This window comes from Haliotis cracherodii, unplaced genomic scaffold (genome assembly GCF_022045235.1).
Source record: "Haliotis cracherodii isolate W230 unplaced genomic scaffold, xgHalCrac1.p SCAF_18, whole genome shotgun sequence".
Taxonomy (NCBI): Eukaryota; Metazoa; Mollusca; class Gastropoda; order Lepetellida; family Haliotidae; genus Haliotis; species Haliotis cracherodii.
Genome location: NW_027266273.1, coordinates 28,579,768 through 28,651,856, shown reverse-complemented (window position 1 = coordinate 28,651,856; position 72,089 = coordinate 28,579,768).

Below are 72,089 nucleotides of genomic sequence, written 5' to 3'. Positions count from 1 at the left end.
CTTTTTTGTCCTGTCACACCGGTGTACATGATGAAACATCTGGCAATATTAGATTCCCTACATGTCCTCTCACATCTGTGTACATGATGACACATCTGGCAATATTAGATTCCCTACATGTCCTCTCACATCTGTGTACATGATGACACATCTGGCAATATTAGATTCCCTACATGTCCTCTCACATCTGTGTACATGATGACACATCTGGCAATATTAGATTCCCTACATGTCCTCTCACATCTGTGTACATGATGAACCGGATGTTAGACCTCCAACGAAACCACCTCCGTGGTCCAGTGGCTAGAGAGCGTCTGCCCGGTGAGCGGAAGCTTGGTGGTTCGATCCCCGACAGTGACATACCAAAAGATGTTAAGTCCCTTTACATCTCAACTTACTATATCAACAAGTTTATTCCTTTCGCGTCTCACGAACTTAGGACCTCAGTTAACAGGTTACAAGGGGACAAGGATGACTCCGTCACTGGATACGCCGTTTAGAGTTATGTCCCTTATACATGCCTGTATAGTCGAATCTACGTTTCACCGTCATTATTGCCCTTGGTCTTGTGTAGCCATGCTCTTTGATTTCACAAAAGTATATGGATTCATTAGATGAAACACATTTCTAGTGACATTGCTATGATATATCTAAAAGTGGCTTAAAACCATACTCACTCACTCACAAAAGTATAAATAAAAGCGACAAAAGCCCTTCCATAGCAACATGAAATATCTACTAAAGGCAGAGTATCATGTATTAATGAATCTATCACTATCAAATTCACTGACTCACTCACTCACTGGTATATGTACCGCATGGACGCCCAGATGTCATCAATGACGTCATAGTAAAATATGTGGTTGTTTTGTGGGGCTCATCTCTCCAAGTATGATGATTTATATTTAATCTTGTACCCTCTGAGGTATGTACGTTTGTTGTATATATTTACAAGTTGACTTAGGTTATTATGACCATAATATGTGTTGTTTGTATCTGTGTCAGTGAATAAAGTAGCGGGGGAATAAGCAGCTCTAATCTCACTGTCAAATCAATAAAAACAATTTTAGTGGCAAGATAGAGTCAGAATGTCTGATAATTGTTATCATTGATACCTTTCACAATTTTATGAACTTTTCATAAATACATTAAATGCTTCCCTGGCTGTCAAGTCAACTATAGCCTATCAGTGAGAATAGGATCGCATGTTGTGATTATCAGTTAGCAACTGCAGCTTTAGTGATCTCGCCCTGCTGACGCCAACAATAATCTTTTATATAACAAATCATGTCCCGTATGGTTCGATCCCATTTCAAGGCCTCAGCACGTCGTGCCAAGAGGTGTTATCTAACGTGAAGATGTTATTGCCTTTTGACTCAAACCCTGATATCAAACAGGGCTGTGAAATGATCGCTAATCGCTTTGCTGGTGAATGTTGCCTGTCTCTGGTACTTCGAAGACGTCTGCTGACAATCGGGTTTCATAGACGCTGACTTGACGATTGTGGGCGTTTATATTTAGGGGGTTTAAGGTACGGCTTCTGTTCCATCTAGGCCTTGCCATAAGTTAGTACAGTTGGCCCTGGGATACAGTTTCACGATGACATAAACGAATCAAAATACTACGACTGAAACTACGGCAAAGCAGGGTTGTATTAATGCCGTGTCGGCTTACGGGGTATTTAGCTGTGATATAATCACGACTGGGGTCACACATGTGGAATCAAACTCACATCTTCACGTTAATGAGTGAGCAGTTTAAACTTTCAGCTGTAGTCACCGTCATCAAACCTGTAATCTTTCTTGAAACAGTTGTCGAATTTAGCTCTTTGATTACATCAGCGAGCACAGATATGATACTGACAGCCTAAGAATCACACACTAAGGTAAGGTTTTAAAAGATCCACCATGAACCTGCGATTTTGAAATTCTATTGCTATAGAATACTAACCATGTAACGACACCCGGGGAGATTTATATTGTATACTCTTACAAACATAGAGGATTATGAATTGTAAATGTCAATACCAAGTATTAAAAGAACGATAACTGTTTACGAGAAACATTAGCGTCACTCACGTGAGTTGAGGGTCATTCCTGATTTTGACACTTTCAAGAAAAGTCAATTTATTCTTGAAGGCCATTATATTTATCAATGTTATTGATTCTGCTTATCATACAGTTGTGATTTCTTGATTTTATTTATTGTTGGTGTGTGAACTTGCGATGCGGCATCAGCAACTCGTGGAGGGTCTTCGGGCTATTGGCATGCCGCAAACTGACAGACGTTAGCGTGCAGTGGCCAATACGTTCAATGTTTCACAGTAAGTGATTAGCAGACTATGGCACGGAAGACAACAAACCCCAAAATGTTGACGATTGACCCCGTTCAGGACGTCACGTTACGGGTCAGACGATTAGGAATTGTCTACATGCTCGACGGCACGTGCTGTGATGCCCCTTTACAAATCGTCATATTGCCAACATACGCTGAAACGCAACGTCGAAACTGGGGTAATCTTCGCTGGTCACGTGTCATGTTTTCATATAGGTCTTCCGAATCGTCACTGTTTCCCGCCAGCAGCACACCATCCGTAGAATGCGATGGCTAGCAATGATCCCAGACATTGCCCCCATTGAACAGGTCTGGGACACGATAGGGAGCCGTGTGCGTCAGAGCCATAGGCCACAGACAACGTTGGCTAAAAGTGTGACAAACTCTCTCAAATCGTCATTCGGAGACTCGAATGTCGGGTGAATGAATTTTTGACGAAAAGAAGCAGCTTTGAAATTTCACATCTTAGCCCCGTCGTCCTTCAAGATCGTTTGCAGTCATAACATCTTCTGTCATACTTCACAACCGGTTGTAATGTGTTCCCCAGTCGTTCCTTATTGTCAAACAACTACAACTAGAAACTAATATCTGGTTTATTGCATATTCAGATATTTAAAAATCCCCTCAACAAAACATCAGGTCTTCGCCAAAATAAAACTCTGAGAAGCTATAGAAATCCGCCGTCTCAAACCTTTGATCATCAGAGATCAAGGGTATTATATCCAATCAGCTTGTCATAACTGTATAATCCCTTTAATCCTTATCCTCACTGTATATCTGCCTTTACTACCCGTGTGCTCTATTACCTGTGTGCTCTATTACCCGTGTGCTCTATTACCCGTGTGCTCTATTACCCGTGTGCTCTATTACCTGTGTGCTCTATTACCCGTGTGCTCTATTACCCGTGTGCTCTATTACCTGTGTGCTCTATTACCCGTGTGCTCTATTACCCATGTGCTCTATTACCCCTGTACCCGTGTGCTCTATCACCCGTGTGCTCTATTACCTGTGTGCTCTATCACCCGTGTGCTCTATTACCTGTGTGCTCTATTACCCGTGTGCTCTATTACCCTTGTGCTCTATTACCCGTGTGCTCTATTACCTGTGTGCTCTATTACCCGTGTGCTCTATTACCTGTGTGCTCTATTACCTGTGTTCTCTATCACCTGTGTCCTCTATTACCTGTGTGCTCTATTACCTGTGTGCTCTATTACCTGTGTCCTCTATTACCTGTGTGCTCTATTACCTGTGTGCTCTATTACCTGTGTGCTCTATTACCTGTGTGCTCTATTACCTGTGTGCTCTATTACCTGTGTCCTCTATTACCTGTGTGCTCTATTACCTGTGTGCTCTATTACCTGTGTGCTCTATTACCCGTGTGCTCTATTACCTGTGTGCTCTATTACCTGTGTGCTCTATTACCCGTGTGCTCTATTACCTGTGTCCTCTATTACCTGTGTCCTCTATTACCTGTGTGCTCTATTACCTGTGTGCTCTATTACCTGTGTGCCCTATTACCTGTGTCCTCTATTACCCATGTGCTCTATTACCCATGTGCTATATCACCCGTGTGCCCTATTACCTGTGTGCTCTATTACCTGTGTGCTCTATTACCTGTGTCCTCTATTACCTGTGTGCTCTATTACCTGTGTGCTCTATTACCCATGTGCTCTATTACCCGTGTGCTCTATTACCTGTGTGCTCTATTACATGTGTGCTCTATTACCTGTGTCCTCTATTACCTGTGTGCTCTATTACCTGTGTGCTCTATTACCCATGTGCAAAATCACCTGTGTGCCCTATTACCCGTGTGCTCTATTACCTGTGTGCTCTATTACCTGTTTGCCCTATTACCCGTGTGCTCTATTACCCATCCGCTATATCACCTGTGTGCCCTATTACCTGTGTGCTCTATTACCTGTGTGCTCTATTACCAGTGTCCTCTATTACCTGTGTGCTCTATTACCCATGTGCAAAATCACCTGTTTGCCCTATTACCCGTGTGCTCTATTACCCATCCGCTATATCACCTGTGTGCCCTATTACCTGTGTGCTTTATTACCTGTGTGCTCTATTACCAGTGTCCTCTATTACCTGTGTGCTCTATTACCTGTGTGCTCTATTACCTGTGTGCTCTATTACCTGTGTGCTCTATTACCTGTGTGCTCTATAACCTGTGTCCTCTATTACCCATGTGCTCTATTACCTGTGTAATATTTGTTATTTGTATATTCAGTTATCTGCTTGATATCTAAAACCGCTGTTGTCTATCTTAATCTGCTGCTTATCACAACATATATACATATATACCTCTCATCATTTGGTTGTTGTCACCCACCTAAAAATATATTTCTGGGCCTCAACCCAACATAACACCCAAATCCAACAAATGCCCCAAAACAATATAAGCCTAAAACACCAAACACTCATCATTATTAACACAAATCTCTCAAAGCACACTCAACAACTTAAACATACACAACCTAAAGGATTTAAGACTAAACACAAAACCAAACGTCATATTCTCACCAAAACTACACATCTCATAGACACAACCAAACTAAATAGAGAAACCGACCCCAATACAGCTAAAGCCATCACACTATCATACATACACGAAATATGGCCAAATTGGTGTCACATCCATATAGACGGGTTCTCTGACCCCGGGCTCGAAACACACATGATTCGGCATACGTGTATATCAACTCACAAAGAAACCAAATGCTAAAGGCTCCCAAATAATCAATCAATTTTCACGGCCGACTTAATGGTGATGGCCACTGCTCTACATAACCCCAAATTTTAAAAAACCCACAAAAACACCGTCATCCTTACTGACTGTATTACAGTCGACTCAAAGCTATTGAAAACAAAAACTCGACCTGAATTGATTCAAAATATACTCAAAAGCTCTAACAAACTCTGCAATCTAGGTAAAGAAATAGAATTCGCATGGATCCCTACCCATGTCGGAGTGTTCACTTAAAAAACGTAAATCCCCGGGACTGGATAAAATTCTTGCTGAAATGCTGCAATCATCAAGGGAGATAATTTTGCCCTATCTTACAGAATTGTTTAATATGATTTTTCGTTCAGGCGTATTTCCAAGTTCGTGGTCGAAGGGCATTGTTATACCTATTCATAAGAAAGGAGATGTTAGCAATGCAGATTATTATAGAGGTATAACATTAAACAGTATTTTGGGGAAAGTATTTTCGAGTATATTAAACAACAGACTAACGTTATGGGCCAATATGAGGGATAGAATTCCTGAATATCAGGCCGGGTTTAGAAAACACTATTCGACTACAGATAATATTTTTACATTAAATGCAATAATAGAAAAATATTTGATGAAACGGGGGAGAAAACTGTATGTAGCTTTTGTTGATTTCCGGAAGGCTTTTGATTCTGTGAATCGTCATAAACTGTGGGTGTGCCTTAGGAGAGCTGGATTACGGGGCAAAATGTACCTGATTCTTAAAAGTATGTACTCTAATGTCAGGGCGTGTGTGCGTTGTAAAGGTGATTTCACTGACTTTTTTTATTGTCCGCTTGGCTTGAAACAAGGATGCGTATTAAGTCCCATTCTATTTTCATTCTTTATTAACGAATTGTGTATAGAAATATTGAATAGTGGCAAACACGGGGTCCAATTATGTCCGGATATTTTAGAATTGTTCTTATTATTGTTTGCTGATGATCTTATTCTTATATCACACTCAGTCTCGGGTCTTCAGAACCAATTAAACATTTTAACTGATTACACTGATGATTGGAAGTTAAATGTAAACTTAGAAAAGACAAACATAGTCGTTTTTAGAAGAGGTGGCCCATTAGCTTCAGTCGAAAAATGGTTATATAAGGGTTCGAGAGTTAAAGTTGTTAGCAAGTATAAATACCTAGGTGTTCTGTTTACCAACACTTTAAGTATGGGTAATCTTGTTAAGGATTTATCTGTAAGGGGTAAAAAAGCCATGGTCATGTTATTGTCAACTTTATCTAAACTCCAGCCTTTATCCCCAAGTATATTCTTTAAATTGTTTGACACACAGATACAACCAATACTTTTGTATGGCTCTGAATTATGGGGTTTTAAACATTTTAATACAATCGAAAAAGTACATCTTCTTGCTTGTAAAATTTGTTTAATGACTGGAGTCAACTCCCCTAATAATATTGTTTACGGAGAGTGCGGTAGATATCCTCTGTACGTTAATTCATATATTCGTTGTATCAGATACTGGCTAAAAATACTTACTATGCACAAACAGCGACTGCCAAGGAAAGCTTACAATATGTTATACAACTATGATAATCTGAGTTACACAACTTGGGCATCAAATATTCGAGTACTTTTGTTCTCAAATGGCTTTGGCTATGCTTGGATTTATCAAGGAGTTGGTAACACCTGTATGTTTGTAAATATGTTCAAAGAAAGAATTGTAAATACCTTTTATCAAACATGGATGTCTAACTTAAATGCAAGTAGCAGATATGATGTGTATAGATCAGTCAAATCCTTACTGGAGCCTGAAAAATATTTAAGTGTTCTTTGTAATTTAAATCTTCGTTCAACATTCACACGTTTTCGTATGGGACTGAGTGATATTAGAGTAAATACCGGAAGAAGACAAAATACGTTAAAATCTATGCGTTTGTGTCCATTATGTGATATGGGTGTTGAGGACGAATTTCATGTAGTTTTTATCTGTGAGTTTTACCAAGATGTCCGAAAACGTTTTGTACCCGCTAAATACCTTAAACAGCAATGTACCACATCCCTTATATCACTTATGTCTAATCAATCTTCTGGTGTAATCTACAGTTTAGCTCAATTTCTCCATCAAGCACTCAATATTCGGCAAGAACTTGTAAATACAAATGTATCCTAGAACGCACATATATGTTGAAAGTATGTATACATTGTGTGTATTTGTATATAGGCCGGAGGCCTTTCATACAATAAACTTCTTGTCTGTCTGTCTGTCAACAAACCAGCCAAAGCATCACTAAAATTAGAAGAAATAAGCATCAACCTCCAATATCTAAAAGGTATCTTCCAAAAGTGGCAAAACCAATTATATCAGATATCAAACTGTAAACTAAAACAAAAAGACACTAATAAAATCCTTCATAAATACAAAAACATCGACAGGGCAATTATCAAATTACAGACAGGACACACTAAACTATACTCTCACCTTCACAAAATCAGAAAACAGGTAAATGCCCTTACTGTAACCTAACAGAAACACCTGAACACGTACTTATACACACAGCAACAACAACACAGAACAACTATGACAACCAAATGTCTCTGGCAACACTTCTAAACCCACTAAACGACCTACAAAACGTCAAGGCATTAGACGTTTTCCTTATTAAAAAGGCCTACTAGGTCGCATCTAATAAACTACAAAATCATGCTGGCGGGACAGCACGTAAAAAGAAAACACCTACTCTTTCTCCAGAGGGCCCATCATCAAAGAAAAGGGATAAATGCTTGCTGTTTATGATGAGGCTGTCCCATCCTATGACACAATAAAACTTTGGGTGAACGGCTTTCGGCGAGGGAGAGAGAGTTTGGAAGATGAACCCTGATCTGGTCGACCCACCACCCGCCCCACACAAGAACACACTGAAGCCATCCACAGCCTGGTCCTGAACACGAGCCGCATTATTCTCAACGCGTTAGAGGAGACCACAGGCTTATCGCATGGTTCAATAGATAGAACCCTAGATATGTCAAAGGTTTGCGCCCCTGGGTTCCAAGAATCAGATAGAATGAAGAATACGCGGGCCACCACTATCATGCCCTGTCAGTCAGATAATCACAACCCAGAAGATTTTTATTTGAGGCGAGTGGCAGTTGACGAGACCTGGACCCATCACAATGAACCCGAGAGCAAACAGGAATCTGTGGAGTAGAAATACGTCGGGTCTCCCTAACCAAGACGTGTAAAGCATACAGATCCTCGAAGACAGTTATGGCCTCCTCAGTCTGGGACAGCAATGGCCATATACTTGATTATTTACAACGGGGAACAACTTTGAATGGTGAATAGTGCGCCAAATTATTGAAAAGATTGCACGAATCTGTCAAGGAGAAGCGAAGCGGAAAACGACGTGATGTTCTCTTTTAGGTGACGTCGTGCTCTCAGATGACGTGATGTTCTCTGTCAGGTGACGCAGTGTTTTCTGATAGGTGACGTGATGTTCTCTGTCAGGTGACGTGGTGTTCTCAGCCAGGTGACGTGATGTTCTGAGTCAAGTGACGTGGCGTCCGGAGAAAGCTTGCAGTTTACACCTGCCATGTATGTTGCCATGTTGCAATGGCTGCTGTACTGGGCAGTGGATACAAGCTTCTTTCCCTTTCACCAGGTATGGCTCCCAGTGTCTCCCAACTTTTCTCAAATGTGAAAAGATCACCTGCAGAGTCAGAGACAATGATGATAAAGTATCGGTTGTTGCTGTAGAGGGCTGGTTCACAGACCTTCAATAAAACATAGGAACAACCATGTTGATCTGCTAAGGGACTAAATTGAAAAATAATCAAATCTCATTACTTACGACGATATTTCAGTCTTGTCTATGATAGGCTTCAAACTCTTTGATACATACTCGCGTGCGTGAATTCATGATTTTATAACTCTTACCTTCATTCTGAATGTTAGTATAAAACCGTTTTTGGGTGTATATAAACAGTATTCATGTGTGTGTTATATTTTCTCCACATTGATTTTGTTTCTTAACAGCCATATGACACACTCAAAAAAATAGTATTCTGACTTTACCTCAGTGTGTTGAAAGGATTTTTGATGTGTCCAATCATCATCACGAGTGGGGCGAGTACTGGTGCAAATCTTGGGTAGTCAACTATTTCAGCAGACAGGAGCACAGGCGGAATATCACTACGCAGGGATAAAAGCCTGGTGAGTATTTCTTTCAGTCAACATTGCAACAAACATGCCTTCTTGTATAAGTAGATAAGTACTCTACTGTTATTTAATGTGGTATTTTACAGCAGCGGTGCACAATTCATAAAGAAACACAAATAGCCATATAGATTTATGATTACAAAATCATCACAAATCGTTATTGTAGACAGATATAAACTCATGATCCTATGTTCCTTTCAAGTCGCTTGTGAAAAGGACACGCAAACATTTTGCCATGACCACCCTTCATGTATCGATTTGCAGAAATATTGCGAACACCTTGGTTCAATAGAAGCGCCAAAATTGAACAGCAAATTTCCGACTGGCAATTTGTTTATTTGATCTAAAATCAAAACACACAAAACCAACATTCACGAAACCGAAATCCAAGCTCTGTCTGTGCACTCATCTCAAACCCTAACTTCACACGCATCACCCTTCGAATCTTATAGCTACAAGCCACACCTATATATGGACAGCAATCTCCCAAAATACCTCTTTATGTACATCAACCCTCATTATTATATGCACACCGAACCCTATCTCGACACACACACTCAACCCATCACTGCACACACATTCACCCCTACCTCTACACACCCACCCCTATCTCTACACACCCACCCCTATCTCTACACACCCACCCCTATCTCTACACACCCACCCCTATCTCTACACACCCACCCCTATCTACACACCCACCCCTATCTCTACACACCCACCCCTATCTACACACCCACCCCTATCTCTACACACCCACCCCTATCTCTACACACCCACCCCTATCTCTACACACCCACCCCTATCTCTACACACCCACTCCTATCTCTACACACCCACTCCTATCTCTACACACCCACCCCTATCTCTACACACCCATCCCTATCTCTACATACACATACACCAAAATCTCTAAATACACATCCACCCCTATCTCTACATACACTTCCACCACAATCTCTACATACTCATCCACTCTATCACTCTACACATCCACCTCTATCTCAGCCGTATCTCTAAATACACATCCACCCCATCTCTACATACACATCAATCCTATTCCCACACATCCACCTCTATCAATCAATCAATCTTTATTGTATGAAAGGCCATTGGCCCATATACACATACAGATAAACAATATTATTTACAGCTGTACAGTGCATTTTATAATTATTTGATAACTAATATGATACTTGACATATAATAAAGGTATTGTAATAACATTGGTAATAACCACAGTGGCAGCAGTAGTAGAAGAAATACAAAAGGAATACCAAAGGAATGGAATGGAAATATGACGTTTTACGTCGCAAAGGCTTTCAGCCATAGCGCGACATTCAATACAGAAGGATCTATCAGAAATATACTCATCATGTCAGGACAATTAGACAATTAAAATGTATATGCATTTCTAGTAGAAACAAACAGACAAAAATGAAATGTACATACTCCTGATCTAGATGCGAAAGTTTCAAAACAACTTATTATTTCTGGACATATCAGATTTACGAAGTAGTTTACTACGCACTCGTAGACTTTGATAGATGTATTGTAATATCTTAGTTAATTTTTTACTAGAGATACCATTAAAAGATAATATTTTGTTCATGGAATAGTGGTTCTTAGTTATATCAGGCATATATTTCAATCTTAGGTTGTCGTAAATTGGGCATATAAACAAAAAGTGTAATTCGTTTTCAATATGGTTTTCGCAGAATGGACAGAAACGCATATCCTTAGGAATAGAGGAGAAGCGACCCCTGTTGCACATCAAATCATTTAACCCTAGCCTAAGTTTAATAAATGTGTCTCTAATTTTTCTCTCTGTTATAGTATGCAGGTAAACCTCTGGTGTTAGACAATATTTAAAGGTTTTATAAACGTCGTAGCGTGTACTGTTATCTAGTGACGACCTCCAATTTTGAGTAAACATATCAATTGCTACCTGCTTAAAAGAGCTAAGAAAATACATTTTGTCTCCAACGCTTTGATTAAGCCAAACATATCCAAATCCGTGAGAGAAGAGTAAATGCTTAATGTTTGATGCCCAGGTTACGTAACCAACACTATCTCTACATACACATCCACCCCTGTGTTTACATGCACATCCAATCCTATTCCCACACATCCACCCCTATCTCTACATACACATTCACCCCTGTGTCTACATGCACATCCAATCCTATTCCCACACATCCACCCCTATCTCTACACATACATTCACCCCTGTGTCTACATGCACATCCAATCCTATTCCCACACATCCACCCCTATCTCTACATACACATCTACCCCTATCCCCACACATCCACCCCTATCTCTACATACACATCCAACTCTATCCCTATACATCCACCCCTATCTCTACATACACATCCACCCCTATCCCTACACATCCGACCCTATCTCTACATACACATCTACCCCTATCCCTACACTTCCACCCCTATCTCTATATACACATGCACCCCTATCCCTACACATCCACCCCTATCTCTATATACACATGCACCCCTATCCCTACACATCCACCCCTATCTCTACATACACATCCAATTCTATCCCTATACATCCACCCCTATCTCCACATACACATCCACCCCTTCCCCTCCACGTCCACCTCTATCTCTACATACACATCTACCCCTATCCCTACACATCCACCCCTATCTCTATATACACATGCACCCCTATCCCTACACATCCACCCCTATCTCTATATACACATGCACCCCTATCCCTACACATCCACCCCTATCTCTACATACACATCCAATCCTATCCCTATACATCCACACCTATCTCTACATACACATACATCCCTATCTTTATATACACGTACTGCCAAATGCCCAGCAGTGGTTGCAGATCGCCACAACCGGTACTTCTCCTTTGAAAGCGTTTTGTCCTAATGAACTGTTTGCCTCGCTCTCCTTGAAGTCACGTGCCAGAGGGGATGTGGTTATGGCTTTGTCCTTCACAATTCAGCATATATGTTCAAGAATTCACACATTGCCTGAAGCGTCCGAAAGATATGTTTCTGTTTGTCCAGTGCTCTTGTCTTAAATGGTGAGGATACGTATCAGGAAGACGCATGTGGTACTTGTCGATGAGTTGCCCCGGGCCTGTGGACTGAATGAAGTATTATGTGCTGTTAGATCTGAGGCATAACATACGCTCTTTGGGCCACACTTGATATGATACACGCCCTAGTCCAGACAATTACCTGTAAATGATACTTGTTTCGTGTTCTGATGCCGAGATCATGGTATCTATGGCAGTGTGGTGTTTAAGCGGGACATGTACATGGTATTTATGGCAGTGTGGTGTTTAAGCGGGACATGTACATGGTATTTATGGGTGTGTAGTGTTTAGGCAGGACATGTACATGGTATGTATCGGTGTGTAGTGTTTAGGCAGGACAAGTACATGGTATTTATAGCAGTGTGGTGTTTAAGCGGAACATGTACATGGTATTTATGGTAGCGTTTAAGCTGGACATGTACATGGTATTTATGGTAGCGTTTAAGCTGGACATGTACATGGTATTTATGGTAGTGTAGTCTTTAAGCTGGTAATGTACATGGTATTTATGGTAGTGTAGTGTTTAAGCTGGACATGTACATGGTATTTATGGTAGTGTGGTGTTTAAGCAGGACATGTACATGGTATTTATGGTAGTGTGGTGTTTAAGCTGGTAATGTACATTGTATTTATGGTAGTGTGGTGTTTAAGCTGGACATGTACATGGTATTTATGGTAGTGTTTAAGCAGGACATGTACATGGTATTTATGGTAGTGTAGTGTTTAAGCTGGAAATGTACATGATATTTATGGTAGTGTGGTGTTTAAGCTGGTAATCTTCATGGTATTTATGGTAGTGTGGTGTTTAAGCTGGACATGTACATGGTATTTCTGGTAATGTGCTGTTTAAGCTGGTAATGTACATGGTATAAATGGTTATGTGCTGTTTAAGCAGGACAAGTACATGGTATTTATGGTAGTGTGGTGTTTAAGCTGGTAATGTACATGGTATAAATGGTTGTGTGCTGTTTAAGCAGGACATGTACATGGTATTTATGGTAGTGTGGTGTTTAAGCAGGACATATACATGGTATTCATGGTAGTATAGTGTTTAAGCAGGACATTTACATGGCATTTATGGTAGTGTGGTGTTTAAACAGGACATGTACATGATATTTATGGTAGTGTGGTGTTTAAGCTGGTAATCTTCATGGTATTTATGGTAGTGTGGTGTTTAAGCTGGACATGTACATGGTATTCATGGTAGTGTGCTGTTTAAGCTGGTAATGTACATGGTATAAATGGTTGTGTGCTGTTTAAGCTGGACATGTACATGGTATTTATGGTAGTGTGGTGTTTAAGCTGGACATGTGCATAGTATCTATGGTAGTGTGGTGTTTAAGCTGGACATATACATGGTATTCATGGTAGTATAGTGTTTAAGCAGGATATGTACATGGTGTTTGTGGCATTGTGGTATTTTGGCGGGACATGTAAATGATATTTATGGTGTTTAAGCTGGACATGTACATGGTATTTATGGTAGTGTGGTGTTTAAGCAGGACATGTACATGGTATTCATGGTAGTGTGGTGTTTAAGCGGGACATGTACATAGTATTGATTTGAATTTGGTGATTAATCGGGACATGTACATGGTATTCATGGGGTGTGTGGTGTCTAAGCAGGATATGTACATGGTGTTTGTGGCATTGTGGTACTTTGGCGGGACACGTACATGATATTTATGGTGTTTAAGCTGGACATGTACATGGTATTTATGGTAGTGTGGTGTTTAAGCAGGACATGTACATGGTGTTTATGGTAGTGTGGTGTTTAAGCTGGTAATGTACATTGTATTTATGGTAGTGTGGTGTTTAAGCAGGACATGTACATGGTATTTATGGTAGTGTAGTGTTTAAGCTTGTATTGTACATGGTATTTATGGTAGTGTGGTGTTTAAGCAGTATATGTACATGGTATTTATGGTAGTGTGGTGTTTAAGCTGGATATGTACATGGTATTTATGGCAGTGTGCTCTTTAAGCTGGACATGTACATGGTATTTATGGTAGTGTTTAAGCAGGACATGTACATGGTATTTATGGTAGTGTAGTGTTTAAGCTGGAAATGTACATGATATTTATGGTAGTGTGGTGTTTAAGCTGGTAATCTTCATGGTATTTATGGTAGTGTGTTGTTTAAGCTGGACATGTACATGGTATTTATGGTAGTGTGCTGTTTAAGCTGGTAATGTACATGGTATAAATGGTTATGTGCTGTTTATGCAGGACAAGTACATGGTATGTATGGTAGTGTGCTGTTTAACATGGTAATGTACATGGTATGTATGGTAGTGTGGTGTTTAAGCTGGACATGTACATGGTATCGATGGTAGTGTGGTGTTTAAGCTGGACATGCACATGGTATCGATGGTAGTGTTGTGTTTAAGCTGAACATGTACATGGTATTTATGGTAGTGTAGTGTTTACGCTGGTAATGTACATGGTATTTATGGTAGTGTGGTGTTTAAGCTGGACATGTACATGGTATTCATGGTAGTGTGCTGTTTAAGCTGGTAATGTATATGGTATAAATGGTTGTGTGCTGTTTAAGCAGGACATGTACTTGGTATTTATGGTAGTGTGGTGTTTAAGCAGGACATATACATGGCATTCATGGTAGTATAGTGTTTAAGCAGGACATTTACATGGCATTTATGGTAGTGTGGTGTTTAAGCAGTACATGTACATGATATTTATGGTAGTGTGGTGTTTAAGCTGGTAATCTTCATGGTATTTCTGGTAGTGCGGTGTTTAAGCTGGACATGTACATGGTATTTCTGGTAGTGTGGTGTTTAAGCTGGTAATGTACATGGTATAAATGGTTATGTGCTGTTTAAGCAGGACAAGTACATGGTATGTATGGTAGTGTGCTGTTTAACATGGTAATGTACATGGTATGTATGGTAGTGTGGTGTTTAAGCTGGACATGTACATGGTATCGATGGTAGTGTGGTGTTTAAGCTGGACATGCACATGGTATCGATGGTAGTGTTGTGTTTAAGCTGAACATGTACATGGTATTTATGGTAGTGTGGTGTTTAAGCTGGACATGTACATGGTATTCATGGTAGTATAGTGTTTAAGCAGGATATGAACATGGTGTTTGTGGCATTGTGGTATTTTGGCGGGACATGTACATGATATTTATGGTGTTTAAGCTGGACATGTACATGGTATCGATGGTAGTGTGCTGTTTAAGCTGGTAATGTACATGGTATAAATGGTTGTGTGCTGTTTAAGCAGGACATGTACATGGTATTTATGGTAGTGTGGTGTTTAAGCTGGACATGTGCATAGTATTCATGGTAGTATAGTGTTTAAGCAGGATATGTACATGGTGTTTGTGGCATTGTGGTATTTTGGCGGGACATGTAAATGATATTTATGGTGTTTAAGCTGGACATGTACATGGTATTTATGGTAGTGTGGTGTTTAAGCAGGACATGTACATGGTATTCATGGTAGTGTGGTGTTTAAGCGGGACATGTATATAGTATTGATTTGAATTTGGTGATTAATCGGGACATGTACATGGTATTCATGGGGTGTGTGGTGTCTAAGCAGGATATGTACATGGTGTTTGTGGCATTGTGGTATTTTGGCGGGACACGTACATGATATTTATGGTGTTTAAGCTGGACATGTACATGGTATTTATGGTAGTGTGGTGTTTAAGCAGGACATGTACATGGTGTTTATGGTAGTGTGGTGTTTAAGCTGGTAATGTACATTGTATTTATGGTAGTGTGGTGTTTAAGCAGGACATGTACATGGTATTTATGGTAGTGTAGTGTTTAAGCTGGTATTGTACATGGTATTTATGGTAGTGTGGTGTTTAAGCAGTATATGTACATGGTATTTATGGTAGTGTGGTGTTTAAGCTGGACATGTACATGGTATTTATGGCAGTGTGCTGTTTAAGCTGGACATGTACATGGTATTTATGGTAGTGTTTAAGCAGGACATGTACATGGTATTTATGGTAGTGTAGTGTTTAAACAGGACATGTACATGATATTTATGGTAGTGTGGTGTTTAAGCTGGTAATCTTCATGGTATTTATGGTAGTGTGGTGTTTAAGCTGGACATGTACATGGTATTTCTGGTAGTGTGCTGTTTAAGCTGGTAATGTACATGGTATAAATGGTTATGTGCTGTTTATGCAGGACAAGTACATGGTATGTATGGTAGTGTGGTGTTTAAGCTGGACATGTACTTGGTATTTATGGTAGTGTGGTGTTTAAGCAGGACATATACATGGCATTCATAGTAGTATAGTGTTTAAGCAGGACATTTACATGGCATTTATGGTAGTGTGGTGTTTAAGCAGTACATGTACATGATATTTATGGTAGTGTGGTGTTTAAGCTGGTAATCTTCATGGTATTTATGGTAGTGCGGTGTTTAAGCTGGACATGTACATGGTATTTCTGGTAGTGTGGTGTTTAAGCTGGTAATGTACATGGTATAAATGGTTATGTGCTGTTTAAGCAGGACAAGTACATGGTATGTATGGTAGTGTGCTGTTTAACATGGTAATGTACATGGTATGTATGGTAGTGTGGTGTTTAAGCTGGACATGTACATGGTATCGATGGTAGTGTGGTGTTTAAGCTGGACATGCACATGGTATCGATGGTAGTGTTGTGTTTAAGCTGAACATGTACATGGTATTTATGGTAGTGTGGTGTTTAAGCTGGACATGTACATGGTATTCATGGTAGTATAGTGTTTAAGCAGGATATGTACATGGTGTTTGTGGCATTGTGGTATTTTGGCGGGACATGTACATGATATTTATGGTGTTTAAGCTGGACATGAACATGGTATCGATGGTAGTGTGCTGTTTAAGCTGGTAATGTACATGGTATAAATGGTTGTGTGCTGTTTAAGCAGGACATGTACATGGTATTTATGGTAGTGTGGTGTTTAAGCTGGACATGTGCATAGTATTCATGGTAGTATAGTGTTTAAGCAGGATATGTACATGGTGTTTGTGGCATTGTGGTATTTTGGCGGGACATGTAAATGATATTTATGGTGTTTAAGCTGGACATGTACATGGTATTTATGGTAGTGTGGTGTTTAAGCAGGACATGTACATGGTATTCATGGTAGTGTGGTGTTTAAGCTGGACATGTACATAGTATTGATGGTAGTTTGGTGATTAATCGGGACATGTACATGGTATTCATGGGGTGTGTGGTGTCTAAGCAGGATATGTACATGGTGTTTGTGGCATTGTGGTATTTTGGCGGGACATGTACATGATATTTATGGTGTTTAAGCTGGACATGTACATGGTATTTATGGTAGTGTGGTGTTTAAGCAGGACATGTACATGGTATTCATGGTAGTGTGGTGTTTAAGCGGGACATGTACATAGTATTGATGGTAGTTTGGTGATTAATCGGGACATGTACATGGTATTCATGGGGTGTGTGGTGTCTAAGCAGGATATGTACATGGTGTTTGGCATTGTGGTATTTTGGCGGGACATGTACATGGTATTTATGGGGTTTAAGCTGGACATGTGTTGTTTTTAAGCAGGACATATCCATGGTATTGATGGTAGTGTAGTGTCAAAAGGGACAGAAAATTCAATAATATAGATGATTTCATTGAATTTATCAAAAAGGACAAGATCAGGTTTGTTGGTCTATATACGTCTGAGGCTGTATACTGGCCTATTCCTAAGAATTTTGAATTTATCATTTTCCATTACGCCCTCTACATATTCTGGGTCGTACCATGGATGGACCTCCGTGTCAAGACCACAAGCATGGCGAAGGCGGTAATATAATGACCGAGCCACTTCATCATTTCGCTTAAGATACTGTGTTTGTGCAATATGTGACAATATGTTTGACGGTCTCATTAAATGTAATACATAATCTACATTTCCTATTTACATTTTGATGCAAAATCACACATCGACGGTTTCGAGTGGGAAGTGATTGGTCCTGAGCAGCAATCAGAAAGCCTTCTGTTTCACTTTTCAGGCCAGCCGACTTCATACAAGTGAAGGACACTGCAGGGTTGCTGACCCTCTCAACACAATGTGCATACTCTCGATGCACTGGTCGTTCAGATAGCCTCTTCTTGAAAGACTGAAAAGACTGATTAGTCTGGGCCTATTTGAAATGGCAATTTGCTTGGTTGACACTCATTTCTGTAGCGTCCAGTAATACATAACCATCAACAAAATCAACACTGACTTTGAGATTATGTCCCACATCCTTGGCTCGTTTACGAAAACTGTGGAATGCCTTATTTTCTTTATGAGTTTTGACATGCCGCACAAGAGGATCATCAGACAAATAAATGTGTACAAAAGTGCACAATGCAATTCTATCATGAAGAGCCGCAACGTTTATCAAACCACGCCCTGGCTGGTAAATATATGCGTTTAAGGAAAGGGCGAGGGTGGTGGGATCTTATTGTCTGACATGATTCTTCGTGTGGGGCTGTCAATACCTTGAATTTCTTGTTTCGTCCAATCAACAACAAAAACAAAAACAAAATGAAAGGACGGGTACAGCAAAAGTATTTATGGCTTTAAGTTTATTGCAAGCGTTTAGCTCTGAACTCCAGATTTTCTGAAGGCTACATTTGTACTCTGCCCGAAGTGTTTCCTTGATATGGGCATACTGGAGTTTGTCCCTAATCTGTATCCCTAAGTACGTATAGGCCTGACCTTCCACGAGATGATCAATAACTGCTCCCCCAAGTGAACTGACTGAACCTCCCTCTCCTACCTTGTCACGGTTCAGATGAAGACTGTTGCTTTGTCGATATCATCAGAAAAGGACTCGACAAACAGAATCTGTTTTTTTAGTGTGGATCCTCCATTGACAAAACATTCAAGGTCATCCATGTGAAGGAAGTGAGTAAGGGGTGTTGGGGATCTGTGTGGAGGAGCTCCAGGGTGATAACCTTCCTCTTTGCTGTGCAAAAGGCTTAAAGGATTTAGTGACAAACAGAAATGCAAAGGGCTAAAGGAATCGCCCTGAAATATTCCTCTTCTAATAGAAATTGGTTCCGAAGTCACCACCTGCCGCTGCGAATACATCTCAAGTTGAGTTGACCAGCAATTCATCAAAGATAAAGTAAAACAAATAGTCGCTCGGGGAGGTCAATACATTCCAGTGACCTCAAAATCCCTTCGCGAGTTTCAGAATCATAAGCTTTTCTGTAGTCTCTCCAACACATTGAGAGGTTACAGTGGTTAGCCTCTTCGAGGATCATTCCCTGAACTGGGAGTTGATCCCTACAACCCCCAAATTCCTTTCTGGCTCCTTTCCACCCCATGTAAATAATGTCATTGGATGCGCAGTATGATAACACAATATCTGTAAGACACCCTGTATTTTGTATTATTACCCATATGGGCTCAAATATGCAGTGTAATAACTTTTTGATATTTGCACAGTGTGCAATTAGTGATTCTCGAAGCTGATTGGTCAGTGGAACAAAGATCAATTTTCATTGGACAACGGAACTATTTTTTTCTCATCCCATTCATTCACAAATCCACGCCTTTCCCTTCAGATGTTTTACGTGCTACAATCTCACTGATTCGAGATTTTAAAGACAAGACACATAGTTTCATATTAACAACATGATTTCACATTATCATTTTTTTCATTGATTTCACATGATTTTCATTTTACAGTTAAAACCAAAACTACGTCCCCGTTTGTAAACAAACATGGCTGGCCATTTGAGACCTGTCAAAGTAAATGACCTCGTTAAAGCGGACGGAGATCTCACTGACATGAAAAGTTATTCGTATAATTCAACCTCTGAACACATTTAATTTCTTTGTTGTCAAAACTGCATATGGCCAGATTGAAGTTCCAAGATTCAGATTGTGATGTTGCCAGAAACTGTTTCTAGGGCGCCAAGATCATCACCACCAAGTCCTGGTTTGCGTCTGTGTTAGAGGACTTGCTGTTTGATGAATTTTTCGACCACCCGAAAACAAAAACCGGACTTTGTATAGACAGGTTTGCCTTTGTGAACGATGATGACATCGATAACTGCCAATGAAAATGAAAACACAATGAAAAAGACTAAACTTGAGAAGTTGACATGAACTTAGTTCACAAATGTATAAAGGTAAGAAAAACACGAAAAATATGACTACTCACACTTTCAACGATGGCATGAGAATAAAAACAAATTCATTTTGCAACGACATTTAGACTTTCCGAAAGACATCATAAAGATACACTATTTCGTACAATTTCGTAACGTTGTGTGAAGAAATAAGGACGTGACACTTTTTATACAATGTATACGTTTTTCGTAACCGCGACGTCTGCAAAGTACGGCGCTGAACGGTAAGCAGGCTGACTGACGTCCGCTGACCATATGACTATGGGGGTTAATGACACAGGAAAGGTGCAACTAAACATTATTATTTGTAAATTTGTCATTTCGGCATGCACATCAGACAGTTCAGAATTCGAACTGTCTACATTGAAGGAGATGAAGAGTAGCATAGAGTGTTACCTTAATGACATGATTACCAGCATCTGGTTGCAAAATCGATGCACTCTGCTGAACTCGGAGGTTTTGAAATCAAACCAAAAATAATTAAAAATACAAGGAAAGGAAAACTTACCCCAGTGAGCTGATCCTGCGTCCGATATTGAACTAAATGAACTCCGTGATTGCGGACAGCTTAGCACCAAGTCTCCAGATACCGTGTTTGTCTATCAACAGGTATTCGACCATTATGAATCACATTAAAATATCAACAAACTCCCGTCATCTGACTGTGTCCATTCCGCGTTTGACAAATCCTCCTGAAATCCCACATGCACATGTTTCCCATCACTGACACTTGTCTCAAATCACACACGATGTTAATTAAACTTGTTGTCCGGATTAAACTGTAACCGGTTCTCTTGTCATTCCTGGTTTCGGCTGTCTCATATCTGGGTCAAGTCGGGTCATTCATTCCGACACTGTGACAGCAATCGTACTTTTCAAAGTTTACCAACTTTTCGTAACTTTTCTCTAACAAACAAGACTTCTGTACATTCCGTCTATGTTGTTGTTATAGGTTTTGGCATTTTTGTCAAATGACACATAAAAAAATTGACAGGTTTTCCGTGTTTTCTCTTCTCAATGTGAAATGCATGTAGCCTATCTGCCGATGAACGACGGGGGCTGTCTGTCAGTGACGAGATCTTGTCAAAACAAGCTTTGATTAAAAAACCTGATGAACCTTTTTCGAAACCTGTCTTCTTTATCAATGCTAGATAGTGTACCTTGTGTAAATCGGACAGAAATATAACTGCAATAATGTGTTTTGTACAATTTTTTAACAGAACTATTTTTCAACTATTATTAACAACATGTTAATTGAGTAATGCGGTTGGAATGCGTGGACAGTGTTTTTTCACACGCGGATTGATACAAAACAGCTGATTCTTGATCGGCGACAGTTGATTGTTTTTTTCTTGAAACATGTCTTTAATATGAATATGGGTAATAAATAGAATAACCCACTCGGTACGAGTGATTACGGAAAATATGTCACTCGTAAAATTAATGTTTTAAGTTCCTCGCTAAAGCTCGGAACTAAAACATTAATTTCACTCGTGACATATTTTCCGTAATCACTCGTACCTCGTGGGTTATTCTATAATTATGTATTCAAACAATTAAAGGAGCGGAAGTTTTGGGGATCAGTCAAATCACCTTTCTTTGGGGGAAGTATTGTTCGACCTTTGCACAACCAAGGCGGAACATCCCCTATATTCACAAGAGAATTAAACAGTGAAATAATGGTTTTCGGAAACAAGGGAACAGTTTCCAAAACCGGTTTCGAATACCATCAGGCCCTGGTGCCGCATTTATTTGGACTATTAAATTACAATTTTCAAGCAATCAGGTGTAATGAAACACAACAATGATGATTTTGTCTTTTTGTGTACACAAACATTATATTCCTATACCCATGGTACCTCGAGGTTACATTTGCCGGGTATAGACAACAACTGTTTCCAAAACCTTTCACTGGAATCCATTGTGGGTCTTTTCTCATCACTGCATTGGATGCATTTAGTTGCCTAGTAAAATTGCTTTTCATTAGATTTAAACAACCTGTTTTGTTTTATGAATTGTTTGTATTGTCGCACCATAGGACGAGTGGGTGCTTCTGAGTGCACAGGGTGTACGTATTGTACACTACTGGTTTACACATTTCTTCACCTATTGCATTGCTCATGTTCTCACAACAGAAGAATCAGAACTAATGGTTCACGACGCAACGGACCAAAGACTGAATTGAATAGTTGTCCTGATCATACACGTATTCAATTCTAAAAATTGGATTATAGAGGACACAAATCAATGTGATCAAATGTAATTTACCACAAATCACTTCACACAAATGCGGAGCTCGACTATATATTACCCATAAGTTAATCTTCCCTTTATTCTGTTGCAATAACTTAACAGTCACAATCAAGATTTCGATTTTTTAAAGAAATGTTTTGTTTCATAGGAATAAATTTAAATTGTTTCTGATACTATGACAAAAGGTTTGGAAACTGTGGCCTTGACAAATATGTTTCGGCCTTTGAAGAAGAATTAAAAACATTAAATAATGGTGATTTTGTTTTATTTTGTTTGTTTTTAGTAATCCAATTTCAATTTTGACAGTTGTAGAAATACCTTCACCTCTGCATAGAAAAATAGAAAGATTTATGATAAAAAGAAGACTTCAATCTTCCAGCGAAGAATTTTTACGTCTAAATAAAGGCGACAAAACCTTCCCACCATCAATAAGGCAAAATCCCATTTGCCAAAGCAATTGGTTTTACACCTCGCAATTATTAAGGTACCTCAAAGTAAGTGACGTATGCTGACTGCATCAAACATAACATCATTCTTGTGGATGACCATGTGAGCTTCAAATGTTTTTACGGCAAACAGAATGTGCATCTTTGACAGGCCTGGCGTTTGACCTACGTTATTGGAAGCAAATATGTTTCGACGATTTTGAGATAAGCATCGGTTTCGCAGTGGTCATCATCTCTTTTGCGGATTACTTCTTGCACTCACTGTCATTTGCAGTACGTTGCTGGTATTTCCGATGCCATTCTGTCACGGTTTGCAAATTGTACCTTCAAGCACAATCTGAAACTGTCGACATCCCTGACTTACTCAGTGTAGCCGCGAACACCATATGTCAAACCAGAAGCATGGTCATCCTTGAGCATGGTCGTCTCTGTGTTTATCGATGGTCCTTTTGCTCTTTTCAACGTAATGCATAAATGTTCCTATTGCCCTTTTACACTAAATGCATAGAAGTTCCTATTGTTACCTTCCACGTAATTCATAGATGGTCCTATTGCTCCCTTCCACGTAATTCATAGATGTTCCTATTGTTACCTTCCACGTAATTCATAGATGGTCCTTTTGCTCTTTTCCACGTAATGCATAGATGTTCCTATTGTTACCTTCCACGTAATTCATAGATGTTCCGATTGCTCTTTTCCACGTAATGCATAGATGTTTCTATTGTTACCTTCCACGTAATTCATAGATGTTTCTATTGTTACCTTCCACGTAATTCATAGATGTTCCTATTGTTACCTTCCACGTAATTCATAGATGTTTCTATTGTCACCTTCCACGTAATGCATAGATGTTTCTATTGTTACCTTCCACGTAATTCATAGATGTTCCTATTGCTCCCTTCCACGTAATTCATAGATGTTTCTATTGTTACCTTCCACGTAATTCATAGATGTTTCTATTGTTACCTTCCACGTAATTCATAGATGTTCCTATTGCTCCCTTCTACGTAATGCACAGGAGGCTTCCTGTTTGTCAGGAAGGACAGAAAATAACAATAGAAATAATCAATACCAGTCGTTTATAAGACACGCGTTTTCAGATATGAGGAAGTTCCACATTAGCATATGAACTCAATATTTATAAATCAAAATATCACCTAGAGCACACACGACTATATTTGTAAGATGAAGTAGGCTCCTAGGAGGCCCTGTCATCTAAGGTGCTGCATTTCGCTGTAGTGTGGCGTCCATCGAGCATGCCAGAAACCTATAATTGTAGCTCGAGTCTAGGTTGGCTCTGATTATGTTTCTAGGTTTGTCAGCACCATACCCACGCTCGTTGCTTTCGCCAACGTGTTAAACGGCTAAGACCTGCATAACTTCGGCCTTTACTCCTACATCAAGCTGACATTCCATGATACATCTGACACTGTTCAAAACAGTGTAACACTCACTCCCTCACTCCAAGACGACATCTAGACATTCTTTCATGATAGCAATGTGCACAAGGACATATGTGTGTGTGTGTGTGTGTGTGTGTGTGTGTTATTAATGTTTTACATCGTATGACAAGAAACTGTTAATATGATATTATCATTAAATTAAACCTTTCTGAAAAGTTCCAATTATATTTTCAAACTGAAGGTTTACCCCGACATAAAAAGGGTACACAAGTTAAAACACTGAATTTCTCTTAAATTATATTTGTTATTCGTTGAATGTTCCGTAATTACGTCAACACAATGCCTTGGTGATAAGCCCAAATAGGACTCTTTATGGTCTTTCTGGTTGTTCCCTCAAGTGAACACGTTCATATGTTCATTTAGAGAGGATGTATTCTGAGGTAATTTTACTCCGAATCTGGAATTAGAGTCGTCGTTTTAACAGTTATGCTCCATTTTGTGACCTAACGTATGCCTTTTTCATTGCCCTCTTCCTATCACAAAAATAAAGCTGCCGACCTTAACGATGATTTATCCCTTGTCAGCGCGTTTACGACCCACTCATCGTGACAGCTTCGTCGATGTCCTTGTCGCCTGGTTCCTTCACTACAGTACATCAACTTGAATTTCAACAGCCATAGTGTCCAAGAACGCATGTTTTCTTATAATATTGATGTTGTTCGTGAACGTTCTGAACAATAATGCCGTCTTCAGGGTTTTTTAAAGGAACAGTGTTATGTTTTGACAAAGTTAATTATATCAGCTGATCTATCTCTGTGCAAGGGACAAGAAGCCAAAATGTTACTGTAATGAAAAACTAATGTGATGAAACAAATTATTGACATTAATTGTACCAATTAATTCTGTATATATTTCGAATATTCGATATACCAATTAAGTCTGAAGTAATTATTTCGTCCATTTCTTTATCTATTTTTCTAATTGATTTTCTTACAATTGTTATGAATGTAAACATATACATGAATCACTGGATCCGTTATTCTAAAGATATGCCGGAATCTAAACCCAGTGCGAAATCGTAAAGAGGAATGATGAAAGCAGTAGAATGTACTTGTTATTTGTCTACGGCTGCTACCGTTGAGATCATGTTAAAGTTGTAATAAGTCCTTAGGCCTGTAATTAAAACTTGTTAAAACTCATTAAGCTGGTAAACGCAATAACATCCAGGAACCGCTTCTAACGAAGTTCTCAGCTGCCCAATGCATCATCATCTATTGGTCCACAAACTCTTTTCACCCTACGTACTTCGAAATGTCCACGATGTTTGTTCGTGGATGTCAAGCAAATCGTCTTCTGATACGACCTGTTCTGAATGTATCTAAAGCTCTCTGTGTATTCATACGCTTATCACCGTCACGGGAAATGAGAGTGAACAATAAAGTCACAAAAACCTGACATCCGTTTAGACATTGACGATTCTCATCCTAAATTACATATTTGAACAACCCTGTCCTTTGTATCAATCCCATAGTGATGATACTAATTATTTGTTTGCCCACTTTATCTTTTTACATACAATGATGCCTATTTTCAACCAGCTACACAACTCGTCTTGTATTTGTGGTCCAGTGTTGCTACACGTTGTAAATGCCTGCAAGTCTTATCGAAATCGTAAATCTTTCTTTCAAACTTACCAGATGATTCTGACGTTCGAGTTGAGTAAGTAAAACGGCTTCAATATCCATCAATAAAGCACCAGAATGTCACCGGAGAAAGCCGTATTACAACCACCATGCAATTGGAGCAAAGATTTAGGAGAGTTCAATAGCCTCTGATCTTGTTTTTTGTGCCTATTCCTCATTCAGGAACAATCAATTTCTTTACCCTGCCGTGTTCTGATATATTTGTTTATATAGGTGACACATATTGATTCCCATCAGTCTCTTGTACAGATTGCGAAGTAAGTTATCTCATTTTCATTACCCTTCCGTGTCAATCTCCAAAGCCAGGATGTCGGGATATCACAGGTGGGGGTAAAGAGCATCAGTTATTTGCTCCAGTTCACATATTTGGTTGTAACCTACTGATGTCCCCTTGCACTCGATAACATCGTTCTTTCTGCATCCATCAGCCAGTGTCTATTCAAAAATACGTCGATATATTTTACTTGCAGGAGCACTTTACTGTCAAACACAGCCACTTATCTCCACGGCTGAATCTGCAACAAGACATGACACCAATTGTTAATGCAAGAGAATAGCCAGCCTAGACTTTCGGCCGAAACAGATTCCACTTGTCGTAAAGAGTAAATAGCTGTGGACAGTATATGAATGGACCACTGAAAATCAATGATGACACCATAACACATGTAAACGACGATAACTGATTTTTTTTATAAGAATGAGTCCTTCTCAGTTGCCCAATACTCCAATACTCTATTGGTGACAATATTACAATTTAAGTCAACGTTTCGTGAGCTGAGAGGTTCAAGATGTACATGGACTGTAAGCAAATCCTCCTCTAACACAACCTGTTTAAAGACGATCTCTTTTTAACGGGCACATAAAGATTTTAAGGGAACTTTTTCCTTACTCATAAGCAATTTCTGCTAAAAGCAGAGTCCATTGTTCAATTCTGACAATGTCATAAGCATATGTTTATAAATCACTATGACATAGTGATGGTACCCGGTGGAAGTAAAAGCTTTCATCATACAACTTCTGAGCAGGAGTCGTATGACCCTCTTTGAAATCTTGGAAGAAAAAGCATGCTCGATTGTACCTCAAAAGTTGTGAAATGTAAATACCAAAGGACTGGAGCTGCTGGAATATTGTTCGACATGAAGGGACAATTGACCATTGGAAAGCCGAAGTCATCCCGCTTCCCATACAATCTTGTGGAGAGGGTGTTGTCACTCTGAATCTGTATGCATAGATCATGTAAATATGAAACAGAAGAGTCGTTATCACTGGATTCCCATAATCCTAGTTCAGGTGGGTAAATCAACGTAAGCATATACGAAAATATAAATACAATTAAAATAAGACATTTCGTCAAAACCTTCACATCTTTCAGAATTTTAGAAGATCCTAATTAAAACTCAGAGAGAAAACTGTTCCAAGGCTCCTGATATTACATTTATAAAACCTAAATGAAAACAAAATCGATGATTTTGAATTTGAAGAAGAATCTGCAACTGTAACTTTATTAAATGTTTGTAAAATCTTAAACGATACCATAACGACTGAAGAAATTATTAAGGCTGCATCGAAACTTAAAAAGAAATAAGGCTTCCGAGCAAGATCTTGTGGAGAATCATCATATAGGTGGCACTGGAGTACTTGTCCAACTATATTCGGGCTTTTTTCAATCTTGTCCTTTCATGTGGTGTAATCCCTGAAACGTGGCAAACAGGAATTATAAAACCTTCTTAAAAGATATAGGTTATCCATTTGTTCCAAACTCGTATAGACATAAATGAATCCAGGAATTAGGAATCCACTCATTAATGCCTATTCTGAAACTATAAACAATACTTAATCGTGCGTGCATTGCTTTTACAAAGGCATTTGATTCTGTCTGAAGAGTAGAACTGTTGTCGAAAATACAAAACACTGGAATTGAGGGCCGATTTCTACCTTTAATTAAAAATATGTACAGTAATAATAAATCAATGGTACAATCAAATAATGCAGAATCTGAGTATTTTCCTGTCAATCAGGAGTCAGACAGGGCAAAACTCTTATCACCACTACTGGTTAACAAAACAAGGATGCGAGAGGATTTTATTGGATGTATATCAGGAAATGAAATCTCAGATAGTATGGTTACAATTTTTAGTATGACTCTATGCAGATGATACGGTCCTCTTTCAGCGATACCCTATCTGGGTTATAAAACTGATTAGATTATTTATATTGCGGAAAATAGAAACTTAATGTAAATATCTTAAAATCCAAAATAAACATCTTTGGAGGGGGACTTGCCAAATCCAATGCTTAGGTATAAATCTTCACAGAAATAAAAAATTGTGTTTTGTATGAAATCACTGACATCAAACGCGGAAAAAGCAAAGTACTGCCTAACAGAGAGAGCACGAAACGTTAGCCTAACATGAGATTGTCCATTGTAGGCTTTTGATGTGATGGTAGTGCCAATCCTCCGCAACTGTTTCAAAATATGGGGTTTCGAAAATTTAGAAATAATAGAGAAAATGCAACTGCATTTCTCAGAACAATAACTGCTCTCAGGAATTCAACACCCAATTTTATGGTTTTAGGGAAGTTGGCATGGAACCCCTATTTAAACGAATGATCTCCTTCTGGCATAAATTATCGAATTTTAACAGTCCAACAAAATTAGGCCATATTTTATATAACAATTTGAACAAAAGTATGAGGTAAATGCAAAATCGTTAAAATAGCAACAGTTAAAAATACTAAATGATGTGGAACTGTTACAAGTATTCATGTTTGCCAGGGTCATGGCTGGTATCAAAGGTCGAAAGAATTCTTAAAGACCAATTGTTTCAACGGTGGCGAATGTATCTAATGGAGATCAAAAGGTTTATATTACCAAGACTTTAAAGAATCACCAAAATTCGAAAATTTCCGATTACTTCAAAAAAGTACTACTTAACGTCATTACTTGCCAATTAAAACCGGCAGATGGCGAGGGTTACTGAGGGAAGACCCTGTCTGTACACTATGCAATTCATCTGCTGTTGGAAGCGTGTTTCACTATCTTTTTAGTAAAAACCTTATCGCCTAAAATATATCCACTTCGAAACATCTGTCCAGATTCATCATATGTTTGAACACATTATCACGTTAAATTGTCTGAATGACGTGTTAAAGCATGTTATCAAGCATATTCACTGAATTCCTATCATAGGTTGTATACATATTTACTCCCTTTTCAGAGATATAAACTGAACTGAACCGTAGTGTATTGATGACGTCATAATCCCGGGGTGGCACGGGTGACCCAGTCGTCTAAGGCGCCGTAAGTCACTCTGCAGAGTTGCGTCCCTTGGGCACGCCAGAAACCCATGATTGTGGGTTCGAATCACAGTTGGCCCCGAATATGTTTCAAGGTTTGTCAGCACCATCATGACCATAGACCGTGCTCGTGGGTTTCACCGAAGTGGTAAATGCCCGAGACCTGAATTACCTCGGGCTTTCCTCCCTCATTAAGCTGACACGACGCAATATAACTGGAATACTCTTAACAGCGGCGTTAAACCCAACTCACTCATAATCTCGAGCCCATCACTCTTGTAAGCAACCCGAAACAACACACTGGCGACCCCTACAAACAAGTGAAAAAACTCATTTTCTCAACTTTCCTTTGTCATGGCATGAGCTGAGAAACCATAAGTTTCTGTAACATTGAAAATATCAATGGAATATCCTTTAACAGCTACTTGAATGGGCTCTCGACTGAAATGTTTAATATATCATATCGAAGTGTATCAGATTGCATGCTGTGATTACTGGTGAGCAATGATATGAAGTGTCCGGCTGCCGCCAACTTTAATCCTCTATATAATAAATCATATCCCTCATGGGTCGATCTCACTAAGCGACAAGAAATACGTGCCAAGGGTGTTATTTAACTCCAATATTTTCATTGCTTTTGACACAGGCTATGGTATCATGCCGAGCTGTATAAGTGGTTGGTAATCGCTTTAATGGTGCTTGTAAGATGGGCGCTGATTGGTGGCTTACGTGGAGGAGTTTGCTGAAAGAATTGGTTTCTAGGGGAAAGCTGATTTCACCGTTTGTGCGTGTGTAGCATGATGTATGAGCAGTGGTCCTTGTCCATTAAACTAAGCCCGGCATTGAGTTGGATAGTCCTAGAAACCGTTACATAACCTAGTCATTGGTATTTAGATTTATTTAAATTCACGGTACTGTTCCCTCAGGCTCTGTTCAAACAAACCGCTAAGCATTGTATTGATGTTGTACAAAGCTGATCTTAAACGTAATTCCATCTTGCCACTAGGCGTCATTGTCCGTTCAGACAGTGAAGTCCTCATCACACACTCGAGAATGCAGGTATCTATGCTAGTGTGACACGCACATTCCTCTAATAGAACACGTAAGTCTATAGCCTAGATACCTTGCAGTTGAAGCGATACATCCTGTATACGGCGCAGTTTCGATGTAAAATTGCGTTCAATACATAATGATCGCAGCCATTTTGACTGCAGTTCAAATCAATATCATGCCAGAGTATATATACAGAGTGTCCAGCGTACGTCAATGATGGTAGTTACAGTTATGCACTTGTTGTATGTAGTTCGTTGCACCAGACTACACAACAAATCCGGTATATAAATTGGATATATGTTATTGAAAAACGTTGGTGGCCTGATATTCGACAAACGGTGCTTCAAACCGCAGCGATTGTCGATTTGTAATGTCTTAAACGGCATTGTTTCATTCAACTGCAGACCGTCCGAGAAACGCATCCCTGGTTTGAGGAGGATATCAGACCAGACTGTCATGAACCATCTTCGCTGGCTCGAATCCGACCCAGAAGACCAGTTATCGTCCCTGTTTTGCAACGGATCCATCAACAGTGACGCTTACGTTGGAGCCATACCTTACACCCTTGGAATTTGAGAAATTGGAGACGAGTGGGGTTTAGCGATGAAACACCGGCGTGGGTTTATAGTCGTCGAAATGAGCGTTTTTCCCCACATTGTGTACGTGAATTCGATAGTTTCGGTGGAGGTACAGGAATCAAATTTTTCATCATCACCTTCTTCCAATCATTGACGGCCAGAGGGAGCTGTTTCACACAGCCCGTGTCACGGTAGACTACCCACATAATGCAAACATCAACGTTTTGCCCTGGCCGTCCAGAACTCCAGATCTCAACCAAATCGAACACCTCTGGGATGAACTTGATCGACGTGTATGTCAACGTCAGGGCACGCCGAGGACACCCCAACAACTGGCCAACGCGTTACAAGAACAATGGCTCAGAAATCCGCAGGACAGAATTCGTACACTTATCCAGTCAGTGCCGTGGAGACACAGAGCCGTGATGGCTGACAGGGGCGGTCACACGAGATACTGAGTTCAGGGCAACCTTGTAACCTCATGCGACATGACAATGAACAGTTTTCAATGCCTTTGTACGACAACATGTTACTATCGAGCTTCAAAATTTCATATTTGTATCTATGATATTAAATTAAATATATCGACTTTATTATTAGGTACAAGAAATTTACTTAAAATCTTTCTGTGCGTTTCTTTTTTAAGAATGTATAGATTTACAGGGACAGATTACAACACGAGTTCTGTCAGATACCTTTTTTCTTTCACCGGGTTGTCTCAGAACGTATCTAATGAGCGAGTTAGATAATACCATACGTATTGAAACAATGAGTTTTAAGATAAATGGTATATGACAGACACGAGTGCATTTAACGCAACATTGTAGCAGGAAGACGATGGTTATGAGTCATGAGTGACGTCATCCGGCTTACTGATTACTACTCCTACCTGATGTGACCATACACGGACAAGTTCCAGACATATCTGATGTGACCATACACGGACAAGTTCCCGACATATCTGATGTGACCATACACGGACAAGTTCCAGACATATCTGATGTGACCATACACGGACAAGTTCCCGACATATCTGATGTGACCATACAAGGACAAGTTCCAGACATATCTGAAGTGACCATACACGGACAAGTTCCAGACATATCTGATGTGATCATACACGGACAAGTTCCCGACATATCTGATGTGACCATACACGGACAAGTTCCAGACATATCTGATGTGACCATACACGGACAAGTTCCCGACATATCTGATGTGACCATACACGGACAAGTTCCCGACATATCTGATGTGACCATACACGGACAAGTTCCAGACATATCTGATGTGACCATACACGGACAAGTTCCCGACATATCTGATGTGACCATATGCGGACAAGTTCCAGACATAACTGATGTGACCATACACGGACAAGTTCCAGACATATCTGATGTGACCATACATGGACAAGTTCCAGACATATCTGATGTGACCATACACGGACAAGTTCCCGACATATCTGATGTGACCATACACGGACAAGTTCCAGACATATCTGATATGACCATACAAGGACAAGTTCCAGACATATCTGATGTGACCATACACGGACAAGTTCCAGACATATCTGATGTGACCATACACGGACAAGTTCCCGACATATCTGATGTGACCATATGCGGACAAGTTCCAGACATATCTGATGTGACCATACACGGACAAGTTCCCGACATATCTGATGTGACCATACACGGACAAGTTCCCGACATATCTGATGTGACCATACACGGACAAGTTCCAGACATATCTGAAGTGACCATACACGGACAAGTTCCCGACATATCTGATGTGACCATACACGGACAAGTTCCAGACATATCTGATGTGACCATACACGGACAAATTCCAGACATATCTGATGTGACCATACAAGGACAAGTTCCAGACATATCTGATGTGACCATACACGGACAAGTTCCCGACATATCTGATGTGACCATACACGGACAAGTTCCAGACATATCTGATGTGACCATACACAGACAAGTTCCAGACATATCTGATGTGACCATACACGGACAAGTTCCAGACATATCTGATGTGACCATACACGGACAAGTTCCAGACATATCTAAAGTGACCATACACGGACAAGTTCCAGACATATCTGATGTGACCATACACGGACAAGTTCCAGGCATATCTGATGTGACCATACACGGACAAGTTCCAGACATATCTGATGTGACCATACACGGACAAGTTCCAGACATATCTGATGTGACCATACACGGACAAGTTCCAGACATATCTGATGTGACCATACACGGACAGGTTCCCGACATATCTGATGTGACCATACACGGACAAGTTCCAGACATATCTGATGTGACCATACACGGACAAGTTCCAGACATATCTGATGTGACCATACACGGACAAGTTCCAGACATATCTGATGTAAACCATACACGGACAGGTTCCAGACATATCTGATGTGACCATACACGGACAAGTTCCAGACAAATCTGATGTGACCATACACAGACAAGTTCCAGACATATCTGATGTGACAATACACGGACAAGTTCCAGACATATCTGATGTGACCATACAAGGACAAGTTCCAGACATATCTGAAGTGACCATACACGGACAAGTTCCAGACATATCTGATGTGACCATACACGGACAAGTTCCCGACATATCTGATGTGACCATACACGGACAAGTTCCAGACATATCTGATGTGACCATACACGGACAAGTTCCAGACATATCTGATGTGACCATACACGGACAAGTTCCAGACATATCTGATGTGACCATACACGGACAGGTTCCCGACATATCTGATGTGACCATACACGGACAAGTTCCAGACATATCTGATGTGACCATACACGGACAAGTTCCAGACATATCTGATGTGACCATACACGGACAAGTTCCAGACATATCTGATGTGACCATACACGGACAAGTTCCCGACATATCAGATGTGACCATACACGGACAAGTTCCAGACATATCTGATGTGACCATACAAGGACAAGTTCCCGACATATCTGATGTGACCATACACGGACAAGTTCCAGACATATCTGATGTGACCATACACGGACAAGTTCAAGACATATATGATGTGACCATACGCGGACAAGTTCCCGACATATCTGATGTGACCATACACGGACAAGTTCCCGACATATCTGATGTGACCATACACGGACAAGTTCCAGACATATCTGATGTGACCATACACGGACAAGTTCCAGACATATCTGAAGTGACCATACACGGACAAGTTCCAGACATATCTGATGTGACCATACACGGACAAGTTCCAAACATATCTGATGTGACCATACACGGACAAGTTCCAGACATATCTGATGTGACCATACACGGACAAGTTCCAGACATATCTGATGTGACCATACACGGACAGGTTCCCGACATATCTGATGTGACCATACACGGACAAGTTCCAGACATATCTGATGTGACCATACACGGACAAGTTCCCGACATATCTGATGTGACCATACACGGACAAGTTCCAGACATATCTGATGTAAACCATACACGGACAGGTTCCAGACATATCTGATGTGACCATACACGGACAAGTTCCCGACATATCAGATGTGACCATACACGGACAAGTTCCAGACATATCTGATGTGACCATACGCGGACAAGTTCCAGACATATCTGAAGTGACCATACACGGACAAGTTCCAGACATATCTGATGTGACCATACAAGGACAAGTTCCAGACATATCTGATGTGACCATACACGGACAAGTTCCCGACATATCTGAAGTGACCATACACGGACAAGTTCCAGACATATCTGAAGTGACCATACACGGACAAGTTCCAGACATATCTGATGTGACCATACACGGACAAGTTCCAGACATATCTGATGTGACCATACACGGACAAGTTCCAGACATATCTGATGTAACCATACACGGACAAGTTCCCGACATATCTGATGTAACCATACACGGACAAGTTCCCGACATATCTGATGTAACCATACACGGACAAGTTCCAGACATATCTGATGTGACCATACACGGACAGGTTCCAGACATATCTGATGTGACCATACACGGACAAGTTCCCGACATATCTGATGTGACCATACACGGACAAGTTCCCGACATATCTGATGTGACCATACACGGACAAGTTCCCGACATATCTGATGTAAACCATACACGGACAGGTTCCCGACATATCTGATGTGACCATACACGGACAAGTTCCAGACATATCTGATGTGACCATACACGGACAAGTTCCAGACATATCTGATGTGACCATACACGGACAAGTTCCCGACATATCTGATGTGACCATACAAGGACAAGTTCCAGACATATCTGATGTGACCATACACGGACAAGTTCCCGACATATCTGATGTGACCATACACGGACAAGTTCCCGACATATCTGATGCGACCATACACGGACAAGTTCCCGACATATCTGATGTGACCATACACGGACAAGTTCCAGACATATCTGATGTGACCATACAAGGACAAGTTCCCGACATATCTGATGTGACCATACACGGACAAGTTCCAGACATATCTGAAGTGACCATACACGGACAAGTTCCCGACATATCTGATGTGACCATACGCGGACAAGTTCCAGACATATCTGATGTGACCATACACGGACAAGTTCTAGACATATCTGATGTGACCATACACGGACAAGTTCCAGACATATCTGATGTAACCATACACGGACAAGTTCCAGACATATCTGATGTAACCATACACGGACAAGTTCCCGACATATATGATGTGACCATACACGGACAAGTTCCAGACATATCTGATGTGACCATACACGGCGAAGTCGGTTGAATGAGACATCTCATGTTGTCTGAAATTGTCTATACAATGTAACAACGTGTACATAAATGTGCTCTTAACGGAATATGCGATAAATGCATTCCATTCGATTACCGACACCTATCGTCTTCTGCGCAGCTCACTTATTTTTGACAGTGCATATAACTCTATAGCATGTATAAATTTCCGAATAAAACATAAATCGCCTGATTCATCCGAGACATTTCAGGAAAATGTTCAATGCGCACCCAAAGTAGCTGACAAATCCAAGTGTCTTTAAAGGAGGTGAGTCAAGATTGAAGTCATTTTCTCAAAAAAATCATCGGAAAGTAACCAATTTATGTTCAGGCCTATTTGATCTGATTGAAATTGTGTCAAGATGTCAATTAACATCACTTACTTTCAAATGCCAATACCGACTTGTCACCCTTTGACATTTCACCTCGTCAGGGGCGTCTCTGGTTGTATTGCATTTGTTCCCGTGTGTGAGTGGTTGGATTGAGATGGACACGTCAATGTATTGAACGTTTGGTCATTAGCTCATCATTCACACATCGGGGATTCCTCCACTGAAGAAGCATAGAACATGTGAGTGTAGTTTGTGCAGTAAACTACGGTTATAACGAACTCCAAGGAACCACTAATTTTTGTTCGTTATAACCGTATTTCTTTATAAGGACATACACAGCATATATAAAGCAAATGGATATAAGCGTATAAGCGTGTTCATTATAAACGTAGTGAACGTAGTGTAGTTTCTTTTCATATCTGAATGATTTCAGATTACTTAACACGATGAATTACATACCCACCTTGAAAAAACTGCAGTTAAACCGCAGCACCAAGTTGATGATTTTCTTTAAATCCTGAATGGTATTAATTCAATTGAAAGCCCTTTACGTGGGTTGTCAATGCATATTGATGAAATGAATCACTAGACGCGCTTCAACCACATCTTGCAACAGTTAGAATTCCTTAATAATGTGCTTCGACCACATCTATCAATAGTTCGAATAACTAAATGTTCTCCAACTACACACATGACTGGATTAACAGTCCGATTAATAGATTATATGCTTCAACCACATGGAGTCCTAAATTGGCCACGTCTATCTCACGTGTGTGGAATCCTACAAGGACCAGTTCGGTTGTAAAGAATCAATCTGCGCAATATTTGTTTATGGAAATAATTTCTTGTGTTAGATCCCTCAGGACTAGATACAACACAGTCAAGTGTACCACGCTTCACCTTACACTACACATATCGGAGTGTAGTGTTCCATCTGGACGATCCGTACACGATGTACACCGGAAACCAAGAATAGCCTCATAATAGATGAAGTGCAGTGAAGTGACCCTCCTAGACGAGCCTTACATTAGATACACTGGAGTGCAGTGACCCTCTTACACCAGACAGACCTCAGTATACTGTATCACCTAGACGAGCCTTACATTAGATACGACGGAGTGCAGTGACCCTCTTACACAAGACACACCTCAGTATACTGTATCACCTAGACGAGCCTTACATTAGATACACCGGAGTGCAGTGACCCTCTTACACCAGACACACCTCAGTATACTGTATCACCTAGACGAGCCTTACATTAGATACACCGGAGTGCAGTGACCCTCTTACACAAGACACACCTCAGTATACTGTATCACCTAGACGAGCCTTACATTAGATACGCCGGAGTGCAGTGACCCTCTTACACCAGACACACCTCAGTATACTGTATCACCTAGACGAGCCTTACATTAGATACACCGGAGTGCAGTGACCCTCTTACACAAGACACACCTCAGTATACTGTATCACCTAGACGAGCCTTACATTAGATACACCGGAGTGCAGTGACCCTCTTACACCAGACACATCTCAGTATACTGTATCACCTAGACGAGCCTTACATTAGATACACCGGAGTGCAGTGACCCTCTTACACCAGACACATCTCAGTATACTGTATCACCTAGACGAGCCTTACATTAGATACACCGGAGTGCAGTGACCCTCTTACACAAGACACACCTCAGTATACTGTATCACCTAGACGAGCCTTACATTAGATACGCCGGAGTGCAGTGACCCTCTTACACCAGACACACCTCAGTATACTGTATCACCTAGACGAGCCTTACATTAGATACACCGGAGTGCAGTGACCCTCTTACACCAGACACATCTCAGTATACTGTATCACCTAGACGAGCCTTACATTAGATACACCGGAGTGCAGTGACCCTCTTACACAAGACACACCTCAGTATACTGTATCACCTAGACGAGCCTTACATTAGATACACCGGAGTGCAGTGACCCTCTTACACAAGACACATCTCAGTATACTGTATCACCTAGACGAGCCTTACATTAGATACACCGGAGTGCAGTGACCCTCTTACACAAGACACATCTCAGTATACTGTATCACCTAGACGAGCCTTACATTAGATACACCGGAGTGCAGTGACCCTCTTACACCAGACACATCTCAGTATACTGTATCACCTAGACGAGCCTTACATTAGATACACCGGAGTGCAGTGACCCTCTTACACAAGACACACCTCAGTATACTGTATCACCTAGACGAGCCTTACATTAGATACACCGGAGTGCAGTAACCCTCTTACACCAGACACACCTCAGTATACTGTATCACCTAGACGAGCCTTACATTAGATACACCGGAGTGCAGTGACCCTCTTACACCAGACACACCTCAGTATACTGTATCACCTAGACGAGCCTTACATTAGATACACCGGAGTGCAGTGACCCTCTTACACCAGACACACCTCAGTATACTGTATCACCTAGACGAGCCTTACATTAGATACACCGGAGTGCAGTGACCCTCTTACACAAGACACACCTCAGTATACTGTATCACCTAGACGAGCCTTACATTAGATACACCGGAGTGCAGTGACCCTCTTACACAAGACACACCTCAGTATACTGTATCACCTAGACGAGCCTTACATTAGATACACCGGAGTGCAGTGACCCTCTTACACAAGACACACCTCAGTATACTGTATCACCTAGACGAGCCTTACATTAGATACACCGGAGTGCAGTGACCCTCTTACACAAGACACATCTCAGTATACTGTATCACCTAGACGAGCCTTACATTAGATACACCGGAGTGCAGTGACCCTCTTACACCAGACACACCTCAGTATACTGTATCACCTAGACGAGCCTTACATTAGATACACCGGAGTGCAGTGACCCTCTTACACAAGACACACCTCAGTATACTGTATCACCTAGACGAGCCTTACATTAGATACACCGGAGTGCAGTGACCCTCTTACACAAGACACACCTCAGTATACTGTATCACTTAGACGAGCCTTACATTAGATACACCGGAGTGCAGTGACCCTCTTACACAAGACACACCTCAGTATACTGTATCACCTAGACGAGCCTTACATTAGATACACCGGAGTGCAGTGACCCTCTTACACCAGACACATCTCAGTATACTGTATCACCTAGACGAGCCTTACATTAGATACGCCGGAGTGCAGTGACCCTCTTACACCAGACACACCTCAGTATACTGTATCACCTAGACGAGCCTTACATTAGATACACCGGAGTGCAGTGACCCTCTTACACAAGACACATCTCAGTATACTGTATCACCTAGACGAGCCTTACATTAGATACACCGGAGTGCAGTGACCCTCTTACACAAGACACATCTCAGTATACTGTATCACCTAGACGAGCCTTACATTAGATACACCGGAGTGCAGTAACCCTCTTACACCAGACACACCTCAGTATACTGTATCACCTAGACGAGCCTTACATTAGATACACCGGAGTGCAGTGACCCTCTTACACAAGACACATCTCAGTATACTGTATCACCTAGACGAGCCTTACATTAGATACACCGGAGTGCAGTGACCCACTTACACAAGACACACCTCAGTATACTGTATCACCTAGACGAGCCTTACATTAGATACACCGGAGTGCAGTGACCCTCTTACACCAGACACACCTCAGTATACTGTATCACCTAGACGAGCCTTACATTAGATACACCGGAGTGCAGTGACCCTCTTACACAAGACACATCTCAGTATACTGTATCACCTAGACGAGCCTTACATTAGATACACCGGAGTGCAGTGACCCTCAGTGTAGTGTACCGCCTAGTCGAGCCTTAAAATAGATACGATTGATATTGTTCAATCCTTTGTCAGAAAATGTAGTATCCGTTTTGAAAAGGGCTTCATGAACCGAAGTTCATCGTATTCTTCAGCATCGCCATTTCTATACGCACCTGTACACCTATGACATGCCTGGAGTTTAGAAATGGTTGCACCAGTCATGGACGCATGTATTTGTCTATTGCCCTCACATATTGGGGTGAATTCTGGTTGATAAGAATGCTTGTTATTAGTTGCCAGTACAACACTTCGCTTCTCCCATATTCGCTTATCAAATGGTTGTTTGTGTAGTAAAACCAGTCCGAACACATACACGTACATACGCAGCTGACATATCACCTACCACGGTCACTATCTAGGAGAATATTCCCGCGCGATACGAAGGGATGACATTAAAAACATGTATCAACATAATTTTCACTTGTTCACATGGATTCAGTCTTGTAAGCTAGAAATGTAATGTAGACATGCAGACCATCACATATTACCATTCTTGAACTGTGCTGGTAATCAATGGTCGTTATTTGGCCGTTATTTGGCCATGTAGACGATGACAAAGATAACCACAAAAAAATGTTTTAGGTTTTATCATCTTGTGTAATCATTTTGACATTTGATATCGTCAATACCGAGATATCCATTTTGGGAGGCAAAACATTACCATAGACCCCTCGTCTCCATGATAGCCTTTATGTCATTTTGAGGCACATTTCGCGTTTTAAACTTGACTTTTATTGGTACACTTATATTCAAAATGTATGTTTTATGACAATCGTAAACCAATTTTCTTACTTTGGAATGTGAAAAGAACCACGCAAGCTTCGGAATCAGATTCATATCATTTGAACACCCATTAAAATTTTGTAAGGGAAAAAATGCCTTCCTCGCTACCATGATAACTAAATACGAAATGTTAATATTCTAAATGCGTTCGCCGTGACCCATATAACGTATCACTGCCTGAATGTTTGTTACACAGATGACCTAATTGGCAGCCGGCAGCGATAATGGCAGACTATTTGCACCAATCACTTTAATCAGCGGGTCTATAAGCGGTGTGGGTCAGTCCTCCGTTGGGCTTGCCCTGCTGGGATAGAGATGATCAGATGCCGGGCCTAAAGGTCATTCAACAGACAACGCTTCAAGGAAGGTCATCTGTGTCTTCTCCCCGTGTAGAGACCGGGCCTGCATCAGACCTTTGTGATGCAGGGGGACGTGTTTGAGAGGATGGGATGGTGGTGGGAGCATTGGGGATGGGGATGGAGGTGTGGAAGGGTTGATCATTAAACAACAGTTTAGGAGAGGGAGGCCATGATAAACACGAGGTATAATTTCTGCAGGTCCCTGTACTTAACACGGTATGCATGATATGGCCAGGTATAAATGCCTTGCATCTTTAGCATGAAGTGAAGAACTTGGAAGTGGAGAGGGGCGTCACATAGGTGTCTGTCACAAATGTTTTCTTTGCATATACGTGAAACACTACATGTCTGTTCAAGTATGCATGCATTTGGTAAAGAGAGAATTTATAGCTAACCAGGACATAACGTATATATATACTCTGATAAAAAACCCGCAACATTAGTAAAATCGTAAAAAGCTAACAACGAGTTGCCGATATCCATACACAAATTGATACTAAATATGAATTGGTCTTTTCTGCACAGATTTGGCTTGATTTATGTGGAAAGACTGAGGGACTGTATAACTGTGGTGAAAAGGTAAAAAGTCGCAAAAACACAACCACGTGAGAGCCTGGCGCCGAAACACACCAACAGGACATGTGCATGAAACATCATTTGTTGGGCTATGAAAACGTTGGGTTTTCATTTGCATGTCATCACAATCTTAAGCACGTGAACAGCAAAAATATAGCCTGGGTTCTCAAAGCAACAACGCCATCGGCCGACTGAGAATCACCTTTGGCCGTAGCAAGGTTTTTCCACGTAGCCCAAGCACAATTACAAGACTGTGAACCCGTCATCAGACACACGGGACTACACGGACCTTCACAGGTCCGGTCGTCCATGTATCAATACTAGAGCACAGGACATATTCATACGGTTATGTCACTTACCGGAAAGAACCATCACCATCTGCAACAACGTCAATACCAGGATTGCGGACAGTGAGTAACTGTTTACGGGCTGAAGGTATTCACGCCATTTTGACGGACCTGCATCGCGGCAATTCTCCTGGATTACCAAGACAGCTACAAAAACAGAAACGTGAAGACATAAGGCCAACTATTACTAGTGACAACTTGACCCTGTTTGTATTGCCGAGTACTTCCATCTCACAAGTGGCAACACGCACACACACAGGACTAGTCCAAATGTTCACTGATATATATTATTCTTTATAAACACAACAATTTACAAAGCAGGGGAAGTGTTTGAAATATTTCAAGTCATATTGTAGTAGAGGACTGATATGTTCAGGCATCTGACAGCCCTGGGCATTATCTAGAACCGCGGTTCATTTACATGTGGTGTTGCAGGAAAGTCCCTGAATAGGGTAGTTTTTCCCTTGGTGATAGGTAACGATTAGTGGTAGTCGTGTGATCTCAAGGGCTATCAGACATTGCTCTGGCGCCAACTGCTAATATTGATGACTGTCTCCTTGGTCTAATCAAACAGTTTACTGTGCGCGGTTCATGTGTGTGCAGAGGGTGAGGCAGTGGTCACAGCGTTGGTAGAATATGTCTTCAGCAACCCATGCTTGTCGTAAAAGGCGACTATACTTGTCGTAAAGGTGACTAACGAGATCGGGTGGTCAGGCTCGCTGACTTGGTTGATGCATGTCATGATATCCCTAATGCGTGGATCGATGCTTATGATGTCAATTAGTGAATTATCTGGTCCAGACTCGATTATGAACAGACCGCCGTCATGTAGCATGTGTTCATGAATCACTATCAAATAGCGATGATGCCAGGTGTTCGCGGAAAGGTGAGCGTATCCTGCCCCACCAACAAACACATGCAAAGACAAATCAATTGCTCACCTGGGAACAACACGGGAACATATGGTACAAGTCAAAATAGGGAATTGCATCGGACACCATTTTGTCACTAATGCGTCAAATTTGGAAATGTCCTTCACATGTCTTCCATAACAAAAATTGAAAGCTTTACTGAGGCCTTGAATGTTGTAACCATGACCAAACGGCTTCTGAGCAAGAGTCGTTTGACTCTTACATAATTCCTACTTGTACACGAAGACGCGGGCTATGGTGGCGGCTCTGGTTTCCTCTACGTGGGATTAAACAAGATATTCAGTGATGTATGTAAAGTTGATGACACCTAGCATTCAGCCTCATGCTGATAGGGGGAGCGTCTGTACAGAAGAAAGATACATCAAAGTAAGATAAAGAATTACAGTTTATATTCCTATAATGCTTGTTGTCAGTTGACAAACACACATGGACACTGCGTGGTTTGACAAACATTGCTACTTCCTGAAACAAATCTCAGCAATGTCAACAAGTCAATAGCTGGATACGATTATCACTCCACTATCATTGAAAGCTTGCTGAAGTGTATATAATGTTCTTTCATCATGAGAAGATTCTAAAAGATCATAGGATATCAGGCTCTCTTAAACATGTAATTGTTCTGTACACACTTCTTCGGGTGATGTGGAAACAGCCAAATCCATTTATAGCAGTGATTTCACAACTTTAGCCGTTCATTTCTGAATGATGTTCCCATCAATGTCTTTCCTTAGTTCTCAATCGTTATTCTATACAAATTTGAAAAATGCAATTATTCGTATTTTCACTCAAAATGTTAAAGGTGAACTCTCATCTAATTGATATTTCTTCTTTTTCTGTTTCTCTGTAGACATGTACCCTAAAGCAAGCAATTATTGAGAGAACAAAGCTCACCTATAAGAGGCACTGTACTTGAGAGCTGTTGATATATTTGATTGGAGTACACTCACTAGGTAAAGTGTTGCAGTGATTCGCTTAAAGCAAAACACATAGTTTTCTGAGTCATACGACCTATTGAGCTAATTAAAATCAGATCTTTTACTCTGATAGATACCTGTCTGCCTCAAGATCTGAGAACACCTCCATAGAAGGTCGCGTCATGTAAGCCTTAGCAAACTTTGAAAGCCCAATCAACTTCAAGGATACGTAGGTTCTGAGCCAATCAGATGTCAACTTCCTGAAATAGTGTGTCTTCATTTTTTACCGCCTCGATTTGTTTTGTCGCATTCAGATTTTTTCGATTGTTTATTTCCACTTTGGAGACACAGAAACCAGATATGCCTGTCTGACTGCTTTGCTCACTCGTACCGAGAATGTAGAAACCTCGACCCGAATAGACTGGTTTAAAAGATCAACTGACGCGGTCCCCAGTGGCTGTGTCCTCATATCGTCAGGCATCAGGTATCTGTCGGAGTAAAGTGTCTGATTTTAATGAGATTGATGAACAACAAGAGTGTGAATGAAGGCTTTTCCTATGCTCTTAGAAGTAGGTTAGTCGTATCAATGACGCTAGTTCTAAATGTATTCTGAAATACCGTGGGGATATTGCACTGACACACCAAAGACCGTACCAAAGGAAACACATGAAAAATGAAAGTCGTCGTCTTGTCAGGTTGCAGGAGATACAAGCAGTAGGGGATTCAAGAGAGCTTTCAACGCAAGCGACGAGGGCATCTGACATCAGAAGATCACGCTCCGAGGACATCAGCAGATCACTCTCCGAGGACATCAGCTAATCACGCTCTGGGGACATCAGCAGATCACTCTCCGAGGGCATCAGCAGATCACTCTCCGATGACATCAGCTGATCACGCTCCGAGGACATCAGCAGACTACTCTCCGAGGATCATCAGCAGATCACTCTCCGAGGACATCAGCAGATCACTCACCGAGGACATCAGCTGTTCACGCTCAGAGGACATCACCAGATCACTCTCCGAGGACATCAGCAGATCACTCTCCGAGGACATCAGCTGATCACGCTCAGAAAACATCAGCAGATCACACTCCGAGGACATCAGCAGACTACCCTCCGATGACATCAGCTGATCACGCTCCGAGGACATCAGCAGACTACTCTACGAGGATCATCAGCAGATCACACTCCGAGGACATCAGCAGACTACCCTCCGATGACATCAACAGATCACTCTCCGAGGACATCAGCAGATCACTCTCCGAAGACATCAGCAGACCACACTCCGAGGACATCAGCAGATCACTCTCCGAGGACATCAGCAGATCACTCTCCGAGGACATCAGCTGATCACGCTCTGGGGACATCAGCAGATCACTGTCCGAGGACATCAGCAGATCACTCTCCGATGACATCAGCTGTTCACGCTCCGAGGACATCAGCAGACTACTCTCCGATGACATCAGCTGATCACGCTCCGAGGACATCAGCAAACCACACTCCGAGGACATCAGAGTTTAACCAACTGCCTGTTTGTATGTGTTGGTTTAACCAACTGTTTGTTTGTATGTGTTGGTTTAACCAACTGTTTGTTTGTATGTGTTGGTTTAACCAACTGTCTGTTTGTATGTGTTGGTTTAACCAACTACCTGTTTGTATGTGTTGGTTTAACCAACTGTCTGTTTGTATGTGTTGGTTTAACCAACTACCTGTTTGTATGTGTTGGTTTAACCAACTGTCTGTTTGTATGTGTTGGTTTAACCAACTACCTGTTTGTATGTGTTGGTTTAACCAACTGTCTGTTTGTATGTGTTGGTTTAACCAACTGTCTGTTTGTATGTGTTGGTTTAACCAACTGTCTGTTTGTATGTGTTGGTTTAACCAACTACCTGTTTGTATGTGTTGGTTTAACCAACTGCCTGTTTGTATGTGTTGGTTTAACCAACTACCTGTTTGTATGTGTTGGTTTTACCAACTGTCTGTTTGTATGTGTTGGTTTAACCAACTGTCTGTTTTGTAAGGTGAACTGAGCTCGGGGGTGGTTGTACTTAGTCCAGCATATTAATTCAAGTCAACCAAAAACACTTTTCCTGTTCCGCTAACTAAAATGGTATTATGTAAATCAATCTAACTGTTAGTCATTGCGCTGAACAAACAGAGACCATGTCTGTGTTTCAAACATGGCTCAGCCATCGTCTAAACGTAACATGCGACAGACACAGCTCTTCAGGCGATAGTCTCTCTTTGACACTGAGTTTGTTGAAATGTCTGCCCAGGCGTTTAAAGTAATGTAGAATGTATGTTCTTCTGTGTAAAACGGAAGTCCTATTTTAATCAATGTAATCATAGTCGCAAATAGCCAAGTCCAATCTATTAAATATGTACTCACTCTTTACAATAACCCTTGGCAAACAATCTCATAGTTGAGGTTCAACACCAGCAGCCAGTAGCTCACAATAAACTCTCAAGAAATATATTTAGTTTTATAAACTAGTTAAATTTCAAAAGAGCAAATATATCTGAAGTCATTTGCAAGGGTGCTTTATAGATCTTGTTTATTTAGTTTATTTCGCCCAAATCCACAACATTCAATTGGTCCACCTGTGAAAAACATGATGTACAGAACAAATGTAGGAAATGCAGAACATAGTTTGGCTGTATCCTAACATTACTGGCATGATAAATGTGCATAGCAAGGTTTTTAATTACGTTTACATTAGATATGGACAGTAACGAATTAAATTTAAAGTGTTGGATAAATAACGAATTTGTTTGGAACATATCTATCTTATAACGAATTGTATTTAGAATAAATCAATATAAAATTATATTCATCCTCCACACATTAGTATTGCAGTACAGGCAAGTCCTTTCATGTTTTGGAATATTATGATACCGCACCAGTGAACATCTGCCCTACTAGACTAGCTGTGGAGCAGTGGTAAACCCGTACAGACACATTTGATTTGTTGTTGAATTATTTGATAAAAAAAAATATTCGTCACATAAATTAATCGCGAACGTCACACGATGTCAAAACTGTTGATCACGTGAAAATTTTCTTTCATCGTACCTTAGGAAACTGTAAGGAAACAAAAGTGAAACTATAAGAAGTGTGCTATAGTACAGCTTTTTTTTATAGAAATGTCAACGTGTTCTTTACGGGTCATATATCGCATTTCATCAGATACTCGGAGTACTACAGTAGTCATGATTACTTTTTATTTAATACCACTGATTGTATGGATGGGCTGACATTCTGGTGGTATTTACAATATCTGGTACTTGAGGAGGTCCAACTACAGTTAACAACATTGTTTGCATATGGATCAGGTGTTAGTGGAATGTATTTGCAGATCCGCAAGACATGGCTTCAAGTGGGAATGTGGATACTCAAATACGCAAATGATTTCCTTGAATTTCTGCAATCTCAGAAAACATCCAATCGCAATTCTTTCAATATATTTAATTGACCAACTTTGTACACCACTACCCCACACGACAGACTTACGGGAACATAGATATAATTTCATCTGTGTGAAAAGGTTAAGGGCAATTTGTCATGAATGAAAGCAACTGTCATCTGAAGTTGAGTACATTTGTGACTGGGACATTTAAGCAAGACGCCACCGTCCCTCTCCTTGCTGGTGATGATCATTTATTCTAGTGAGGATTTCTATTTCTGCTAAATAATCGTAAAAAAAACCTCAAATGCTTTCTGGGAATATACGTCCTTCCTTTATGTTATTAATGGGCATGATTAATCTTTGGGACAGGAAATTAGCGAAGCATTTGCTGAACTCAACAATGTGTCTCTCTTTGTGCGCATTTTATGGAGCCATGGCATCCAACACAAAAGAGGAATGGGCATGTCTTCAGTTTTTAACGTCAAGTCAACAGTTGATATTACTGGGGCATTGTTTGGGCAGATTTCTTCCTCAGTTAACATGCAGGCTTATGTTTGACATGTCACTCTGGGTCTGCATGTGGAAACATGTGTGGCACACACATATCTCATTCTTAACAAGGACACATTTGTTGTCTTCTCTACATGCATGATATAAAAACTACAAGAGGCAGTTTCGGTTTTTTTAACAAACACATTTTTAAAGCTGTCTCTGCATGTTCCTTTAGATCTTCATTCCTGTGATAACTGCCTTGGGTCAAATTATCCCAGTTTGATAAAAAGAGGGCGAAAGCCAATTCCCCTTGATCAGACGGAAATATGGACAGCATTTGCCAGCATTTTCTTTGAAAGATAAGACTATTATTCTTCACACTTGTACTTCTCAAATGAGCATCCGTTCCGCGTCCTTTCTTGGTTCCTGTTTTATCTCTACAAAGGTCTTCTGTTTCTATTGAGTTTGGGTGCTTGTAGCCAGAGGTAACATGAACAAAACCAATGTACATCTTATGTTATTCTCAGCATGTTTCCTCAAAATATGTAACGAACGTTATGTGTCTGTTGCTTTATAAATTCTGCTCAATCTTTGATAGAGATGCTGAGTAATGACTTATACTATATTTAAATTGTATTAGTAGTAATCAATATATTTGACAATATTCCTGTCAAAACCATTTCAGAGTTGGAAAATGAATTGTTTCATTAGGTGTTTGATAGGTGAGGTGAGGTGAGGTGAGGTGAGGTGAGGTGAGGTGAGAAGATGCGTTCCTGATTATTGCACTTTTATAGCTACATGCATGCGACGTACTTCTCGGGCAGACGCTCCACCCACTGGACCACGGAGGCGGTCGAGCGTTGTTAATATGATTTGTAGTTCACATTTCCTATTTGTAAACCTTTTCTCTTTTGTTAATAGTATATAGGATATGAAATAGTCTTTATCATCTGTAGTTTTTATTGTGCAGTCATTTATTAGCCCCTGTCCAGTGAGACTTCAACATGCACTGTTCTTGTTTGAATACTTGTCTATCATGATGTTGATTTTGATACTTTATAAGAATGTGAACAGGAACGTCACTGGCGTAACTATCAACTAAGTGGTGTTTTGCTTTCATTGTGTTGGTACATTAGAGAAGAAACGTACCCAAATATAACCTGGTTTTACTGTGAAATAGTCAGAGGCACGGCGAAATACTAGACCTGAAGTGAATGATGTGTTTTTGCATAATGTGGAATATGCTTTCGATCTGTAATATGTCAAAATCCGACACACATATCATTTGTCTTTTGTTGAATCACTACTCAAGTTGGACAAGTGTGAAGAGAGCAGTTGGATGGATAAAGGTCATTATGAAGACCCTGCAACCAAAAGCCAAAGATACGGGTGACTAGTCAAAGATACAGGTGACTAGTCAAAGAAAGACCAAAAAAAGAGAGGAGATAAAAAAAGTTTATATTGACAACTCAAGTACATCAAGAAGCAGAACAAATTCTTATTCGCCAAAGTCAGAGACAGTGGTTTGAGAAAGGGATAAAGCTTCGAAGACTAAAGAAACAGAAAGAAGTTTAAACAGAATGGGAAATTCAGTTCTTTGTATCGACTGAACCCTTTCCTCAAAGAGCAGCTGATTCGAGTAGGTGGTCGACTTGCTAATGCCCATATGGATTATAATGCAAAACATCTTATTGTTGTACCAAAGAAATCTGTTGCTGCTAAGTTGATCCTTGAGCACATGCATAAAATTGTTGGCCATGCTGTCTCAGTTACAACAAAACTATTGGACAATTCGACAATTGGTGACATTATGTGTGATCTGCAGGAAATACCAAGCACCACTTTGTGATCAAAAGATGGTAGATTTACCAGAAGACCGACTCAATCCAGATCTGCCTCCGTTTTTGGACAGTTTCTTTTAGAGTTTGTGTTATGTCCACTTAAAGCATGTCAGGCCCGTGCTTGTGATGCACACAGACGCATGTACCCAGCATGGTAGCAAGCGTGGCTTACTCAGCGAACAGTTCAAGCTTACATATGAGGGAAAGCAGTATATGGTCAGTGTTATCTCCTTAGTTTTGGAGCAACAACATTTTACTGGATGATTGTCACATGCAGAATATATATTTTGGAAGCTTTTGTAAAATTTGAGTTTTAACATACATTTTGTGATTGGCACATTTTTCTATATGTCAGTGAAGATGGCTTTAGTTTTAAGCTAACACAATTATAATAGAGTTCATTTATTGCTTATAAACCATAAGTGAAAGTCTGTAGGTTTTTTTCATAATTGAAAGGTGGGAAAGTTCTGATAGTTTATTTATTTAGTTTTCGTTTATTTACGGTCTTCTGTTGGTACGGCAAGACATTTTCAAGGAAAGAATAAGAATAAGGGATGGTTAAGAGGAAGAATCTAAGAAGAATAAAGATTTGGAACCTTAAGAAATTGTTGGATCCACACGATCTGCTTCTTTACAGTAGATAGTGAACAGATGCGGCTACACATGTAAGTATTATCACAACGGCCATGGCTTTGATCACATACGTTTGTTACAACCCTTAATATAAAAAATACACTTAATGTAAACAATAATACATTAAGAGTAACAACCAGCAACCCTTAATGTAAAATTATTATTTTTTTACATTAAGGGTTAATATCGTACATATCGCCCCTTAATGTAAATTATTGTCATAAACAAAGATTGAATGGTAATATAGGATACCTTTTGCTATTTTCACGTTTTTTATTGTTTTTGCTCGGTTTCAGGCTATCATTTGTAATAAGCGACTGCGTGAGAAACTGACTTCCTGCAGATCTGAGAACAAGAGGGGCTATTATAAGAATGGCGGGCTCGTTATTGAGGACATGCCAGCTACTACTCTGGAAGGTGATGAGCATCAGTTGTTGGCTTCAGTCGCAGATCGCGACTCAAGTGGAACATCGTCAACTGTGGATTAGGAGCGGGTGCTGCCGTCAAGGTCGAAGGTCCAAGTTCGGGAGGAAGTTGGAAGGAATATTCTTGATAACGTATTCACTGGCAAGACATGTTATTGATGTTCGAAACAGAGAACATGTTATTACTATTCTGTTGGAATAAAAGTATCTTTGGTTTCAGTAGAGCTAAATTATGTGTGTTTACATATATCCAGACGGAGAGATCTACCTGGTATGATAACACAGATAGACAAAATGGCCAGAAATTTGCTGTATTTGTTATTGAGTACACTGGAATAATACCCAGCTGTATCTATCATTATATTGTGCTTGGATTTGTTTGTTTGTTTGTTCATTGTTTAACGCCACAATAGTCTAGCTACATGACGGCAGTCTGTAAATAATCAAGTCTGGACCAGACAATCCAGTGATCGACATCATGAGCATCGATCCACCTTTTTGGGATATTATGACATGCATCAACCAAGTCAGCGAGTCTGACCACCCGATCCCGTTAGTTGCCTCTTACGACAAGCATAGTCGCCTTTTACGGCAAGCATGGGATACTGAAGACCTATTCTACCCAGGATTTTCATGGGTCCATTGTACGTGAACAGTAGAACCGATGTGTCGCGAGATTATGTGGAGAACGATGTTATTCACCATGATGTTGAAAGTAATAATTACTTTGTAGATAGTTTTACACAATTTGACATCATAAAGCGTGTGACTATTCCTCGTCGCTGAATTCTGAGTGAGTGATTGAGTGAGTTGGGTTTAACGCCGCTTTTAACAGTATTCAAGTTATATCACGGCGTGTCAGCTTAATGTGGAAGGAAAGCCCGGAGTGATGCAGGGCTCAGACGTTTACCACTTCGGTGAAACCCACGAGCACGGGTATGGTGCTGACAAACCTAGAAACATAACTGGAGCGAACCAGGATTCGAACCCACAATCATAGGTTTCTGGCGTGCCCGAGGGACACAACTCTGCACAGCGAATCGCAGTGCCTTAGGCGACTTGGCCCCCCGTGCCCCCCGCTGAATTCTGAACCAATGGGTATTCAGGATATTCTTAGTGAGGTGGAGGACATAGTGGCATGTCAAGGATATGTGCAAGAACTGACAATTGACATATTAGAATCCCCAATCACCAGATCCGAACTTTTTGAAAGCATCAGTGCCAAGAAACATAATAAATCAGCTGGCCTTGACGACATATATGGAAGCCATTGTACAAACATGGTTTAAGTTCTAAAAGGGGTAAAATGTTACAATCCATGTACAGTAATGTTCGTTTAAACAACAGAGTATCTGGTATATTTGTTGCTTCATGGGTGTGAGGCACGGGTGTATGCTTTGTCCCTTTTTGTTTCAGTTTTTTTTGTAAACGAATTGGTAACTGAAATGGAACAAAATGTTGGTGTTAAGTTACGTCCGGAATTTATTTATATTTTTCTACTTCTATTTGCGGAAGACCTTATTATGTTTGGCAATACTGTACCAAACAACGTACAAATGAAGTTGAATATCTTGCATGATGACTGTTGTAAGCGGGAAATGCCAGTCAATCTATCGAAAACAAAAATAGTTGTTTTTTCAAAAATAAGGGAGGTTTATCAGGTTAGGAAAACTGGTATTATGTTGGAAATGTGTATGGATACAGTTATCTTGGCTTGTATTTTAACAATAGATTACTTTTATACGGGGCTGAAATTTTGGGGTTCAGTGATATAGAACCGAGTCTTGCAGATGTTCTTTTCAGTCGCTCGCTGTTTTGAAATGTGTCAAATATTGGCTGTCTCTTTATAATATGCAGGAATAAAATATCCATTTCATATGAGAACTATTTGAGTAGTATAACTGTAAATAAATTTATTTATATTTTTCTACTTCTATTTGCGGAAGACCTTATTATGTTTGGCAATACTGTACCAAACAACGTACAAATGAAGTTGAATATCTTGCATGATGACTGTTGTAAGCGGGAAATGCCAGTCAATCTATCGAAAACAAAAATAGTTGTTTTTTCAAAAATAAGGGAGGTTTATCAGGTTAGGAAAACTGGTATTATGTTGGAAATGTGTATGGAAACAGTTATCTTGGCTTGTATTTTAACAATAGATTACTTTTATACGGGGCTGAAATTTTGGGGTTCAGTGACATAGAACCGCGTCTTGCAGATGTTCTTTTCAGTCGCTCGCTGTTTTGAAATGTGTCAAATATTGGCTGTCTCTTTATAATATGCAGGAATAAAATATCCATTTCATATGGATATCACTTTTTGTTAATATTTCTATGTTATAGCCATCTAAGGCAAAGTTTTTACATCTTTCTTTCTAAATATTCTGATGTTTAATACACTACTGACATCGCAAGACCCTATTATCAATATAAATACAGATAGGTATTTGTTTTAACACAAATACTCCAACTTTGATAATATGAAATTATGTTAAAACTGCTTTTTTTAAAATGCAAAGGAATGTGTTGTATTTTATACTGTTTGCACCTAAATTTTATTTCGTTTGTACAAAAAGACCCATGACCTAAAAGTACTGAACAAACTGAAGACTAATTATTCGTAATAGAATATATTCTTCATTCAGCTGTGCGCGTTTCTCAGAAACAACAAAAGGTAGAGCCATGGAACTTGTGTAAGTGCACTAAACCTTTCATGTTCCAACAACCTCTCAACAACGAAAACCTGGTCGTTATTACAGGTTTTCTTTATGGACCAGTAATATTACTGACGATTTTGTTAAATCTTGGTACAAAGGTGTATCTTGGGACACTATACAATATAACTTTATTTACGTTAAAAGGGATATTTAGATATATTTTTGCACACATAGCACCTTTTATTACAATACCAACGGAATTGAGACCTCCGGCGAAATTTAGATAGTTAACCCTCTTTAAGACTATTTTACCATACCAATACGTACTCTTTATGAAACTAGGTGTGGATGATCAGCACAACATACAGTAATATAACCTCATTTAGAAATCCAAGATGGTCTCAACGTCGCCATTTTGTCATTTACAGGTATCAAGCATTCTAAATGTGTAAATATATATTTATGAATTCCTTTTGAAAACCCTCGTGAATATCATTTCATTAAATCATTAGTTAATTGTACCCCCGCAACGAACTTAATTTTATCCATACATGCAAGATGTCGGGAAGGCTTATGTGACGCAGTGCCATCCGTCTTTGTACGGCGTGCGTCATCCGTCATGCGAAATCTATTCACCATCCAATCCGATTTATTAAAAAAATGTCGAAAGATAGCATTTACAGCTCACCTGGTACGGAGTTCCGTGGTGAGGTTATGTCAGCTTAAGATCAAATGGTCGGTTCCCAACTGACATGAAATACTCTACAGGCCGTATGCCTAATGTTCTTTTTCGCTATTTTCAATCAACAATGGTCTTACTACAGGATATGCCAAAAGGCTGTAGAAAAGGTATAGATTTCATATCCAAAAAATATAAACTTTAAGCTATATTTGACTCGGCACGGTACATGTGAAACCTACGTTTTTTTTAAATCAAACATCATTGCATTGGAATTCCTGTCGTTTGTAAGAACATATGATTCTAGTGTAAGCTTTAGTGTCATATCCATGTATGCTTTGTCCCTTTTTTATAAACGAATTTGTTACTGAAATGGAACAAAATTGTCGTTTTGGTGTTAAGTTACGTCCGGCATTTATTTATTTTTTTCCACTTCCATTTGCGGAAGACCTTATTGTGTTCGGCAATACTGTCAACAACTTACAAATGAAGTTGAATTTCTTGCATGATGACTGTTGTAAACTTTAAGCGGCTATATTTGACTCGGGAAACCTACTTTATTTTTAACCAAACATCATTGCATTGGAATTCCTGTCGTTTGTAAGAACATATGATTCTAGTGTATGCTTTGGTGTCATATCCATGTATGCTTTGTCCCTTTTTGCAACAAAATGTCCATTATTTTATGCCTAAAACTGTGCTACAACTTGGTCTGATCTGCCTGGGCTGAGTCCTCCTTTCCGTCTTTACGGTATTAGTATAGTAACGAGGTTACCTTGCATATTATCGAAAAGTAACCTTTTGCAAAACAGCAAGTTTGATAAAAATTGGTTTAAAAGGGTCAGTGGTCATAAACCTTTTTATGAAGCCTGAACATAACAACCAGGTGGTCTTTGTAGAGAGGGAATCTAAAACTGATTAGTCATTTGCACATCTAGACAAAGTAACGATCAATTAAATCTGCGAAGTTTTATGAAAGTTCGATAATTATTATTTCATAGTGATAACCCTTAATGTAAAAACAATATGGTCTATCACTTCAACCCTTCATGTAAACAGATTTACATTAAGAGTATTTTTTACATTAAGAGTTGTAACAAGGGTGAACCCGCAACCCCTTATGTCAAATATGTTTACATTAAGGGTAATATTTACATTAAGGGTTGTAACAAGAGTTAACCCGCAACCCTTAATGTAAACATTTTTACATTGGGACTAATTTTTACATTAAGGGTTGTAACATACGTTTCAGTTCAATTGACATGGGTTTCTATCTTCAGCTTTTGAAGAGTCCTTACATAAGTAGATCAGTGCCACCAGTGGAACAGAAACACCTGGTAGCATTACCATTTGATAGTGATTCATTAACACTTGCTTATGATGAAGTCGGATTCGTACAATCGACTAGGCGTTAAGTACTAGATATTTCTTATGATTATGGAAATGTTATGTGTACTTTTATTATTAATATTGTTGCATAAATGACACATATTGTTGCATAAATGACACTAATGGCTTCACAGTTGTAAACATTGCAATGTTATATTACGTACTTCATGAGAATGTTATCATTCTTTCTGGACAAAGAAGAGTCGACCAGTTTATGTGCTGCTCCTAGTGTCCTTTTGGTGATAGAAGGGCCTACACCCTTTTTTAGCCAAAGTATCGACAAAAGAGTAAAGGTCTTGATATTGTGTTGAAATGTTTGGCCAATCCAAATATTGACTCCACTAAATCAAACAAAGATCGTGTTTTTATTTTTTAAACACATCTTTAAACAAGGGACTTGATGTCTTCAATTTAGATAACTCAGTTACTCAGACCAAAATCAGTTTCCCCAAATGACCCTAAATAGTTGGTTGTATTTCATCATCCTATAATACATGAAACTATACCAATTTCAAATGTGCTCTCATACCAGATCCCTATCAGACACCAGATCAGCAGACTCTAAAGCTGCCACCGGAGATGTTACCTTCATCCCTCACAATACACTGAAGAACATCTTACACGCCAGTGGAAGAGGGCCTGATGAGTGTTCCCCGAACGGTAGAGGACGTGTGTACAAACTCGTGTTGAGACATACGCGCTAGAGGACCATTACGCACTGTGGCCGCTAAAATCAAACTCCACATCACTGTTGGTACTCACATCTAACATGAAATCAGCCCTCTCGGAAGATCTTATCACTAATCCAAAGAACATTATTTCGTGGGAAGACATAAAAATCCCCCACGCTACCATAGTCACTTCAAGGAAACAAAAATACAAGAAAGCCAGTGGGCGTCATTAACGCAGATCCTCTACCTACTTCAGTACATCCTCCACTACACACACTCATCATTACCCCGATAGACATAAACCTGTAGTGTAACGTTGTAACCCGCTTCATCTCTTTACAACCAATCAATCAGTTTTTCGTCACAAACATTCAGTCAGACCATTCGTACATCCTATTGAATTTCCTATTTCATCTTTGTGCTTTTTTCTTATCCCGTGCAAATACAGTCTGCCTGTATATTGATCAACATGTGTTCGTTCGGTCATTCACATTTCGATAAGGTAACCCTAAAACGTTGTCGCAATCAATAAAAAAGTTGTTAAAAAATCCTGTCTTAAAGTTCAACGAACTTTCAAAGCTGAAGCAAGACCATTCAATCCGAGGTTCGTTCCCACACACATCGTATTTCTAAAACAGATACATTTATATGTGATGTTTTTGTTTGTGTGAGGTTTTCATAATTGTATTACATATTGAATCAAAGAAAAAGGTTCGCTAGCTATCCCGGTGAGCCCTGGACTTGGTCTTTAATTTGTCCAAAGTGTATCGGCTTGAACACAGTAATTATTGGCTACAAAAATGCAGTATAAAGTGCTATCGTCCTGCTGCCGCCAACTCAAATCCTTTATGTAATATATCATATCCCTCATGGGTCGATCTCACTAAGCGACAAGAAATACGTGCCAAGGGTGTTATTTAACTCCAATAGTTTCATTCTTTTGACACAGGCTATGGTATCATGCCGAGCTGTATAAGTGGTTGGTAATCGCTTTAATGGTGCTTGTAAGGTGGGCGCTGATTGGTGGCTTACGAGGAATTTGCTGAAAAAGTTATTGGTTTCTAGGGGAAAGCTGATTTCACTAGTTTGTGCGTGTGCACCATGAGCTATGCGCAGCGGTCTTGTGCATTAAACAAGACTGGCAAAAAACTGGTTGTCCTTCATACCGATATCATAAACTGGTCCTTGGAATGTGGAGTCGCCTTCAAATATTTATCCAGCAGGTTGCGCTGTTAAAGTTTGTATTAATGATCTAACAAGGCCATGTTAAAAGTATCCACCTAACGGCAGGGTGGCACTGCATGGCCATCTATCACAATAAGTGTACTCCTGGTGGTTGAGCTTGTCGGTATCAGCTCACGCGCACGCACCTGACAAGTACCCTTTTCAGTTGACACCGGTATTACTTCAATACCGGAGATACCTTTCAATTGAAGGTATACAGCCGAAGGCGTAGTCTCGATGTAAATTGCTGTCAAGGCCTGATCTGGGCGACGATATTGCCATACTACCACGATTTTAATCAATACTTTTCCACGCGTCACATTACCAGCACAGTAACCGCAATTAGCTATGAATGGTGAAGTAAATGGTGATGCGTTTACATAGACCCACCGGCCATTTACAAATGATCTAAAAGCATTTATTATCATTACGATCTAAGTGTTTTATTTCCAACAATCCATAGAAAATATAGGTTTTCTATACTTCAACAGCTGGTCAACGATTTCCCTATGTATTTGCTAATAAACCCAGAAGTTTATGAGCGCGATATCCCCTTTGTGATACTCTATGTGTCTGGACGTTTTGGCCTCGATACAACGACAAAAGGTAAAATAAAAGCAACAAAATCTTTTCCACCATCATATGAAATCCCTCCTAAAAGCCTACATTCCATCGTTCGATTCTATATCATGAGCATGTGTTTATGCATCACTATCAAATGGTGATGATACATTGTGAAGGAGAAGAGGTTAACGCATCCCAACTAATCGGAAGCACCCGTCACTAAGCAAGTCGATTTTTCACCTGCTGGAAACGGGATCATACGCTACAAGTCCTTAAGTGTCCTTAAGTTGATCACCAACCGTCATAGCCAAATACAGATTTGTAAATCTTTTAATACTACTCTATTTGCCTGACACCGCAAAGAATCATTACAAAAACATAATGGCCAGGGACAGGGGCATTCATCAATATGTCCTCTCAAACATGCCCGTAAATATAGCATCCTAGGTTCAAGTCGACCTCCGTGTGGTTTTTGATGTCGAGATGTCACTTAGCAGCGTTTACTTGTTGACTGGCTCTTGTCTCATCGTCATGGCCCGTTCTGAAATCAGGAACTGCAATGTCACTTTTGTTATTCTAATCCAGCGGCTCGTCTCGTACATTAGGGAGTGTACAGAGGTTAGTTTCAACTTGGTAAACATCCGTTGATTATATGTTGTCTGTTAGCGTCTTTGACGACGAAGAACACTATGAGACCCTAATGTATCAGAAGACTTTCAAAGTACTGCGTGCACTTCGATGTCTTTTGCAAAGGACAGCCATGTAACAGTACCCGATTTCTTCAATATAGCCCCTCTTCATTGAATCTATGAACATGAACTGGCATCAGATCAAAGGCCATGTTTCAAAATTAGTTCATATAATGATTGATAATGTATTCATGAACTGGACTGAACATGTTGTAAGATACTTTGTCAACGTATCATATTAGTTGAAATATTACTAAAATAGAATTATTTCGGGAATAAATAGGATTAAGCATATAATCAATTCATCATGTTGCTACATATCAGTCAAACACTGTGGCGCAGCAACAAACACCCATACTCTGACAATTGAACATCTTAACAGTTTTGCAAATACACTTGGCTCCACAACCTGGCCCCGCCTGTGGGTATTAGATGGATCATCACGGTGGAAGTACGTTCCTGATAGAACAGATGCCTTCGTAAGAACTGTTATGACAGCCTCAAGTCTCACTATGTAACGCACATACGTCATCCAATGACAGCTATGGCGTAGGCCGATCTGAACTTACAGCGCATTATCTAAAACGGTCATATCGTACAGCAATGTGACAGTTTCTATGATGCACATTGACCACAACATTGCCTAATGTAAGACATTTCGCAAACAATGCCAAATTCGTAGCCGAATTCAAGTGCGTACGTAGTCACTGAGCATGTCAGTCAGGATCAGTGGTCACATATGAAGTTCCATGTTTTCTAAAACCATAGGGAGCTCAGCCTGATGCGTTAACAAATCACAAAACACTGTTTTCTCATCGAACGATGAATAAAACGTTCAATGTCCAATCAGTGTGTGTTGGTATAGTGACTGAATGATGTGTTGTCATGGCTATGAACAATGTTACAGTTACATGACGGGTTGTCTGCTTAACGTGGGAGTGAAACCCGAAGTTACGCAGGTCGTAATACTGAAACCCACAACCATGGTTGTGGATCAAGTTGATCATCAGAGCGCCTGGAAACACCGGATCCTGGTAGTCTAATAACCATTACAACACCTCTAGATAGTGGCCTAATCTACCCTAATTATTATGCTTCTGGCTATAACACTCAAGGTTGCCAGAACGAATTTCCTACCATTACAATTCCCTGGTTATAATGCAAAACTGGTTATAACGCCACCACCAGCCCTTCTCAGAGCCAATGTTCCAATTCCTTGGTTATAATGCCAAACTGGTTTTAACGCCACCACCAGCCCTTCTCAGAGCCAATGTTCCAATACCCTGGTTATAATGCCAAACTGGTTTTAACGCCTCCACCAGCCCTTCTCGAGCAAATGTTCCAATTCCTTGGTTATAATGCCAAACTGGTTTTAACGCCACCACCAGCCCTTCTCGGGCAAATGTTCCAATTCCTTGGTTATAATGCCAAACTGGTTATAACGCCTTCACCAGCCCTTCTCGAGCAAATGTTCCAATTCCTTGGTTATAATGCCACGTTCCTTTTGGTGGTCAACTTCATCAACTGATTATGTGATTATTCAGTAAGTGTACCCATGTTAACAAATAATTGGCCTATTATATATGTTTGTACTTGTTGAATGAATAACTATCTCCCTACACTACACTGATAAATATTAAATGTACATGTATTCATGTGTGACTTGATTTTCCCGGAGTAGAATGACTTCCCCGGTTATAATGCAAGCCTGGTTATTACGCCCACATCTTCCTGGACGAATGGGGGCGTTATTTACCGTATACCAAGTTTGTTTTTTATTTGATTGAGAATTGGAAAAACTGGTGTTAAATGTGATCATGTCTATTTTCCCACACTCATTCCTGCAACAGTTTGTAAAACGTAATCAGTGATTCTGTGTTAACATAAATTGGTTCAATAAAGACTAGGGTAAGACATTAATTAATTTGGAACCGCGCGGTCCATATCATGTTTCAAATGTTATAAACTGGAGCTGAGAAAAGAAAATATATTAATTTTCAAAGATAAGATGTCTTAGATCAACAGTTGTGTATTATGCGAAATTGTTTATTCTTTTTATTTTCTAAAAGTTTTAAATTATATATTTTATATTTTTAAAAATATAACCATGCAGAATGCTGACAAAGTGCCAATACAGTTCATGTTTTGGATATGATATCATTAACTTAAGGTATTTTCAACTGAAAATCAAACATATGATAAATCAGCTGAGAGGTGTACTTCCGTTTGCCCCTCCGTGTATTGCAGACAAGTTGAATCTGACAAACCAGATGTGTACCAGAGAATAGTGACCAGACGTCTTACCACAGCCCTGTAGAGGAAAAGCCCTAATGTCACACTTGTCCTTGTTAAACCCTCTTCTCAATGACGTAAGAGCTTGTGAGGAAGTCTCCGTACACTAAAAAAGTATTTCCATTAATGATTTCCTTAAAACAAAGTTAGTCATGGGATCAAGATATTGCAGCTCAAATGCCAGACACCTGGTGTTAAGTCTCTGAACGCTGGTTCCAGTGAATTGTTCCTTCTGAGTGAGTGGTATTAAGTTTTACTGGAATGTGATATTTGAAGCTGGACGACATATGATCTATTGCTTTGAAGGTACGTTTCAGAAGTTTAGAACATATGTTTATCAAGTATACCGCTGTCAGCAGGTTCAGCGTTCTGGTTCGAGCAGTATCTCTGATCTGGCAGCGCGTGTTTATGGTTTGGCCAAGTGATCAACGACGCGCACCTTGCTTCCCACTTGAAGCTGACAACGCCGTAATGATGTACTCAAATACTATTCAAAACAGTTGTACACAGAAATATCTTACTTCGAATATATCATTATTGTTCTCTCAATGCAATAGGTCAAAACACTTCAGACTCCGTAGGGTCTTTTCAAAACACAAGCTTATCAAATTCTCTCACCATGTGGTGAAATAGAAATCTCTAAACGTTGGTAAAACAACTCAGCAGAGAAATCGAAAATAATTTTTGGAAATCCTGAGGCTAATAAGCACACATTCACAAATTACAAACTTGGTAGAAGTAACTAATATCCACACAGTGTTTTATTTGCAACATTGGGGTAATTGACAACCTGTGTGCATTCTTTTTGGGACATTTGTACCCAAATGTAATGTGGACATCTGTCATTTTATCATTACAACTGAACTCACTGAATCTATGTAACTGTATGACCTAGCGCCACGTGGTCCTCCTCGTTTGTTTCCGCTTTCCCTCCGCGCATGTAATACACTGCGCATACAATGTATACAACCATATCTGACACCTCCATCACCACTTCCATGTGAGCTTACATCCTGATCGGTCGAATTCCTAGAATGAAGTTGAACTGATGTTGAACACAGGAGTGCATTCTTTCCTAGTTATTGACCATCTATTGACCAGAATCGGACATCTCTGGGATGAACTCGACCGACGTGTACGTCAACGTCAGAACACGCCGCAGACACTCCCACACATGGCCAACGCGTTACAAGCAAGATGGCGCAGAATTCCGTGGGACAGAATTCGCACACTTATCCAGTCAATGCCAAGGAGATGCAGAGTCGTGATTGTTGCCCGGGGCGGTCACACGAGATACTGAGTTCAGCGCAAGTTTGTGGCCTTATGTGACATGACAATGAACAGTTATCAATGCCTTTGTACAACGAAACATGTGACTATCGAGCTCCACAATTTCATATTTGTATCTATGATACTAAATTAAATATATCGACTTTATTAGGTACAAAAACATTACTAAACATTTACCTGTGCGTTTCTCTTTTGAAGAGTGTACATTCCCGTTCTACAAATGTCTACAAAACTAATAATTGTGACCGAACATGAGATAAGGGACCTTATGGGTGAAAAAATTCATTTATACTTCTCATTATATTTTAAAACTACAGTTTCTTAGGAACAAAAAATACAACTAACAAGCTCCAAATCATATTTATTACATATTTGATACATGACATCACACATTTGGACTCAGTTTCAGATTTTAAACTGTCTATGTAATAACTGTAGTTTTTAGACATAATGTTTGATGCATGCTAAAAAGGTTTATAATGTTTTTATTACATTACACACTAACGAGAGAAAAATAAGAAATGTTTGTACAGTTTGTACACTCGGCGATTTTTTGTGAAGTAGGATGACGTCAAACGTCTTTTAGACGTCACAGCACAAATTGATCCAAACACCCATAAGGTTCCCTTTCTCCTGGTGTGTCACAGTTATTGTTTTGAACCAACTGAGATAACGGGCGAAGCGTTGACGTCTCCCTATTAGTGTTGCACCTATTGACCTCGGTTTGGTATGTCTTCATCTTTATGCAGGTACAAGTGTTGTTGAGGATGGTGCCGTCCACGTTGATGTCACGTAGCGGACAGCCTCCAGCCTCTATACTCAAGGAGTCTGCACTGCACAAACCAGCACGTCTCATGTGAGTTGACCTAATTGGACACTTGACTGGTGTTGAGTTTACCATGCTGGAACACAGGCGGGGGGGGGGGGGGGATTCTTTCATACAGATACGCCCCAAGCTGTCAGCGGCGAGCTGTGTCGCAATGTAAATAAAAGCGACACAACCCTTTCCACAACCCATATCCATTGTACGACTCCAACTTGATCATGAGCATGTGTTTATAAAGCACTATCAAATAGTGATGGTACAAGTTGTTCACGAAAAGGTGTGCGTATTCTGCACCGTTGCGCCACACGTCACAAACACTTGCAAAGACAAGTCTATCGTTCTCCTGACAAGAAACACGGGAACATATGGTACAAGTCAAAAGAAGGAATTGCATCGGACATAATTTTAATCACTTATGTGTCAAATTCAGAAATATCCTCCACTTTCTGAAAACTGTACTGAGGTCTTCAGTGTTGTAGCCTAGATCAATCAACTTCTGCGTAAGAGCTGAATGACGCTCTTTGAAATCGTGGGAGAAAGAGCTTGTACGCCAAAGTTGCGAAATGTAGAAACCAAAAGCTGAATGTGCTGGAATATTGCAAGACGTACAGGGAAAGTTGACTTTATGAAAGTTGAAGTCATCTCTCTTGTGTTACAATCTTGTGGAGAGCGTTTTGTCACTGAATATTTGTGCATTGATCTAAATATGAAACAGACGAGGCGGTCTTACTGGTCTCCTTTATTGCTAGTTCAGGTGGGTAAATCAGGGGAAGGGAATCATCGATATACCTCATTACTAAATTACTAAATTGCGGTGTTTTGATTTTGCCAAGCAGAAATTCTGATTCTGAGTTTGCGAGCAGATATTCTGATTCATATGCATAAGGAAACAGGAGCAAGAAGGGAGCACAGTTGGTGCCAAGGAGATGCCTACTTCTTGCCTAATGTCTCTCCCCAAATTTACACAGATGTTATCGATGAGGAAGCCCAGCATTTCACATATTGTTTCCTCAGTAAACCTCAAATGGCATTTTATTTCATTTTTTTTCAAACTGTTCTAAACCTCTGAAGATAGATATGCAACTATATCTATGATCACCACGTTCAGTCACAAAAGCCCTATGGATCAAGGAATGAAGTTTCTCCATACGTCTTTTGTTTTGGGTAGCGGTGTACAAAGTTGAAAAATCAAATGTTTTGACAGCACTGAACAATGTAGAGACAAATTATGGATAACAACTTCTTTAACACTGTAAAGGCGACGTTTCGGTATAGATCCGTATACCGTTGTCACGCAAGACTGTCAGTCTTGTCAGTCCTGCTTGACAACGGTATAAGGATCTATACTGAACTGTCGCCTTACAGTATTAAAGAAGTTGTTATCCATAAATTGTGTCTACTTTGTCATCCGTCAACTTTTAAATTATGCCTATAAAACAATTCAGAACTGAACAATGTACCTAGTTTTCAAGAAACAAAAAACAGCAACATTTCAGTCAACTTTCCTGTCACATCTCATTAAATAAGTGCCTGTATGTTGCCTGACCTTAACGCACTCGTTGACGACACCAGGATGAGAAAGCGTTGATGCTTATTTTCGGAACACGGTAACAGTGTATATGATTGGCCTTATTTATCATATTGTGGTCAATATGCTGATGTATTAATAATAGTTTTGTTTGTAAGTTAAGAGATAAAACTATATCCCTTCAAAAGGTGCCACCACACTATAGCTCACATAAATATCAAGTCAACAACTGTCAATAAATACAGTCACTTATACGTAGCTTCAGTGTAGAAACAAGTAACTTAAATGTATACTATATGTATTGCAAGAATATTGTGAAACCGCTACATTTTACCAAGATTTTAATTCGTCAAATTCTGAATTTGAAGAGTCGAATTCAGATATACCCTTATCAATGACCATTAATTCGCTAGATTTACAGTGGTCTAAATATACAAAAATATAGATAAATAGTATGGCGGTTTCAATGATACACGCCGGTCGCCTGTGCTGTGAGATGTTCAATGCATAGATTGATACTCATGTCTATGTCCTGTTACAAAGGAACACAATGTCAAGAATGGTCAACATGCTCACTAATGTCACTAAAGCCTTTTGAAGTGCATGAGATGTTCTGTTGATTTGAACGACATCTTAAAGAGCTTAGAGTTTTTGTAGCTGTTTTAAGTGATACTTGCATCACCTACAACTGGGACTACAGCTAGGTCTATAGCAATCTGAGGAAGAAAATCGGTCAACAGACAAATACCTTTCCTCCACTTTTGGAGAAAATAATTATATCGTCAGATGTAAGCATTATTCCGTAACTCTCGCCAATGTCAATATATCGCTGTGAATCTTCCCGAGGCAACCAGACTGTGTCCATTATCAGTTGTTTTAAACAACAGTGACCTATTGTAAACAATCTGCAACATATAGGTTTGTACACGCTTAGAAGAAACTAACTGATCACTGAATGATTAGAAATCAGTACACATTTATCCTTGTGACCCGATCGACCCACATGCACTATCGGACACGGTGTAGAACGTGCAAAATGTCAAACTGACGGATTGGTTGAGCCTTTGGTTGAGTGATTGGGTGTGTGATTAGTTTAGTGATTAGTTGTGTGAATGGTTGAGTGATTGGTGGTGTGATTGTTGGGTGATAGGTTTGTGAGGTTTGCTGAGTGATTGATTGAGTAATTGCTGTGCAATTGGTTGCGTGATTGTTGTGTGATTGATTTAGTGATTGAGGTGAGGTTGTGAGGTGAAATGGGGTTTAACGTCACGTCCAAGATTAATACACTTATATAGCGACGTGCATGCACGTGTGTGTGTGGCTGCTCGTACTAGTCAGGACTGATGTCGATTTATAGTGCTAGCCCACTGAGATACCATGCCGCAGTTGAACATGAATACCCCACTCAGACACAGTATACTGACTCCGAGCCGACCAGTCCTTGTTTAAGCCCCTTAATACGGAGCGAATAGGGTAACAACAATTACCAACTTTTAACGTCATGACGCGTATGACGCGGCCGGGAATCAAACCCCGAACCTTCCGCTCTCCGGGCGGATGCTCTACCACTAGAAAACGGAGGCGGTTAATTGGTTGAGTGATTGGTTGTGTAAATTGCTGAGAAATTGGTTGAGCGTTTAGTTGGGGAAATGGTTAAGCGATTAGTTGTGTGATTCGTTGAGTGATTAGTTGTGTGATTGGTTGCGTGAATGACTGAGTGATTGGTGGTGTGATTGGTAGTGTGATTGTTGAACAATCTCATTAAAATCAGATCTAAGTTTTCGCTACCGCTACAAAAAAGATCTGAGGACATTCCATTACGGGTCACGTCAGGACGACCTTTCGAGAATTTTCACCGACCAATGAAATGACTGACAGGAAATCGACATTAGCTAATCGAAGGCAGCTTTCTTGAGCTTTACAACACTAGTTTCAAACTGGTGACTAGGCTTCGAAACATATTTTGACGTATTCTCGATTAAAAAAATTTAAACTGATAAGAAGAACATTCTGGAATGGCTTATAGATGGCCTAGATTGTATGGATATTATCATAAAACCCGTAACTGTCGTTCGGAATACCCCGTGTTAAATATTTCGCGGTTGCATGATTAGAAAGCACCTTCCGACAGTCACTTTCATGATCTGGTAAGCGACGCTCTGATTGGTTGGATGAAAGGTTGGATGACCCTTAATGGGATGTCCTCAGATCTTTGTTTAACGATTGCGAGAACTAAGATCTGATTTTAATGAGATTGGATTGTTAAGTGATTGGTTGAGTGATTGTTGTCTGTTTGGTTTGGAGATTTGCTGAGTGATTGATCTTTTTGTTTAGTTGTATGATTTTTCGAGTGATTGCTTTTGTGATTGGTTGTGTGATGGTTGAGTGATTGGTTAACTCACAAAATATGCCTATAGTCTATAGTGCGTTAAAGGTAGCATGGTGTCAATAGCATGAAGATATAATGCGTATTATTCAATGTAAGAAATGCGACACTTCATGGAATTGGTGTTATTCAATGTTGCAGGTTCCTATTTCAGGAATACATTTCCTAACCAATGTAATGTATGCTTGAGTCAGTGACAATGATCATAGTTTACCACATATGGTTACTTTTGTAAACATACATCGGGTAGAGTGATAGATAGATACTTAACATAATAAGTATCTGTTGACAAAGCGTTCTCATGTAGTCTGGTGCAGTATACCACTTCGCCTGCAAAATAGTGGAACGAATTGTTTCTTCTTCTTTTTGAAAATATCAAAATAGTTTCTTTAGAAAAAAATGTCTTTGTTGTGTCTGTTTGAAACCTTGTGATTTTTATCATATTGTGTACAGTGCTGGAAAGCGACAGCACATTTCGTTTTCCTTTTGATACAAATGTAGTTTTAGATCAGCTTTTTTAAGGGAAACGTTTTATTTACGGTCCAAGAACTTGTCTATGTTTCATGATTTCAGTCGTTCTACGTCTCACTCTGAAGAATATTTGAAGCTGTGACTGTTATTGACTCAACATCGTTTAACATACATGTAAGATCGGGTTCTGGATGTAGCTATTTCAAATCCATTTTCTTGCTTTTGCTATAAATGTTCCATTAGGCGGCTCCTCCGGAATCTACTCTGAAGATAATTACTCTCTGTTCGAGTACATAACGTGTGTGACACTTGTGTACACTAATCATTTTCATTTCATGTCATTGAAGTAAACTTATTTGATAGAGTACATATAGAACTAATTCCGACAGGATCACTGCACACAGAGGAAGCATCAATGTGGCCTGCCATTCCTACTGACAGCTGACAAACACACATGTACAAAGCAAGGTTTTGCAAAATTTGCAATTTCCTGTTACGAATCCTCTCAATGTCAAACGTAGTCAAAGCACAAGACAAAAAAATAGTCAATATCATTTGAAAGCTTTTTGAAGTGTATGTGATGTTCTTTCATCATAGAGTGGATCCTAACACATCACAGAGTGACGTGCGCCCTTAAAACTGGCGTTATTTTTCTAAACCTGATTCAAGTCATGGGAAATTAAGGACACGAATTCACAGAAGCTATTCCGATCTAGACTTACATATGTCTAAACGTTGGCCTTGATCCTGTCCTTGCTGTGTAATCACAAAGCTTACTTTATATATGTTCAATTCCGACACCGCTACCCCTGCTATCCTTGCTCAGAAAGTATTTAGCTCTGATCTATGTCGTAAACTTTTGTATTTTAAATATTTTGTGGTTCAAAGATGATTACCTGAGACAACCATGACATAATTACATGTTGACATTTGTCAAAAGCGTACACCTGATACGCATGTGTAATGGCACTGTTAAAATGTAGGTTTCATGTTTCATATATGGCAGAAGAGATATGCTACTGATCTGACGAGTGGGGTAGTCACAATAAAGAGGTCGCCGAGTTTTTTCGAAGAGAGTTGTTAGTTGCCTTCTCCACGATTCAGCTGCAAGGGGTGTTGGTCTGATCGACACTACCGAGTGATGTTCAGCATATAGAATCAAGTGTATGCATATCACCTCGCGTGTACGGCCGTTATATTTAGGATTGCCAGTGCCAGTAAGTGGTTAGGATACTGATCAGCCTGAATCTGATACTCAACACTGGTTTTCTTCAGGTCTGTCAAAATGAATGGATTACCAGGGTCACAACAGTCAAGGCCTCAATAAAGCTTTCAAAGAGCGTTATGATAGGCATGCGGAGGTTAAAATTTGACGTATCAAAATTATGTCTGATGCCGTTTCTTATTTTGACTTGTATCATATGTTCCTGGTTTTACTTTTTCATTAGAACAGTTGACTTGACTTTGCGTGTGCTTGTGACGGGTGCCACGGGTGGGACAGGATAAACTCAACCTTTCGCGAACACGTGGTATCACCACTATTTGATAGCGATCTATGACCATATTCTTATCATGCAGTCAGAATCGCGCAATGGACTGTTCTTTTGGCTGTGGAAGGAAGGTAGTTATGTGACAATTATTGTTCTTTGTTTTGAGTTTGCCAAACCGAGCTGAAATTCCCATTCCTATGTATGATAACAAACAGATCAGCAAGAAAGGCGTCATGGTACCCATACGTCTGCCTACTCTTGCCTTAACGAAAGCTTGGTTTAAGGTATAAGGTTTTCCGTAAGTTTGTCGCGTGGGAAAGTAGTGTACAAAGTGAACAATCAAATGTGTTGCCAAAATTCAACCTGAATTCAAACCAATTCTTTTTCTGTGATTGCAAACATTCAAGCAAACCAAAGGAGTTATTGTGAATTCACATGGTATTAACTCAACTTTTCACAATATATAAAAAGTTCTTCATTGACTGAATTAAGCATTGTGTTTAATCTTTGAGATCGTGGTAGATTTGCTGGACCCAGCAATACATCTCTTCGTACGGATTTTTATGGAGCTTTGGAATCCTGTACAAAAGAGGAATGAACAAGTCTTCGGGTTTTAGAGTCAACGTGGACAGTACTGATTTATGGTTTGCAACGTTTTTTCCTCAGTTAACATACCGGCCTTGCACGTGGGACTGTGTCACGTCACCCACACCACCCTTTGATGCTTATACGTAACGGTTACATGTATGTTATTGGGGCCTAACACACACTAACACACACACTAACACACACACACACACACACACACACACACACACACACACACACACACACACACACACACACACACACACACACACACACACACATACACACACACACTACACACATAACCTATGGATATTATTCTGATAAATCTTATACACGCAGTAAGTGAGTAAATCGTTACGTGTCGATTCCCAAATTGAAATAATATTTTAACGCAGAAAAATTAGTGTGAAACCAAAAAGTAAACAACAAGTTTGCACACCACACCAGCATCTAAATATAGTAACTACCTGACGACTGCTTACATAAAATAGTACTACGTTCCTGACGACTAATCCCTGCCCAAACACATGGCAATGAACGTCTACCAAATCTCACAATTTAACACAGGTACAATCTTTGTTAAACAATAACACTCTGACATATAACAAAAAGTACTTTTACAGATGTCACAAACATTCACAGGCAACCACTGTTCACGGCAGACGGTAGAATATAGAGCTAATCCAGGCGGACGAGTGGATGACAGCGCGAGCATGACACAGATGTACCTCAGGCATTGGTCGGTCAACCATTGGTCAACCATTGGTCACCCATTGCAACAACCCCATCTTCAGATACATTTTGCCACGGCAATCTCCTGGGAGAAATGGGACGTAATTTATAATTTATTATTCGATGAATTACTTAATTATTATAAAAAATCTTCACGGTTCTGAAGCATCTGAATACAAATAGTGTTATTATTGAATTATCAACTGTATATGTTCATCTGCAATATATAAATATGGTGATTGTGTGTGATTGTTTGGTTTATCTGACGAGTGTCAGCATATCCACTCGCATCTTCACAACACGGCCATAAACGATTTATTGTTGATATGTGACAATGTGGCTGTCGGAGTCGCTACCGGTGCTACCGTTAGGGCAGGATATGCTTACCTCTTTGGCGTCATCACTGATTTTCAGTGATGCATTCATATAACTTTCATCGTTATTTGGTTTTTATGCTCAATAGAATCTTTCTTCGCGTATAATCGAGACAAGTTATTCTCTGGAGTTGACGTAATATGCATTCTTTATTTCCTCTAATAATTGAAGAGTACATATGAAAGTAAATTAGGTCAAATCATAAATGACCCGTAATTAACAAAAAGCAGAAAACACAAAATATTAATGGAAGAGAATTTATGCATGTCAACTTCTCTATTATGAGGAAACACAACGTGCATGTACATATAAATGTTCTCTGCCTCATGGCATTGATTCTCCCGATGAAGGAGTAAGCATATACATCGGAACGTTGTGTTCCCTCATAATAAAGAAGTTGACATTTATGTAGTCTCTCCCTTATGTGTATCAATTCTAAATGCCATTCAAAGACTTGAAAACATATAAACATACAATGCCCTAGATGCTGGTGAACAGGAACGGCTATACAATGCTTTGTTTAATGTACAACCTGCAAGTATGTACAAACTTGGAGACATTCAACACAAATTGTATCCAAGTGCTAAAACCAACACGACATAGAGTGTTGTGATCACCTCCAAACACACAAATCAGCTTTGCAGTGTCATCCTTGTCACATAAATGGTCGTTTATGAGCAGCAATGAAGAAAGTTTGTCGCACATCTGATTTTTCTGTTGTATGAGTGATTTCTACAGTCCTGTACTGTGGTGTGGCATAGTGTACACGTAACATCACCAGGTTTATCATGGGTGATATGTACAGTTTGTGTGTTGGATGAACGTATGCTATTTTCCACAAATGATGCATACGCACTGTCGGGTGAATTTCATAAAAAAAAGTTTGTAGTCCTGGTTTGTTGTGAGGCACGCTGGTGTTTTATGCCTGTCCATATTGATTAAGAGTCTTCTTGACCATAGAGCACCATCTCTATTTGTTCATAAACGTGCCACATTTCAGATAAGCGAGCAGTATATATCATATTATATTTTCTAAACTCTTTTGTAAAACTGCTTTGATATTGCCTCCGAATAGCCATAAGAATAGTTTGTTCGAGATGACGGAATTGTTCTGTCTACAAAGTCGACCAATGAATAACACTTTACATGTGTCTATATAAGATAAGATAGGATAACATAAAATAATATTTTATTTGTGTGTCACGCAGTATAAAAATACATACATTCAAAATATATAATATACCACCCGGCCGGTTGGC